General features: G+C 37.3%; 1 protein-coding gene across 1 annotated transcript; it reads left to right on the top strand.

Annotated features, from left to right (window-relative positions):
* Positions 1-14,565: 14,565 nt before the first annotated feature.
* LOC112442196 (ER membrane protein complex subunit 5-like) lies at positions 14,566-53,795 on the top strand. The gene is made up of 2 exons (XM_059877434.1): positions 14,566-14,635; positions 53,461-53,795. Exons 1-2 carry the CDS (start codon positions 14,566-14,568, stop codon positions 53,793-53,795), a joined length of 405 nt encoding a protein of 134 aa, XP_059733417.1.
* Positions 53,796-72,089: the final 18,294 nt, after the last annotated feature.

Below are 72,089 nucleotides of genomic sequence, written 5' to 3'. Positions count from 1 at the left end.
TCCCTCATTGCAGGCAGATTCTTTACTGTCTGAGCCACCATGGAACCCTTCATACACAAATAATAATAAACCCTTTCCAGTACTTTTATTCACCATAGAATGGATTATGCTGTAGTAATGAATGACCTCAAAACCTCAGTGGCTTCACACGATGAAAGTTTCTCATTCTCCAAAAGTCTGTGTACTCTCTTCTTATGAAGATTCAGCCTTCTTCCCATTTTTGCTCTTATGAGAGCTCCATCCATATTTATGTTTACACAAACACCATCAGTTCAGTTCAGTTCAGTCACTCAGTCGTGTCGGACTCTTTGCGACCCCATGAACTGCAGCACACCAGGCCTCCCTGTCCATCACCAACTCCCGGAATCTACCCAAACTCATGTCTATTGAGTTGATGATGCCATCCAGCCATCTCTGGCATCATCTGTCGTCCCCTTCTTCTCCTGCCCTCAATCTTTCCCAGCATCAGGGTCTTTTCAAATAGGTCAGCTCTTCGCATGAGGTGGCCAAAGTATTGGAGTTTCAGCTTCAGCATCAGTCCTTCCAATGAACACCCAGGACTGATCTCCTTTAGGATGGACTGGTTGGATCTCCTTGCAGTCCAAGGGACTCTCAAGAGTCTTCTCCAACACCACAGTTCAAAACAAACACCATGGCAGAGGACTAAACAGTGGCTGGTCACACAAAGGCTCTTCCACTTTTTGGCCCAGAAGTGATAGATGTCTTTCCTGTCTGCAGCCTATTGACCAGCACTAATCACATGCACCACCCCACAGCAAGGGACCTGAGAACTACAGATTCGCTTGTGCCCCAAAGGGCAGGTGAACATACCTACCCAACCTTCTAAACATGTCTAAACTTTCTAAAATATTATATTTTTAGCCTGCTTATAGTAGCTCCCATTATCTCTAGGATGCAATTCATTATCCACAGTTCTTTGCATCATACTCTTTTGTACTCCTCCACTCCCAGGCTCCTGTGGCTCAGATGGTAAAGCATCTGTCTTCAATGCGGGAGACCCGGGTTTGATCCCTGGGTCGGGAAGATCCCCTGGAGAAGGAAATGGCAATCCACTCCAGTACTATTGTCTGGAAAATCCCATGGACAGAGGAACCTCGTAGGCTACAGTCCATGGGGTCACAAAGAGTTGGACATGACTGAGCGACTTCACTTTCACTTTCATTCCCAGGCAGTAAGGTGGTTCACACAGATGGGAGTTGGTCTGGCATGTTCTTCCTCCTTCTGTACTTTGGTTGCTTGCAACAATCCTCAGGCTAGAGTTTGGGCCTCATCTCCTCTAGAAGGCATCATTGAAGCTTAGACTGAGCCATGCATTGGTCTTGATATCCCAAAGCTCTTGGCATTTATCACATCTTTACGTCAAATTATTTTTTATAGTACAGCTGTCCAACTCCAAACCTTGGATAATAAATTCCTCAAAGGCAGTGACACATACTGATCACCTTTGTCTTCCCAGCACTCAGTGCAGTGCCTGGCATGGAATAGACTTTACAAATATTTGTTGAGTTAATCTGTTATTTCTATATTACTGCCTTATTTGGAATCTGAATATTGTATCTAATATTTGGAGATGCTAAAAATGATAAATAGGCACAACAGAATTTACATAGTTAAAGTTAGAGGAAAGAATTGGCATTTCCACTAATTGATGCACCATGGATGATTATTAGCTAATTTTCTTCTTTTTTAATTTGCAATTCATCAAAATTTAGTCTTGGGAGAGGTACAGTGTCAGAATATGAGTTCGGCTCTGTCTTTAGCCTTCCATTTGAAAGTATATGGGCTCCGTAGTGTCTTTTCATTGTCTTGTACTTTAGAAAAGAATTTCTGAGCTCTTCACTACATGTACATTCCTGGTTCAAAAAGTACTTTGTGAACTACAGTTGACCCTTGAACAACAGCTACAGTTGACCTCAAACAACATGTAGTTTGAACTACATGCACTCGGTCGCTGAGTCGTGTTCAGCTATTTGCAACCCCGTGGACTGCTAAAACCCCATGGATTTCCACCAGGCCCTCTGAATATGGTCTTCTGATGATTAACCTTTGGGATGTAAATCTAGTCATCTGGGTTGTCCAAATGGATAATCATCCCTTCTGATAATTAATGATTCACCCCTTTTTTAAATATAAAAAAGTGAAGTACTACTTTTCTCCTCTCTTCACATTTGTAGTTGGGATTGTCTTTTGACTATATATATAAGAATAAACTTTCAAAATCTACCACTTATAAGAATCAGCATAATCCCTGAGGAGAAGAAATGAGGGTTAGTATATTAGCCAAGAAAGGTTAGGTTATGCTTCTGTAGAAAACAACATCATATTTTAGTGGTTTAACAAAATGATGGTTTCTCAACTGTGCCATATGTCTAACAGAGCTTTGTGTGTATAATACAGTGTATGGGGGACAGTGGTAGGTGTGGCAGTTCTGCTTAATATCTAAGACAGATACGCTCTTCATCTCAATATAAGCTTCAGCACACACCATGTAAGGGAAAAGGACATATTGAGTGGTGCACGGTTCTTAAAACCTCTGCCTGAAATTGATACCCATCACATCCTTGTTCAATTGGTTTGTAACATGGATAAGAAAGCAAGTAACAGATAAGCCTAAATTGCAAAGAAGCAGTTTTTTAAAAAATGCAGTAGCATTATGATACTGGAAGGAAGGAAACAGGAAAGTAGCTGCTTTGACTACTATAGTATAGAAGTCAGTTTTGAAATAGAGGAAGGCTCTAACAATCTTCAAAATTTTTTCTAACAGACATAATTTAAAATTCTTGCATGACACAAATCTTTTCTTCAGGACAAGATAGAGGATTCTTACAGGAACCAACCAATTTTCCTTAGTTTCAAGGAACTAGAGCTGGAATTGTGGGAATGTCATGGAAGAGATAGAGACTGAATGAATTTATCTGGCAAACAAATTCCAATCTAAGAACATACAGGCAGGACTAAAAAAGAAAGTATGTAGGGCTTATCTCCCTCCAATTCATTTTCTTACTTCTCAATTGCATTGCAGTTTTTTTTTTTCCCCCCAAAGTAAGGAAAATTCCCTTAATTTGGAGTCGCAAGTGAGAGCCATGGATAGATAGTCTCTCTTCTACCTGGCCCCATTTTTTAAACTGTGGACTGATAGTAGTAAATAAAGTTACACAGAGGTAAATAATTGCACTTTCATCAAATAGAAAAACACTTTAGGTTTTCTGTAATCTCCCAAAGTCAGGAATTATATTCAGAACTGGAGGGAAAACCACCTATTCAGGACAAAATACTTTTTCAAATTTGGCCAATAGTAAATAAAAAGCAGCCTAGGTACAGAACAGAAGTCAGATCAACCTAAGAATTAGATATAGACATGTAGCTAAGAACAGGCTAGCCTTCCCAGTGTAAACAACTATAATACTTGGCAAATATATATCTTAGAATCATTTTTAGATGTTGGAAACAAAAGTGCAAGACTGCGATTCATGAGGAAAGGGAAATAAGCAAGATGAATACCAGGACTGCTCACATTTTCTGTCTGGAGGGCATTTTCTAGCTTGCAGCGCAGGGAAGAACTCAACTCAAGCCCAGCAGTTTCACCGAATTGAGTGGAACAAGGCCATTGTTCAGGGCTACTGAAGCAGTTAGAGTTGTGAGGCAGAATACCAGAGAGAAAAAAATGCTATGCAGGAAGTTCAGTTCAGTTGCTCAGTCATGTCCGACTCTTTGTGACCTCATGAACAGTAGCACGCCAGGCCTCCCTGTCCATCACCAACTCCCGGAGTTTACTCAAACTCATGTCTATTGAGTTGGTGATGCCATCCAACCATCTCATCCTCAGTCGTCTTCTTCTCCTCCTGCCATCAATCTTTCCCAGCATCAGGGCCTGTTCCAATGAGTCACTCCTTCACATCAGGTGGCCAAAGTATTGGAGTTTCAGATTCAACATCAGTCCTTCCAATGAATATTCAGGACTGATTTCCTTTAGGATGGACTAGTTGGATCTCCTTGCAGTCCAAGGGACTCTCAAGAGTCTTATCCAACACCACAGTTCAAAAGCATCAATTCTTCGGCATTCAGCTTCCTTTATAGTCCAACTCTCACATCTATACATGACTACTGGAAAAATCATAGCTTTGACTAGATAGACCTTTCTTGGCAAAGTAATGTCTCTGCTTTTTAATATGCTGTCTATGTTGGTCATAACTTTTCTTCCAAGGTGCAAGCATCTTTTAATTTCATGGCTGCAGTCACCATCTGCAGTGATTTTGGAGCCCCCCAAAATAGAGTGGGTCACTGTTTCTACTGTTTCCCCATCTATTTGCCATGAAGTGATGGAACAAGATGCCATGATCTTAGTTTTCAGAATGTTGAGTTTTAAGTCAACTTTTTCAGTCTCCTCTTTCACTTTCATCAAGATGATCTTTAGTTCTTCTTCACTTTCTGCCATAAGGGTGGTGTCATCTGCATATCTCAGGTTATTGATATTTCTCCCAGCAATCTTGATTCCAGTTTGTGCTTCTTCCAGCCCAGCATTTCTCATGATGTACTCTGCATATAAGTTAAATAAGCAGGGTGACAATATACAGCCTTGACATACTCCTTTCCTTATTTGGAACCAGTCTATTGATTCATATCCAGTTTTAACTGTTGCTTCTTGACCTGCATACAGATCTGGAAGTTCACTATTCACATGCTGTTGAAGCCTGGCTTGGAGAATTTTGAGCATTACTTTGCTAGTGTGTGAGATGAGTGCAATTGTGTAATAGTTTGAGCATTCTTTGGCATTGCCTTTCTTTGGGATTGAAATGAAAACTGACCTTTTCCAGTCCTGTGGTCACTGCTGAGTTTTCCAAATTTAATGGAATATTGAGTGCAGCACTTTGACAGCATCATCTTTTAGGATTTGAAGTAGCTCAACAGGAAAGGAATCCCAAAATACTCATACAGGCCTTTATTGGGTCTTTGGCATAATACTATGATGATCATACACAGGGCAAGACTCCATGAGATCACTCAAAGAACTACCAGGCAAAGAACAATTGCTAACAAAATATCCTAGCTGATATTTTCAAATAAATTTTCAAACAAAACTGAGCTGAACAATGTTTAAGTTTCATAATTAGAGAGCACAGACATTATTGCCTACCTGAGGTATTCAACAGAAACCCCAGAAGGGCTACTCCTTAGTTCCAGGGCTATGCCAGATCCAGACCTATCCTAAGAAATTTTACAAAGATGCATTGAAAGAATTAAATTAACTACCTAACAGTATAAAAATCATAATTTCCATCACTCAATAACAATAATACTAGACATGGGAAAGAAGAGTTAGGAAGCTGTGGACCATGACCCATAAAAACACAGAAAGAGAGAGATGATGAAAATAGCAGTCAAATGTGCTTAGTCGCTCAGTTGTGTCCTACTCTTTGTGACTCCATGGATTGAAGTCCACCAGTCTCCTCTGTCCATGGGGATTCTCCAGGAAAGAATACAGGAATGGGTTGCCATTTCCTTCTCCAGGGGATCTTCCCAACCCAGGGATCGAACCTAGGTCTCCTGCATTGCAGTCAGATACTTTACCATGTGAGCCACCAGGGAAGTCTTAATGTAGTCAAGGTTTCAAAGAAAGCATAAATATAATGAGGATATAAATGGGGAATCTCAACAGACAAATGAAAACTATTGAAAGAAAACAACTGAAAATTCAAGAAATGAATAATGCAAAGTTAAACATGAAAATTTCTATTGCTATATATTCAAGTTGACCTTGTCTTTATTCTAGAATTTTCATTTGTTTTTAAATATCTTGCTTTTCTATCCTGATTTATCTTAATCTTTTGCTTTAAATATTTTTACATTTTTCAAAGTTTTTATATGCTAATTCTATTAGATTTCTAATTTTTGTCTTATTCTATTTTCTGATTTTTTTTCTTCCTGTTTAATAGATTACATTTTTCTGCTTCTTCCTCCTTTTAGAAAATTTTGGTTGTCAGTGTTAAAATGTTGAGTGTCTGGATTTTGTTGTTTCTCTTTAAATAATCTTGAACTTTTTTTTTTTTTTTTGCAGGCAGTTAAGTTACTTGCAGAAAGCAAAATAAAAACTAGACATTTTTAAGTTAATTTAGCTCACCATGATTTGCTAGATTACTGACTTGCGTGGTAGAGTTTTACCTGAGATATAAACAACTTAGTATTTAGCACTAGAGGCAATGGAACTCTGAATAACATTTGGAACTGTTTCTATGAGTAACTACTTTATGTCCAATACCTAATCTTTATAAAGCTCAATGACCAAAACTTAGCTGTATTTTCATATAATTGCAATTGAAAAATATTTTAAAAATACTATTTACATTAGCATCAAAAAATGCATGATATACTTAGGGATACATTTAACAAATATGTGTAAGACTTGTGCATTGAAGATAACAAAACACTGCTAAGAGAAATTAAATTTTAAAATAAATACAGAGATATATTATGATTAAGGATTGTGGTAATATTAGAAATATTTTTAAAAATTGATCTCTAAATTCAATGCAATCCCAAACAAAATCTAGGAAGATTTTCAGTAGAAACTGACATGCTGCTTTTAAAATCTACATAGACTTTCAAAGAACCTGGAATAACCAAATAATGCTAGAAAAGAACTAATGCTTGAAAAGAACTAAGTTGGAGTACTTAAAATGCCTCATTTCAAGACTTACTGTAATCAAGCTATAGTAATCAAGATAAAGAATGAAAGAAAATCTTAAGGATAGAGGGTCCAAAAAAGTGCCCTACTCTTCTGTGGTCAATCAATTTTGACCAAGAGATCAGGACAAATCAGTGGAAAAAAGTAAACCTTTCCAACAAATAGTGTGGGAAAAAACTGGCCATCTATGTGGAATAAAATGAACCTCCACCCACATCTCATAGCTTATAGAAAAAGCAATTCAAAAGAAATCATAAACCTAAACATAAAATGTAAAATATACCACTTCTGGTAGAAAACATGGAAGAAAGTCTTCATGACCATGTGGAAGAAAAAAAAAAAAAAGATTGGCACAATGCTAAAAGATAGTCTTCCCAAAATAGTGCTATGTAAACTGGATATTTACATGAAAAGAATGAACTTGAACTTTAATTTACACCATACACCAAAAATGGGTCAAAGACCTAAATGTAAGAGCTAAAACTAAAGTACTTAGAAGAAAACTAGGGAAAAAACTGTATAACGTTGTATTTGGCCATGATTTCTTAGATATGACACCAAAGCACAAGGAATGGGATAAAAAATCGATAACTTGGACTTTGTCAAAATGTAAAACCTTTTGTTTATCAAAGACTACAAACTAAGTCAAAAACCACTCATATAATGGGATTAAATATTTTCCAATCATATATCTGGTAAGGGATTAATGTCTAGACTATATTGGGAACTCCTATCACTCAACAACAGTGTTAAAACAAACAACCCAATTCAAAAATAGGCAAAGGACTTGAATAAACATTTATCCAAAGAAGATTTCTAAATAGCCAATAACCATATGAAATGGTATGAATCTTTACCCACTGTTTCTAGTCATATAAAAAAATCTTAATACATAGATGCCATGATAAATGTGCAGAAAAGAAATACAAAATGTGATTTAAGCAAAAATTCTATGAAAGAAATGAGAAAAAATGATGAAGAAAATATTGGGATAAATTAGAAAGCAAAAATAAGATATCATAAATACATTCAAACATACTAGTTTGCACAGTAATTTTAAACTGGTGTATTTTTAGCTAAGAGAAAAGATTATTATCAGATTGAATTTAATTATCTATATATAAAATTATTTAATATATATATAAGTAATGTTCAAAATTCTCCAAGCCAGGCTTCAATAATACATGAACTTCCAGATGTTCAAGCTGGATGTAGAAAAGGCAGAGGAGCCAGAGATCAAATTGCCAACATCCGCTGGATCATTGAAAGAGCAAGAGAATTTCAGAAAAACATCTATTTCTGCTTTATTGACTATGCCAAAGCCTTTGACTGTGTGGATCACAATAAACTGTGGAAAATTCTGAAAGAGATGGGAATACCAGACCATCTGACCTTCCTTTTGAGAAACCTGTTTGCAGGTCAGGAAGCAACAGTTAGAACTGGACATGGAACAACAGACTGCTTCCAAATACGGAAAGGAGTATGTCAAGGCTGTATATTGTCACCCTGCTTATTTAACTTATATGCAGAGTACATCTGGAATCAAGATTGCTGGGAGAAATATCAGTAACCTCAGATATGCAGATGACACCACCCTTATGGCAGAAAGTGAAAAACTAAAGATCATCTTTATGAAAGTGAAAGAGGAGAGTGAAAAAGTTGGCTTAAAGCTCAACATTCAGAAAACTAAGATTATGGCATCTGGTCCCATCACTTCATGGGAAATAGATGGGGAAGCAATGGAAACAGTGAGAGACTTTATTTTTTGGGGCTCCAAAATCACTTTAGATGGTGACTGCAGCCGTGAAATTAAAAGATGCTTGCTCCTTGGAAGAGAAATTTTGGCCAACCTAGACAGCATATTAAAAAGCAGAGATATTACTTTGCCAAGAAAGGTCTGTCTAGTAAAGGCTATGGTTTTTCCAGTAGTCATGTATAGATGTGAGAGTTGGACTATAAAGGAAGCTGAGTGCTGAAGAATTGATGCTTTTGAACTGTGGTGTTGGAGAAGATTCTTGAGAGTCCCTTGGACTGCAAGGAGATCCAACCAGTCCATCCTAAAGGAGATCAGTCCTGAATATTCTTTGGAAGACCGATGCTGAAGCTGAAACTCTGATACTTTGGCCACCTGATGTGCAGGAGTGACTCATTGGAACAGACCCTGATGCTGGGAAAGATTTAAGGCAGGAGGAGAAGGAGATAACAGAGGATGAGATGGTTGGATGGCATCACTGACTCAATGAACATAAGTTTGAGTAAACTCTGGGAATTGGTGATGGACATGGAGGCGAGGCCTGGAGTGCTGCTGTCCATGGGGTTGCAAAGAGTTGGACACGACTGAGTGACTGAACTGATATATATATATATATATATATATATAATTATTGAATTATATAATATACACATGTTATAATTGCAAGCTGAAAAAAATGAATATAATTGCAAACTGAAAAAAAAAGTTCATAGTAATAGCTAGAAAAGGACACAACACAATAATGTTAACATGCAAGCTAGTAACGATGTATTTGTATCAGACAAATTAAAAATTAAAACAGAAAACATTACCAGAGGCAGATAACATCACTCTGTAATGATAAACATTTTAACTCAATAGAAATTACTTATTCCTGTTTAATAACAGTCTCAAACTATATCCATCAAGTAAATAATAAACTATTAGAAAATGTGACATAATAAAAGATTTTGGTTCTCCTCTGAGTTATTGATAGATTTAGCAGACAAAAGTTAGTAAGAATGGAGAAAATTTGAACAACATAGCAAACAACCTCAATCTGTGTAGAGCACTAAGTCTCAATAATTGGAGCACAACATTCTTTTCAAGCTTGTACTTTTTCAGCAGTGGACCATCCACTCTGCCAGAAAGCAGTATCAGTAAATTAAAAAACACTATTATTGTGCAGTTTATGACCACAGGCCAAGTAAGCTATACATAATGATAAAAACTAATGTATAAAAACTTAATAGTTGAAAATTTAAAAACCCACTTCTAAATAATTTATGGATCAAAAAAGAAACCATAAAGGGATTAGAACTTAGAACTGAATGATGAAAGGCAAACTTGGTATTACCATTTCTCTTGTGCAATTAAGGAGGATTAAGGGGCCATATATTGATTTAAATGATTTTTTTTAAAGGCTAAAAATCAAGGAGTTTAAGTGTCTAACTTTAGGAATTAAAGGAATTTTTTTGCAGAAGGAAGCAAAAGAAGGAAATAATGCCAATAATAGGATATACTGGAACAGATAAAATAGAGTTCAATACAGTCAAAACTACGTTCTTTGGAAAAAACTATAAAATATAAACACTAATCAAGATTTTTAAAAAAGGAGACACATCAGAAGCATTAAGGAAAACTGTTGACCAAGTAGCAGATGTGGCAGACATTAAAATATAATGAGAATGTTATGATCAATTTTGGGCTTCCCCGATAGTTCAGTTGGTAAAGAATCTGCCTGCAATGCAGGAGACCCTGGGTTGATTTCTGGGTAGAGAAAATCTGCTGGAGAAGGGATAGGCTACACACTCCTGTATTCTTGGGCTTCCCTTGTGGCTCAGCTGGTAAAGTATCTGTCTGCAATGCAGGAGACCTGGATTTGATCCCTGGGTTGGGAAGATCCCCTGAACAAGGGAAAGCTTACCCACCCCAGTATTCTGGCCAGGAGAATTCCATGGACTATACAGACTGTATAGTCCGTGGGGTTGCAAAGAGTGGGACACAACTGAGCAACTTTCATGTTCATGATCAATTGTATGCAAATAAATTTTATTTATATTTTTTAATTTAATTTTATTTTTAAACTTACAATATTGTATTAGTTTTGCCAAATATCGAAATGAATCCGCCACAGGTATACCTGTGTTCCCCATCCTGAACCCTCCACCCTCCTCCCTCCCCAATGTTTAGATAAAACAGGCAAGTTCTCAAAAAGTATAATTAAGCAAAATTAATACAGTGTACAATACTAGTTCTGCAATTTTAAATAGAATTGATAGTTACGTGTCCCTAAAATAATAAGTCTGTACGACCCCATAGACGGCAGCCCACCGGGCTCCCCTGTCCCTGGGATTCTCCAGGCAAGAACACTGGAGTGGGTTGCCATTTCCTTCTCCAAAATAATAAGAAAAATCAGTTTATAACTGAGATTCTACACATACTCAAGAAATAGGTTTCAGTGTAACAAACATCTTCCAGAAAATAGAAAAAGTAGAAGATCCACTGTAAAACTTATTTTATAAGGCAAATATAACACTGATACAAAAACCAGACAAGAAAAAAATTTTTAATTGTTGACCAATATATTTTATGAACATAGATTAAAGTATGTTAACAAAACATCAGTAAAACAAATTCAGCAATCCATGAAAAAGAATACATCATGGCCAAACTGGTTTCCTCAGGAATACTTGTTTAATGTTAGAAAAACTATAAATGTAACTAACCAGATTATATAAATAAATAAAAGAAAAATTATCTCAGATGCAGAAACAGTATTTAATAAAATTCAGTACTGATTCTTGATATTAAAATTTTCTTGAAACACTAGGAATATATGGAAATATTATAGTACTTACAGAAATTCTTACAGCCAATATAATTGATAATAAAACTTTAATATCAGTAGGAGGAAAAGAATGCATCCTATTGACATTTTTTTCCCAGAATTTTCCTGGAGTTCTTAAGCAGTATAGTAATGGGACAATAAGAAATTAAATTTAAAGGAATTGTAAATAAGAACTTTTATGTGTAAATGGTACAGTTATTGAAACAAAATAAAAAAAGAATGCAGAGTAATTAATTAAGATTATTAAGAGTTTAGCAAATTTGATGAATAAAAGCTGAAGACTCAATTGTATTTTTATATACCAGCAACAAACCATTAATAAAGGTAACATAATTTAAAAACATTTATTATGTTCACAAAATAGTAAAATGTCTAGGAACAATACCAAAGAAGATATTCAAACCATTAATGAGGCCATTATAAAAATTTAGTGAAAGACATGAAAGCAGAAAGAGCATAAAGGTCTTTCCAGTGAATGGAAAGGTCTATAACACTGCGTTCATGGACTGAATGATTCAACAGCTTAAAGATGTATCAATTGTCCATAAATTTATCTCTAAATGCATGCATTTCCAGTGAAAATAGCAATGGGGCTATTTGTGTGTGTGTGTGTGTGTGTGTGTGTGTATCTGGGTGTGTAGTTTGACAAATGGGATTTAAAGTTTATGTGGATGAGCAAAGGGCCAAGAAAAGCCCAGGCATTTTCAAAGAAGACAGTGTGAAAAAACTTGCTAAAGAAACTGAGACAGTGTGGCATTGATATTTAAATAGAATATCAAAAGAACAGAATCAATTCAGCTCAGTTCAGTCGCTCAGTCGTGTCCGACTCTTTGCGACCCCATGAATTGCAGCATGCCAGGCCTCCCTGTCCATCACCAACTCCCGGAGTTCACTCAGACTCACGTCCATCAAGTCAGTGATGCCATCCAGCCATCTCATCCTCTGTCGTCCCTTTCTCCTCCTGCCCTCAACCCCTCCCAGCATTAGAGTCTTTTCCAATGAGTCAACTCTTTGCATGAGGTGGCCAAAGAACTGGAGTTTCAGCTTTAGCATCATTCCTTCCAAAGAACACCCAGGGCTGATCTCCTTCAGAATGGACTGGTTGGATCTCCTTGCAGTCCAAGGGACTCTCAAGAGTCTTCTCCAACACTACAGTTCAAAAGCATCAATTCTTCGGCGCTCAGCCTTCTTCACAGTCCAATTCTCACATCCATACATGACCACTGGGAAAACCATAGCCTTGACTAGACGGACCTTTGTTGGCAAAGTAATGTCTCTGCTTTTCAATATGCTATCTAGGTTGGTCATAGAGGTCTAAAATAAAGTCCACATATATATGTCAGAACTGCCACTGAAGATAAAAGGGTTAATAAGTCATACTGTTGGAGCTTCCCAGATGGCGCTAGTGATAAAGAACCCGCCTGCCAATGCAAGAGACTTAAGAGATGGTTCCATCCCTGAGTGGGGCAGATCTCCTGGAGGAAGCCATGACAACCCACTCCAGTATTCTTACCTGGAGAATCCCCATGGACAGAGGAGCCTAGAGGGCTACAGTCCATATGATTGCAAAGAGTTGCCCACAATTGAAGCAACTTAGCATACATGGATAAGTGGCATTGTGAACATTAAATACCTGTGTATAAAAATTTAAACTGGATTCCTAACTCATATCGTATTCAAATTAATACCAGGTAAATTAACAATTTAAATGTGAAACTAAAACTTTAAGACTTAAAAAGAAAATGTAACTGCATATCTTTGCAATATTGAGTTAGGGAAAGATTTCTTAAAGATTCTAAAAGCATAATGAAAAAAATACTGCCACATTAAGAACTCTGTTAACTAAAGAAAATAGATAAAATAAAAAGGTAAGCTATTTTGATATTTTGCAACATATATATATCAGATAAAAGACTAATATCTAGAACACACCCAGACACACACACGCATAAAACCTATATAAATCAAGACAAGAGATAAACAACTTGATAAATAGGTGAACAAGAAATACATAAAGCACATTTTCTAATAAATATATTAAAGACTCTCAGTCTTACTCACCAGGGACAGTAAAACCACAGTGGAATATCATTTAGTACATACTAGATGTGCAAAATTTAAAAATCAGATAAAAAATGTTGAAGTAAAGCAATAGGCACTCTTACATACTGCCGGTGGAAATGTAAATTATAATTATTACTACCATTTTGAAAAATTATTGAACATCTATTAAAGCTGAATATGTACATACTTAATGACTCAGCAGTTCCATTCCTGGGGATATACCCTAGGAAAAACCTTGTACAAATGCATATGGAAATATGTTTAAAATTTTCATAACAACTTTGCTTAAAATAACAGAAGAAAAAACTGGAAATAATCTAATTGTTCATTGACAATTTAATCCAACAGCAGCAAAAACCTATATTGTAACACTGAACAGAAGTGGAAAAAAACTGAATCTCAGCTATAGGCATTTACATAGATAACACACATGAGCGTAATATGATTGGAGATAGCAAGTTACAGAAAAACAAAAATATATTTTATGATAACATTTATATAAACTTTACAAATATGCAAAACTGAAAAATATAGGCATCTCTCTATTATTATCAATGACTTGAGCTGGATTTCTTTTATTTGTACTGAAAGGCACTCTAGTGTGTTGGGAGTTTGGAGAAAGAGAGGGAGATAAAGAGAGATGTCTTTTGAGCTCTCAGAATCTTGGACAGGGGAGCACAGGGTGGGGAAAAGCTCCAAAAGCTGTTGACATAAATTTGTAAATGTTCAGAGGCTGTCAAGAGAGATGTCCTGACAAGATTAGAGATAGGAGTGGGAGGCATGAGAGAGGAAAGATGCTGAATTTAAGGGGGTTATGTCTTTGAAGCCTCACTTGCCCCTTTTCATAATTTCTCTATCGCAAAAAGTGTGAGGGCAGAGGGTCAGGGTAGCAATAGGAATAGAAACGTAGCTTGGATTTTCTGAGGGTCTGGCTTTTGATCCCTATTGTTCTGTTAGTGGAAGCTGAGCTGTAAGAACAGGAAGTAATCCTTTCTGTATATTTGGCAGTGATAAGGTCTTACCTTAGATCATCAACTTTTGCTCTAGTCTGAGAGAAGCACAACTGACAGGAGATACAGAGATTGGAGAGAGTCCAGAGGCAATCAACAAAAATGATGAAATGGCTGAAAAATAGGACCTCTGAGAAAAGGTTAAAGGAACTGGGCTTTTTAGCCGGGAGAAGAGGAAACCCAAGGGTGATATAACTTTGGGAATATGAATGGTTATTGTAAGGATGATGGAGACCAGCTGTTCTTCCTGATCACAAAGGATCAAACTGCAGAAGGTGAGCTAAAACTGCAGTAAGGTAGGATTTATGCTAATTAGAGGGAAGAACTTCACAGCATGTCAGAAAGTTAAATTCTATGTCCAGTTATTAAAATAACTTAAAACTACCTGCTCTGTAATGCTTTTTGAACAGGATGGTTTAGTTTAGGGATCTGATGAGTCTGTAGGTACCTCTACCATTATTCTCTTTATATTCAAATTTTCAGGCTTTAACAAAACTTTTGCTTGCTATTAATTCCTACTAGTTTCAAGTAATGATTGGAGATTATGTCACATTCTTAGCACATATTTAGCACAACCGAAAGAAAGAAGGGTTTGAATCTTACACAGTTCTTTCTTCAATATCCAAACAAATATTTGTATTCTTGAGATTTTAAATGGTACCTGAAATTAAAGGCAGCTTTGACTTTAATAGAAAATGGTTAGTATAATATTGAAGAGGAAATGATAAAATGCTGTTTTTGTTCAGAACCACCATAGAATTTCACTTGATAAGACACAATGTAAAAATCTTGAAAAAGTGTTCCCATTTCCTAATTTGACGTATGTAAGAAAAATCCTATGTGGAAATATCTTATTTCAAGCAGAAAGTATCTGGCATTTTAGCATTCTCCATGTCAGAAGCACAGCATTTATTGTTCTCTATGGGTTAGAGAGATGAATCTTAATCACAGCCTTACATGAAGAATATTTCTGGAATATTATTAAAAGTGGTTTCTCTATCCATCTCGGACACCAGTGTGAAACTGTGGGTTGTTTCATCTTGGTGTATGCTTCCTGTGTCCCATATAAGAACTTGGAGCTGTTGTAAAACCCTTATATATTTGAGTTGAGAGACTGCTTACAGGAAATCTCTTAGGGAACCTGAGAGACCACCACAATCAAGGAGATACTGATGGTCTTACGTCTTTGCAGGACTGGCCTTTGATCTCCATTGCTCTGTTAGAAGAAGCTAGTACCTAAGAACAGGAAGTAATTATTCTAGTAAATTTGGCAGTGGCAGGAACAGCCCTAGATAGAATAGCCAAGCCATTTGGCTGGGAGGTCATACTTGTTGGAAAAGTCCACCTTTCTCTTGTCAGCATGAGGCAACTCAATGGATAAAGGGCTTGAATCCCCATGATCTCCTCAACACTTTTGAGAAAGTAATGCTTATTAAACTGAAGGGGAGAAGAATAATATCTTCTCCCAGTTATTAGAGTTTAGAATTCAAATAGTGATTCAGGCTAACTGCAGAGACTAAGCAGGTACTTATTTATCCATAAAATCCTAAAAAGTTAAAACCAGATTAAAAATAGAGGGAAAATGTTGATAATAACCCCAAGACAAAGAAATGCAAAAAAGCAAAATGGCTTTCTGAGGAGGCCTTACAAATAGCTGTGAAAAGAGAAACAAAAAGCAAAGGAGAAAAGGAAAGATATACCCATTTGAATGCAGAGTTCCAAAGAATAGCATGGAGAGATAAGAAAGCCTTCCTCAGTGATCAATGCAAAGAAATAGAGGAAAAATATAATGGGAAAGACTAGAGATCTCTTCAAGAAAATTAGAAATACTAAGGGAACATTTCATGCAAAGATGGGCTCGATAAAGGACAGAAATGGTATGGACCTAACAGAAGCAAAAGATATTAAGAAGAGGTGGCAAGAATACACAGAAGAACTGTACAAAAAAGATCTTCATGTCCCAGATAATCACAATGGTGTGATCACTCACACTCACCTAGAGCCAGACATCCTAGAATGTGAAATCAAGTGGGCCTTAGGAAGCATCACTGCAAACAAAGCTAGTGGAGGTGATGGAATTCCAGTTGAGCTATTTATAATCATAAAAGATGATGCTGTGAAAGTGCTACACTCAATATGCCAGCAAATTTGGAAACTCAGCAATGGCCACAGAACTGGAAAAGCTCAGTTTTCATTCCAATCCCAAAGAAAGGCAATGCCAAAGAATGCTCAAACTACCACACAATTGCACTCAAACTACCACACAATTGCACTCATCTCACACGCTAGTAAAGTACTGCTCAAAATTGTTCAAGTCAGGCTTCAGCAATACATGAATCGTGAACTTTCAGATGTTCAAGCTGGTTTTAGAAAAGGCAGAGGAACCAGAGATCAAACTGCCAACATCCACTGGATCATCTAAAAAGCAAGAGAGTTCCAGAAAGACATCTATTTCTGCTTTATTGACTATGCCAAAGCCTTTGACTGTATGGATCACAACAAACTGTGGAAAATTCTGAAAAAGATGGGAATACCAGACCACCTGATCTGCCTCTTGAGAAATCTGTATGCAGGTCAGGAAGCAACAGTTAGAATGGACATGGAACAACAGACTGCTTCCAAATAGGAAAAGGAGTTCATCAAGGTTGTATATTGTCACCCGGCTTATTTAACTTCTATGCAGAGTACATCATGAGAAACGCTGGGATGGATGAACCACAAGCTGGAATCAAGATTGCCAGGAGAAATATCAATAACCTCAGATATGCAGATGACACCGCCCTTATGGCAGAAAGTGAAGAGGAATTAGAAAGTGCAAGTGGAGAGTGAAAAAGTTGGCTTAAAGCTCAACATTCAGAAAACTAAGCTCACGCATCTGGTCCCATTGCTTCATGGCAAATAGATGGAGAAAGAGTGGCTGACTTTATTTTTGGGGGCTCCCAAATCACTGCAGATGGCGATTGCAACCATGAAATTAAAAGATGCTTACTCCTTGGAAGCAAAGTTATGACCAACCTAGACAGCATATTAAAAAGCAGAGACATTACTTTGCCAACAAAGGTCTATCTAGTCAAGGCTATGGTTTTTCCAATAGTCATGTATGGATGTGAGAGTTGGACTATAAAGAAAGCCAAGCGCCAAAGAATTGATGCTTTTGAACTGTGGTGTTGGAGAAGATTCTTGACAGTCCCTTGGACTGCAATGAGATCAGTCCTGGGTGTTCATTGGAAGGCCTGATGCTGAAGCTGAAACTCTGATACTTTGGCCACCTGATGCAAAGAGCTGACCCATTTGTAAAGACCCTGATGCTGGGAAAGATTGAGGGCAGGAGGAAAAGGGGATGACAGGGGATGAGATGGTTGGATGGCATCACTGACTCAATGGACATGAGTTTGGGTAAACTCCAGGAGTTGATGATGGACAGGGAGGCCTGGTGTGCTGCAGTCCATGGGGTCGCAAAGAGTTAGACACAACTGAGAGACTGAAACGAACTGAAATGGGAAATTCTTATAAAATATTTCTACCTTTCAATGTGATCTTGCTTTAAGTAACATGTTACAATTTAAAGGCTTACTGCTTATATAGTCTTCACCTCATACCAAGAAGATGCTAGACTATCCCAGGGTCTATAAGGAACTGTGGGTAAAACCATGTGCATGCATACTAAGTCACTTTAGTTGTGTCCAGCTCTTTGCAACCCTATGGACTGTAGCCTTCCCAACTCCTCTGTCTATTGGGTCTCTCAGGCAAGAATACCAGAGTGTGTTCCCATTTCCTTCTCCAGGGTATCTTCCCGACCCAGGGAAAAAAGCTGCATCTCCTGCATTGGCAAGTGGGTTCTTTACCACTATTGCCACCTGGGGAGCCCTGATGAAACCATAACCATTATTTAATGAACATTTGCCTTGTGCCAGCCTCCTTGAGTGTGTTCTTTAATTTGATCGTAACATTTAAGATTGGAGTTTACACATACAGGTGGGAAAAAAATCATGGCTCAGAAAGATTAAATCCTTTGTTGAAGTCATTTGACTGAAAGTGGGGGCTGCTGCTGCTGGTTAGTTGCTTCAGTCATGTCCAACTCTGTGCAGCCCTATGGACTGAAGCCCGCCAGGCTCCTCTGTCCATGGAATTCTCTAGGCTAGAATACTGGAGTGTGTTGTTATGCCCTCCTCCACAGGATCTTCCCAAGCCAGGGACTGAACCTGGGGCTCCTGCATTGCAGGCAGGTTCTTTACTACTGAGCTACCAGGGAAGCCCCAGTAAGTGGGGGGACCAGGATTTAAGTCTCAGTCAGAATGAAACCAGACCAATGCTTTTTCCTTCATGACCCACTTTCCAAAGAATCAACGTAGAAAGTTTATTTCCAGAATAAAACTGTAAGGGGAATTCTAGCCTTACAAAGTAAATGTAGATGTGGGTTTCTCCAATGTTGCAGCCTCCTAGAGATTCATAAAAGATATAGGTGCTTATTTATGCTCTTCTACTATACTCATAAGAGGTGTAAGTGTTTCATGCTACACAGAAGAGAATCCAGATACTGATGCTGAGTCAAATGCCTTCTTGAGGTTCTCACAGAGTACCTGAGATGTGCTAGACTCTAGAATTGGCAGGATTCCTTTTACAATTGTAGGTTTAGAGACATCCTCATATTTTCTCCATAGCTGTGGAACATTTAGTCTTTCCCAGGGACACTAGATTTTGCATGGATATACATTTTAACATTTTACTAAGCAACACAGTAAAAAGCAATTCAAAGAATTAACTAAACTTCTACTGACATCTTCATTTCAATTAATATAAGAAACATCTCCAAATCGAGTATTTAAAGTACTTTAGATCTTGGAAGCTCAAAATCTGAAATGATAACGTAATTCTATTTAAAAAAAACATAGAAATAAGGGGGTGGGATAAACAAATACAAGAATCAAAAACTTGGATGCCTCTGGGACTTTAGGGAGACCACAAAGAACTTGCCAAATTAATGTATTATTCATGTATGTATGTTTAGTGGCTAAGTCATATCCAACACTTTTGCAGCCCCATGGACTGTAGCCTGCCAGGCTCCTCTGTCAATGGGATTCTCCAGGCAAGAGTAGTGAAATGGATTGCCATTTCCTCCTCCAGGGGTTGAACCCATGTCTCTTGCTTGGCAAGTGGATTCTTTACCACTGAGCCACCTGATAATTGTGAACTAACATCCATGTAGAGTGCGTCATGCAAAATGCCAAGCTGAATGAATCAAAAGCTGGACTTGAGATTTCAAAGAGAAATATCAACAACCTCAGATATGCAGATGATATCATTCTAATGGCAGAAACGGAAGACGAACTAAAGAGCCTCTTGATGAGGGTGAAAGAGGAGAGTGAAAAAGCTTGCTTAAACTCAATATTCAAAAAACTAAAATCATGGCATCTGTTCCCTTCATGGCATCACTTCATGGCAAATAGATGGGGAAAAAGTGGAAACAGTGACAGATTTTATTTTCTTGGGCTCCAAAATTACTGCAAATGGTGACTGCAGCTGTGAAATTAAAAGACACTTGCTCCTTGTAAGGAAAGCTGTAAAAACTTAGACAAGTCATATATGGATGTGAGAGTTGGACCATAAAGAAGGCTGAGTGCTGAAGAATTGATGCTTTTGTGCTGTGGTGCTGGGGAAGACTCTTGAGAGTCCCTTAGACTGCAAGAAAATCAAACCAGTCAGCCCTAAGGGAAATCAACTCTGAATATGCGTTGGAAGGACTGATATTGAAGCTGAAACTCCCAATACTTTGGCCACCTGATGTGAAGAGCTGGCTAATTGGAAAAGACCCTGACACTGGGAAAGATTGAGGGCAAGGGGAGAAGGAAGCAGCAGAGGATGAGATGTTTAGATAGCATCACTGACTATCTCCATACCACCATATAGCTCTATACCACCATTGGGCTTCCCTGGGGGCTCAGTGGTAAAAATCCGCCTCCAGTACAGGAGTCACAGAAGACATGGATTCGATCCTTGGGTTTGAATTGGGTCAGGAAAATCCTCTGGAAGAGGGCATGGCAACCCACTCCAGTATCCTTGCTGAAGAATCTCATAGACTAAGGAGCCTAGTGGGCTACAGTCCATAGGGTTGCAAAAGAGTTGGTCCTGACTGAAGTGACTTAGCACAGCATACATATCACCATTAACACATTGTCTTATTACTACAGTTTTATATTGTCATAAAGTTTAGTACTGTAACTCCTAATTTTTCTTTTCTTTTCCTAAATATTTTGACTAGTGTAAATTTTTACCTGTCTATATAATTATTAGAAGAAAGTTGATAGTTCCTAGATATACAACTTTTTGAAATTTGATTTGAATTCCATTAATCTTTACAATAATCTGGGGGATAATTTTTACTTTAATAATTGACATGTTCAATTTATGAATATTATATCTTTCTTCATTTATTTAGGTATTCTTTAATTTTTCTCAGTAATTTTATGTACATACTTCAATTTATCACTCTGTATCTGTAATAATGCATCTCTTTCAATCCTGATATATTTTGTGTTTTCTGTATTTTTGATCAGTCTATATAATGGATTATCAATTTTATTGACCTTTTAAAAGACCAGCTTTTAGTTTAGTTTAGCTCTGGGTCAGAATCTGAAGCTAGACTTTTAATTGTTGACAAAACATCTTGTATTGATCCTCCATATCTGTTTCTGTGGGGCAAAACAATGAAGGCAGATGTTTCTTTTGCATACAATGCACAAGAGCACAAGAGAGGAACTCTGAAATTTTGGCTTTGGGAAGTTATATGAGGCAGATGACATATCTGTTCCTCTTCCTTCCAAGAAGAGAGAATAAGAAAAAGAGGGAGGGAAGGAAGAGAGGGAGAGACAGAGACTGAAAGAGGGACAGAGAGAGAGACTTTAACTCTGTAAAGCAAAGAAATTTTCTCTGAGGGTAGGGGGAAAGGCTCTAAGATTTTATTGTTCTCTGGAATGCAAACAAATGTCTGTAGGGGAGATATCTCAGAAAAAGAAATAAAAGGAATCCAGATTGGAAAAAGAAGAAGTAAAACTCTCACTGTTTGCAGATGACATGATCCTCTACATAGAAAACCCTAAAGAATCCACCAGAAAATTTACTAGAGCTAATCAATGAATACAGTAAAGTTGTAGGATATAAAATTAACACACAGAAATCCCTTGTATTCCTATACACTAACAATGAGTAAACAGAAAGAAATTAAGGAAACAATTCCATTCACCACTGCAACGAAAAGAATAAAATACTTTGGAATATATCTACCTAAAGAAACAAAAGACCTATATATAGAAAACTATAAAACACTGATGAAAGAAATCAGAGGACACAAATAGATGGAGAAATATACCATGTTCATGAATGAGAAGAATCAATATAGTAAAAATGAGTATACTACCTAAAGCAATCTATAGATTTGATGTAATCCCTATCAAGCTATCAACAGTATTTTTCAGAGAATTATAACAAATAATTTTACAATTTGTATGGAATTACAAAAAACCTGGAATAGCCAAAGCAATCTTGAGAAAGAAGAATGGAACTGGAGGAGTCAATCTGCCTGACTTCAGGCTATACTACAAAGCTGCAGTCATCAAGACAGTATGGTACTGGCATAAAGACAGAAACATAGATCAATGGAACAAAACAGAAAGCCCACAGATAAATCCACACACCTATGGACACCTTATCTTTGACAAAGGAAGCAAGAATATACAATGGAGAAAAGACAACCTCTTTAACAAGTGGTGCTGGGAAAACTGGTCAACCACTTGTAAAAGAATGAAACTAGAACATTTTCTAACACCATACACAAAAATAAACTAAAAATGGATTAAAGATCTAAATGTAAGATCAGAAACTATAAAATTCCTAGAGGAAAACATAGGCAAAATACTCTCTGACATAAATCATAGCAGGATTCTCTATGACCCACCTCCCAGAGTAATGGAAATAAAAGCAAAAATAAACAAATGGGACCTAATTAAACTTAAAAGCTTTTGCACAACAAAGGAAACTATAAGCAAGGTGAAAAGACAGCCTTAAGAATGGGAGAAAATAATAGCAAATGAAGCAACTGACAAAGAATTATCTCAAAAATATACAAGCAACTCCTGCAGCTCAATTCCAGAAAAATAAGTGACCCAATCAAAAAATGGGCTAAAGAACTAAACAGACATTTCTCCAAAGAAGACATACAAATGGCTAACAAACACATGAAAAGATGCTCAACATCCCTCATAATCAGAAAAATGCAAATCAAAACCACAGTGAGGTACCATCTCATGATGGTCAGAATGGCTGCTATCAAAAAGTCTACAAGCAATAAATGCTGGAGAGTGTGTGGAGAAAAGGGAACCCTCTTACACTGTTGTTTGGAATGCAAACTAGTACAGCCACTATGGAGAACAATGTGGAGATTCCTTAAAAAAACTGAGAATAGAACTGCCATATGAACCAGCAATCCCACTGCTGGGCATACACACCAAGGAAACCAGAATTGAAAGAGACATGTGTACCCCAATGTTCATCGCAGCACTGTTTATAATAGCCAGGACATGGAAGCAACCTAGATGTACATCCACAGATGAATGGATAAGAAAGCAGTGGTACATATACACAATGGAATATTACTTAGCTATTAAAAAGAATGCATTTGAATCAGTTCTAATAAGGTGGATGAAATTGGAGCCTATTATACAGAGCCAAGTAAGTCAGAAAAAAAAAAAACCACCAATACAGTATATTAATGCATATATATGGAATTTAGATGGAGAAGGCGATGGCATCCTACTCCAGTACTCTTGCCTGGAAAATCCCATGGATGGAGGAGCCTGGTAGGCTGCAGTCCATGGGGTCGCTGAGGGTCGGACACGACTGAGCGACTTCACTTTCACTTTTGACTTTCATGCATTGGAGAAGGAGATGGCAACCCACTCCAGTGTTCTTGCCTGGAGAATCCCAGGGACAGTAGAGCCTGGTGGCTGCCATCTATGGGGTCACACAGAGTCGGACACAACTGAAGTGACTTAGCAGCAGCAGCAGTATGGAATTTAGAAAGATGGTAACAATGACCCTATATATGAGACAGCAAAAGAGACAAATGTAAGAACAGACTGTTGGACTCTGTGGGAGAAGGCGAGGGTGGGATGATTTGAGAGAATAGAATTGAAACATGTATATTATCATATGTGGAATAGATCGCCAGTCCAGGTTCGATGCATGAGACAGGGTCCTCAGGGCTGTTGCACTGGAATGACCCTGAGGGATGGGATGGGGAGGGAGGTGGGATGGAGGGTCAGGATGGGGAACACATGTACACTCATGGATGATTCATGTGAATGTATGGCAAAAACCACCCCAATATTGTAAATTAATAAACCTCCAATTAAAATTAAAACAATAAACCTTTTAGGAATTCTTTCTCTTGGAGTTGCTATTCAGTCACCTTTTAAACCTGGTGTTAGCTCTCTTTGCTCAGAAAGTCCTGAGTGTACATATATTTGAAAATAGTCATAGTCATTTTCCAACACCTTCCCTCTACATGCTTTGTTTTGATTTATTTTTCTTTTTCTAGCTTAAGGAAGAAGCGTAGATAATTATTTTTAAAACTTTTAACAAAATATGTGAAACTATAGATATTGCCTTAAGCACTATCCTAGATATAAATGTTGCTGTCTTTTCATTATTATTCAGTTCAAAGTATTATCTAATATCTCTTGATATTTGACAAAAAGGTTGTTTAAAACTGTATTGTTTAACTTTCAAATATTCAAGAATTTTCCAGTATCCTGTTGTATTCCTTTCTGGTGTAGTTCGGTTTTGGTCAAAAATACACTGTGTATGATTTCAGTAATTACAAATTTATTGAAACTTGGTTTGTAGCCCAATATATGTTTTTTATAGTTAAAGTTCAATGAATACTTGAAAGTAATGTGTATTCTTTAGTAGTTAGGTGGAATGTTATATAAATGTCATTTAGGTCAAACTGATAGTGTAGTTCAGATCTGCTATATATCTATCAATTTTCTGTCTGCTAATTCTATGAATCACTGAGAGAGGAGTATTGAAATCATTAACAATAATTGGTCTTTATTTATTCTTTCAATTTATACTTTTTTTAAAAGCTTTTCTTAATGTCTTTTGAAATTCTCTTTTAAATGGATGTGGATTTGCAACATTAAATCCCAAATTCTTTATGTAGACTCTTTCATCATTCTGAAATCTGTTTTTTTCACTGGGAATAGTCTCTTTCAAGTTTATTTTATAGACTTCATGAAAAGAAATCTAAATTTCAGTCAGTATCAGTCAGTTCAGTTGCTCAGTCATGTCTGACTCTTTGTGACCCCATGAACTGCAGCATGCCAGGCCTTCCTGTCCATCACCAACTCCTGGAGTTTGCCCAAACTCGTGTCCATTGAGTCAGTGATGCCCTCCTACCATCTCATCCCCTTTTGTCCGTTTCTTCTCCTGCCCTCAATCTTTCCCAGCATCAGAGTCTTTTCAAATGGGTCAGCTCTTCGCATCAGGTGGCCAAAGTATTGGAGTTTCAGCTTCAGCATCAGGCCTTCCAATGAACACTCAGGACTGATCTCCTTTAGGATGGACTGGTTGGATCTCCTTGCAGTCCAAGGGACTCTCAAGAGTCTTGTCCAACATCACAGTTCAAAAGGATCAATTCTTCGGTGCTCAGCTTTCTTTATAGTCCAACTCTCACATCCATACATGACTACTGGAAAAATCATAGCTTTGACTAGATGGACCTTTGTTGGTAAAGTAATGTCTCTGCTTTTTAATATGCTGTCTAGGTTGGTCATACCTTTTCTTCCAAGCAGTAAGTATCTTTTAATTTCATGGCTGCAATCACCATCTGCAGTGATTTGGGAGCCCCCCAAAATAAAGTCAGCCACTGTTTCTCCATCTATTTGCCATGATGCAATGGGACCATTGCCATGGTCTTAGTTTTCTGAATGTTGAGTTGTAAGCCAACTTTTTCACTCTCCTCTTTCACTTTCATCAAGAGGCTCTTTAGTTCTTCTTCACTTTCTGCCATAAGGGTGGTGTCATTTGCATATCTGAGGTTATTGATATTTCTTCCAGCAATCGTGATTCCAGCTTGTGCTTCCTCCAGACCAGCGTTTCTCATGATGTACTCTGCATGTAAGTTAAATAAGCAGGGTGACAATATACAACCTTGACGTACTCCTTTCCCCATTTAGAACCAGTCTGTTGTTCCATGTCAAGTTCTAACTGTTGCTTCCTGACCTGCATACAGGTGTCTCAAGAGGCAGGTCAGGTGGTCTGGTATTCCCATCTCTTTCAGAATTTTCCAGAGATTTTTAAAATATTATTAACTGATGTTAGTATAGACATTCCAGTTTTCTTCTGTTTGGATAATATATCTTTTTCTGTGCTTTTTAAAAAAATGCTTTTAACATATGTATATCTCTGTATTTCAAGTAGCATTTTAATAGACAGAATATAATCCAGTGTTGCTATATTATCCAAAAGGACAATCTATGCCTTTTAATTGGAGTAATATAATTACTCATATTTAATGCAGTTATGGTGCTCTTGAGTTCAAATCTATCCTTTTACTATTTACTTTTTTGTCATTTTCTTGTTACTTTTGACGCTTTTTCCTTCTCCCATCCAAGTACTAATTGAAGTCTGATCCTGCTTAGCTTCCGAGGTCAGAAGAGATGGCTGTAGATGTTTTTTCCTTCTTTTTTTTAAAACTAATTTAATTTTTTTAAAGTATTTTTTTAGTATTTCATTTTATTTTTATTATTTTGACTTATTGGCTATGTCTCTGTGCTTTATATTTTTATTAGATTCTCTAGAGTTTTCAGTATATATTTTTTACCTATCACAATCTAGCTCAGTAGTTGACAGATATTTTTCAATAAAGTAGCAATATTTTAGCTTCATGGGCCACATAAGATCTCTGTTGTATATTCTGTTTGTTACCCTTTCAAAACGCAAAAAAAGAAATGTTTAGCTTGTGGGCCTCACAAAAGCAGGACACAGACCAGATTTGGCCTATGGATCATAGTTTGCTTTAGCTTTGCTCTTTACATCACATCACACAAAATGTAAGGAACTTACAGCAGTAAAGTGCTATTTACCCTTCATCCTGGGTGCTATTTTTGTCATATTTATCCTCCTGCATTTAAGCCCTATTCTTTGTTGATATAAATTTAAATAGTCAACTGTCTTTGAAAGAATATTTAAAGCAAAAAGATCTTTTATATTTATCTATTATTTCAGGTATTTTATCCAAGTATGCATCTGGTATACCTTCAGCTTGAAGAATTTTTTTTTTAACATTTGACATTTAATATTTTTAACATTTCTTCTTGTGTTACTCTGCTGGGTACAAATTCTCCAGGCTTTGCTTGTCTGAAAACGTGTTTATTTAACCTTCAATTTTGAAACAAATATTCACTTAATATAGAATTATTTGTTGACTTTTATTTCTTTTATTGCTTTAAATGTGTCAGTTTATTGATTTTGTCTTGTATTTTTCATAATGAGAAGTCTGTAGTCATATTTATCTTTATTTTTCAACATATATAAAATGCTATTTTTCTCTCTTCTTGCCTTAATTTTTTTTTTAATTGTTGATTTTAAACAATTTAATTATAGTGGTTCCTGGTGTGGTTTTCTTTGTGCTACTAATTTATCAAGTCTGAAATATTTTGGTTGTTATTTCTTCCTGTGTTTTTTTTTTTTTCTTTTTCTGTCCTTTATAAAATTCTTCTCCCAGTCTTTGACCTCAAGTAGTACATACATTGGTTCATTTATTGTTGTCCCACAGGTGACTTGGGATCCAAAATATTTTTTCAGTCTTTTTTTTAATCTGTATACTTCAGTTTAAATATATTTACTATTATGTCAAATTCATTGATTTTTATTTCTTATGGGTTTACTATGTTGTTAAGCCTATATAGTTAGTTTTTCATTTCAAATATTATATTTTTAAGCTTTAGAAGTTTTATTTGTTATTTAAAATATATTATATTTTTTTATTCATGAAGTTTGTGCATTCCTTTAACACACTGAGCATATTTGAGAAAGCAGATTTAAAGTTTTGTCTCTATTATTTCTGGCTCCCTTTTATTAATTGATTTTTCTATTGGTTATGCTTTAAATTTTGTTAGTTTTCAGGTAGTGATATTTATATTATATATAGCAACATAGTTATATTTCATTGGATGCTAGATAGTATGAATCATACATTGCTATTTTGGATTTTATTTTTATTTCAGATCAGATCAGATCAGTCGCTCAGTCGTATCCGACTCTTTGCAACCCCATGAATCACAGCACGCCAGGCCTCCCTGTCCATCACCAACTCCTGGAGTTCACTCAGACTCACGTCCATCGAGTCAGTGATGCCATCCAGCCATCTCATCCTCTGTCATACCCTTCTCCTCTTGCCCCCAATCCCTCCCAGCATCATTGGAAATGAGTCAACTCTTCGCATGAGGTGGCCAAAGTACTGGAGTTTCAGCTTTAGCATCATTCCTTCCCAAGAAATCCCAGGGCTGATCTCCTTCAGAATGGACTGGTTGGATCTCCCCGCAGTCCAAGGGACTCTCAAGAGTCTTCTCCAACACCACAGTTCAAAAGCATCAATTCTTCGGCACTCAGCCTTCTTCACAGTCCAACTCTTACATCCACACCTGACCACTGGAAAAACCATAGCCTTGACTAGACGGACCTTTGTTGGCAAAGTAATGTCTCTGCTTTTCAATATGCTATCTAGGTTGGTCATAACTTTCCTTCCAAGGAGTAAACGTCTTTTAATTTCATGGCTGCAGTCACCATCTGCAGTGATTTTGGAGCCCAGAAAAATAAAGTCTGACACTGTTTCCACTGTTTCCCCATTTATTTGCCATGAAGTGATGGGACCAGATGCCATGATCTTCGTTTTCTGAATGTTGAGCTTTAAGCCAACTTTTTAAATCACCTCTTTCACTTTCATCAAGAGGTTTTTTAGTTCCTCTTCACTTTCTGCCATAAGGGTGGTGTCATCTGCATATCTGAGGTTATTGATATTTCTCCCGGCAATCTTGATTCCAGCTTGTGTTTCTTCCAGTCCAGCATTTCTCATAATGTACTCTGTATATAAGTTAAATAAATAGGGTGACAATATACAGCCTTGACGTACTCCTTTTCCTATTTGGAACCAGTCTGTTGTTCCATGTCCAGTTCTAACTGTTGATTCCTGACCTGCATACAAATTTCTCTAGAGGCAGATCAGGTGATCTGGTATTCCCATCTCTTTCAGAATTTTCCACAGTTGATTCTGATCCACACAGTCAAAGGCTTTGGCATAGTCAATAAAGCAGAAATAGATGTTTTTCTGGAAATCTCTTGCTTTTTCTATGATCCAGCAGATGTTGGCAATTTGATCTCTGGTTCCTCTGCCTTTTCTAAAACCAGCTTGAGCATCAGGAAGTTCACGGTTCACGTATTGCCGAAACCTGGCTTGGAGAATTTTGAGCACTACTTTACTAGCGTGTGAGATGAGTGCAATTGTGAGGTAGTTTTAGCATTCTTTGGCATTGCCTTTCTTTGGGATTGGAATGAAAACTGACCTTTTCCAGTCCTGTGGCCACTGATGAGTTTTCCAAATTTGCTGGCATGTTGAGTGCAGCACTTTCACAGCATCATCTTTCAGGATTTGGAATAGCTCAACTGGAATTCTATCACCTCCACTAGCTTTGTTTGTAGTGATGCTTTCTAAGGCCCACTTGACTTCACATTCCAGGATGTCTGGCTCTAGGTCAGTGATCACACCATCGTGATTATCTGGGTCGTGAAGATCTTTTTTGGACAGTTCTTCTGTGTATTCTTGCCATCCCTTCTTAATATCTTCTGCTTCTGTTAAGTCCATACCATTTCTGTCCTTTATCGAGCCCATCTTTGCATGAAATGTTCCTTTGGTATCTCTGATTTTCTTGAAGAGATCTCTAGTCTTTCCCATTCTGTTGTTTTCCCCTATTTCTTTGCATTGATCGCTGAAGAAGGCTTTCTTATCTCTCCTTGCTATTCTTTGGAACTCTGCATTCAGATGTTTATATCTTTCCTTTTCTCCTTTGCTTTTCGCTTCTCTTCTTTTCACAGCTATTTGTAAGGCCTCCCCAGACAGCCATTTTGCTTTTTTGCATTTCTTTTCAATGGGGATGGTCTTGATCCCTGTCTCCTGTACAATGTCATGAACCTCATTCCATAGTTCATCAGGCACTCTATCTATCAGATCTAGGCCCTTAAATCTATTTCTCACTTCCACTGTATAATCATAAGGGATTTGATTTAGGTCATACCTGAACGATCTAGTGGTTTTCCCTACTTTCTTCAATTTCAGTCTGAATTTGGCAATAAGGAGTTCATGGTCTGAGCCACAGTCAGCTCCTGGTCTTGTTTTTGCTGACTGTATAGAGCTTCTCCATCTTTGGCTGCAAAGAATATAATCAATCTGATTTTGATGTTGACCATCTGGTGATGTCCATGTATAGAGTCTTCTCTTGTGTTGTTGGAAAAGGGTGTTTGTTATGACCAGTGCATTTTCTTGGCAAAACTCTATTAGTCTTTGCCCTGCTTCATTCCATATTCCAAGGCCAAATTTGCCTGTTACTCCAGGTGTTTCTTGACTTCCTACTTTTGCATTCCAGTCCCCTATAATGAAAAGGACATCTTTTTTGGGTGTTAGTTCTAAAAGGTCTTGTAGGTCTTCATAGAACCATTCAACTTCAGCTTCTTCAGCGTTACTGGTTGGGGCAAAGTGCTTTAAAATTTTTGAGCATGGAGTCAAGTTACTTGCAAGTAGTCATCATGCAAGGAATCATGCATCCAAGGAAGCATCATGATTCCTTCAAAGCCTTTTTGTTTGTTTTAGGTTTACTAGGACAGATCTAAAATTGCCTTACTCTATTTGGCAAATTGCAGAAGGCAATGGCACCCCACTCCAGTACTCTTGCCTGGAAAATCCCATGGATGGAGGAGCCTGGAAGGCTGCAGTCCATGGGGTCGCTGAGGGTCAGACATGACTGAGTGACTTCACTTTCACTTTTCACTCTCATGCATTGGAGAAGGAAATGGCAACCCACTCCAGTGTTCTTGCCTGGAGAATCCCAGGGACGGGGTGCCAGGTGGGCTGCCATCTATGGGGTCGCACAGAATCAGACACCACTGAAGCAACTTAGCAGCAGCAGCAGCATTTGGCAAATAGATGAGGAAACAATGGAAACAGTTACAGACTTTATTTCCTTGGGCTTCAAAATCACTGCAGATGGTGACTGCAGACATGAAATTAAAAGATGCTTGCTCCTCGGAAGAAAAACTGTGACAAACCTAGACAGCATATTAAAAAGCAGAGCCATTACTTTTCCAACAAAGTGAAAGTTGCTCAAATAAAAGTTGCTCTGTTGTGTCTGACTTTTTGTGACCCTATGGATGATACAGTCCATGGAATTCTCCAGGCCAGAATACTGGAGTGGCTAGTCTTTCCCTTCTCCAGGGGTTTTTCCCAATCCAGGGATCGAACCCAGGTCTCCTGCATTGCAGGCAGATTCTTTACCAGCTGAGTCACAAGGTAAGCCCTGTCCGACAAAAGTCCATCTAATTAAAACCTATGGTTTTTCCACTAGTCTTGTATGGATGTGAAAAGCTGAGCACCAAAGAATTGATGCTTTTGAACTGTGGTGTTGGAGAGGACTCTTGAGAGTCCCTCGGACTGCAAGGAGATCAAACCAGTCAACCCTAAAGGAAATCAATCCTGAATATTCAATGGAAGGACTGATACTGAAGCTCCAATACTTTGGCCACCTAATGAGAAAAACTGACTCATTAGAAAAGACCCTGATGCCGGAAAAGATGGAAGGCAGGAGGAGAAGGGGATGACAGAGGATGGGATGGTTGGATGGCATCACCAACTCCATTGTCATGAGTTTGAGTAGGCTCCGGGAGTTGGTGATGGACAGGGAAGCCTGGCATGCTACACTCCATGGGGTCACAAAGAGTTGGACACAACTGAGTGACTGAAATGAACTGAACTAGGGTTTCTTTACTTACTTCTTTACTTTACTTACTTCTAATGTGGTCCTCATGAAATCTCTGTTGAATATCTCAAATATTCAGCAAGATCTCTCTACCACAGCCAGTGAAAACTTGTATGTATGCCAGCCCCTTATGAGCTTTGGGAATTGTTTGGCTTACAGCTCTCAGATGGCTTATCTTTGTCAAGCCTCACAGAATTTTACCTGGAGTATATACAGGTTAGTATTAATCTAAGATTCAGTCCAAGAATCTTGGGAGTCCTTGGGTAGATTCCAGAAGTCTTTAGTCTCTCTTCTCCAGTACTTGTCCTGCAAATTCTAGCTTCTTTGTCTTCCATGGGCTCTAAAGTTTCATCCTTTGATTCTGTGAGCCTGGGTTCTCTTCTACCCTGAAAGCTAAGTTGATCATAGGCTTCATCCCATTTGTCTCTCTATTAGAATGGCACATCTATTAGAGGCCACATTCTATTAGAAGCCACATTCCAGTCCTCCCTGTCATTCAGTGGTTGAAAACAGTTGTTTCATATAGTGAGTCTAGTTTTCTAATTATCTAGCTGTTTTTAGTGGAAAGCAAGTCCATACCATTTATTCTTTGATGGGTGGAAGTGTAACTGTGTTCCCTGAATATTGAAGAATCTTATTATATAGCAACTTCTGTTTCATGAATAGAAGTGCAAAAATTCAAAGGAAACTCAGTAAGAAATAAAAAAAGAAAAATTGAAGAAATTGAATCATTAGGAAATCATTCCATTATGATAAATCCAGGTATAATGACTGTGTGGTCAAGTGAAGGCAACTCTAGGGAATGAGTTTTGTGAGTATTGCCAATTAATTGTTTTTAAAGGCACCCATTAATTGTTTTTAAAGGAGTATTTATCTGTACAGTGGTGGTGCCAAGGAAGAGTAACTATTTCTATTTGGGGAGGGATTAGAGAGAGATTTATAGAGGGAGAGAAAGATATTTGAGCAGAGTCTTGAAGAATAAAAAAAGAAGAGTTAAATGAGGTGGTGGTAGGGGCAGAAGAATTTTGTGGAAAGACATACAGATACAAAATGGAATGGCTTGAGCCTGTGAGTATGAAGAGTAATGATATGTAGGTGTAAGCAAGGAGAAACTTAATTTCATGATATAATGATATGTTTAGACTTTATCTAGAAGTTGGAAGGAGGGTTTTAAGGGGCGAGATGATGTGTTTACAAAGGCAGGATACAGAACTTTCTGTTGGCAGTGTCAGAGAGCCATTAGAGTATTGGCAGGAGTCAGGGCAGTTCTTTTGCAGTTTTTCTCAAACTGCAGATAGCAATCCATCAGTAAGGTCATAAAATCATTTTTTGCCTCTATAAATCAAATAGAAAACATTAATATGCATTGAATATTAAGAGGAATGGTTTTTTAGAAACTTTTATTTCACCTATTTATTTAATTTTAATTATGTATATGTATAATGAGTTATAATGTAAATATGTTTCTTCATGGTGATAGGAAAGAAAGATTGAAAACCCAGTGCTTTAGAAGACTCTAAAACTTGTCTAGGTAAAAGACTGTGAATATTAGACCAAAGCATTAAGAAACGGAAAGAGATAGGAATAACAATGAAAATATGGAACTAACAGAATTTAGAATTTAGGAAGATATATGGCCTGAAGGTAACAAAGAGTAGAGGGTGACATCTTTTGTGTCTAACTTACATAACTGGTTGTTTGATGATAATTTTATCTAAGGGGAAGTAAAAGTTTTGGAAGAAGCAATATCACCTGAGACAAAGAAAAACCAGAGGGACATAAAGAATGCTTAGAAAAGAATATAAAACTTGTCTAAACCTTATTCAACATAAAAAGACATTGCTATACCTACTCTCATCTATTCTGCCCTTGGAGATGAGAAATTACAAAAAAATTACAAAAGTGTTAACAGCAGAGTAATCTAACAGCATATACACCAAGTAGAGCAACAACCTAAATGAAATCAGACATTTTCTTCTCAAGATATTATTTAAATTTTATCTTAAAGAGAAAAATATTTGATGATGAAGTAAAGCCCATTGGAAGATCTTGACAAAATATAGAAATATAGGAAGATAGACAGAAGAACTTCACATTGTATGTAATACATGAGAGCTTAAGCCCTTGATGACATTTATCTTCACTTGTGAGAGGAGATTTAATAAAGTAATTTATTAGATCCCTTTTCACTCATGAAAAGAAATGTCATAAAAGACCTATTCTTTTCATATATTGTCTATATATTGAATATTAATCCTTATATTCCTAACTCAGTATGGTATGTTAAATTTTCAGTGATCCCATTTTAGAGCTAAACAAAAGTAGATGCCAAAAAATGTTTAAATTTTGGGGACAGAAGAAGCAAGGTGCTTTTGCACTCCTCAATTTTAGTTCTTATTTATTTTCAAAAAGAACCAACCTTAGGAAATAAGCCAAACATCATTCAAGCTGGTTAAATTATGATGCTGAGTTTAATGTCTCTTCAGATAATGAGACTACATTTTCCATTGACCAATTCTACTTCCCAACCACATTTTTCTCAGAGAAAAAGTGATGAGTGTTGGTGATGGGATGCAAATTTCCCTATTGTTAGAAAAATTAACTCAATTCATACTCCATTGTGTGTAAGGTAGCAATTTTATTATGAAATAGAAAATTCCAACTATTTAAAAGCTAGGTATTAAAAATACATAAAGTTAGATCAAACATGCACAAAAATCTAGGAAGATAGAAAATCAAATGTAAGTTAATTTAAGCTCAATTTATTATTTTTAAAGTCAGTGGTAACAACACCAGATTGAATGCAAACATTCAAGTTTTGTGCCATTTTGCTTAGATATTTTAGTTGCTCCTAAAACACTGACTGTTTTTCACCTTTGCCTTTCAGGCTTTTCTGCACTTAGGAAGGCAACTGTCTTGTCCAATAAATTTTCAGGTACATCTTCAGTTACCTGAGACATGGGCAAAATGATGTAATGCAAAGCAAATATGAAATGACTTTGGAAATTGACACAAATTCCTACAATTGACACAAAGTGACAGGTCTTTTTGAAGGAAAACTCTCCTGACATTGGATTGGGTTATTGTCCTCAAAGCAGGGTTTCAGTTCCAGTAACATAGGTAAATGGAAAGAAATTTGTGGGAAATGGACAAAAGAATATGATATATTTTGATAAATGGCCATAGTAATAGGTCTATAATGCATGTTTTTATTTTTTAATTAAAACTCTAATTCAACAACTTCATATTTATTTATTAAATTGGAGTTAGTAAATCCATGATTTTTTTTTTATGTGCTTTGTAAAATGCATTACCTTTCTTTGGCTGTTGATTGGGTAATATTTCTAAAGGAAAATTTTATTAGAAGTGAAGGTATCATGTACAGCAAATTGTATTAGAAAAATATATCAAGATAAAAGAAACAAAAGGTCTAAGTTAGTAAATTTAGAGAAGAGTTATGCATTGGAGGAAGCTTCTCAAGAGACAATTAAAACATGGAGCATAAGTAAGTAGAACAGTAGATTTTGTTTTGCTTTTAATCACGGAAGTTTAAATCACGTTTAAGTTTGATCATGTAAAATGTTAGGTCATGTCAATTCACAGAATCTTTGAAATTTTCTTGTTTCCCCAAAAGTTTGAGAGAGATTGTTTAGATCGATAGACTTGAAAAGGTTTTGCAAGTTACTTATCAAGAGACACGTATCTATTGAACCAGAGATGGTAATTAACAGAAGAGCCTATGTTGACAGGAGGAACAAGCCAGACAGAGGTGGAGGTTGCAAAGAGAGAGTGGGAAAAACCAGTTGCCCTGGCCCTGAAACTGGAATATGTGAGTCCCTGGAAGCTCAGATCTTCCAGGAAAGAAACAAGAAGAAAAATATGGGTAGTGGAGAGAAAAATAATTTTCCTGAATACATATTCCAGAGACCCTAAATCTGACCTATAGGAGCACATGTTCCCCTATATTGGCAAGTTTTAAGCATCAGGGGACTTAAGAGAGAAATGAATTTCAGTGAGGGAAGAATAAAGTTACATTTCTTATATTCCTGAGCTGTGGATGTGAAAAAAATCACTACACATATAAGGCAGGTACATTAAAAATCAAATGAAAGTGTTCAAGAAACACATATCTTCAATAAATCTCCAAATATAAATAGGATTGTCTGCATTATCTGAGCAATATTTAACAACAAACAGAATAAATAATCCCTCCTGACAATTATAAAGTGCACAACTTCAAACTAGTTCTTGGGTCAAGTATAAACAGTGCCCATAGCAGTGGGCAGATTTTCCAATCAAATTTCAAAATACATTACAAAACTGCAGTAACTTAACAGAGTGATATTGGTTCAAAAATACATTGATTGTCTAGAGGAGAATACAAAGCCCCAAAACTGATTCAAGAATGTGTATGCAGAATTTTACAAATGATAGGGTGGTATTTGGATATAGTGATGGGGGGGGAATGATTGTTGATGCATATCTTTGCTATAATTATTTGGATATTTGGAGAAAATTTAGGTGACTATCTATCTCTAAATTTAAAACACATTAACATATTAGGAGCTATATAAATGACTTTTAATAATCCTGGGACAGGGAGACCATTTTAATTATTATATCAAAGAAAAACAGAATAGTTTAAAATAATACTTTTCTGCTTACATTTAATTATATTTATTTTCTTATTGTATTATCTAAAACTTCCAGAGCAATGTAGAATATTGAATTGATAGCAAAATCTTATCTTTTCTGACACATAGTAGTTCTTTGAGTCTTAACAACAGGCATTATATTTTTTGCAGTATTAGATAGTCATCATTATTCTAAAGAGAAATCCTTTCACTTCAGACTATTTACTTGTTTTAAAATCAAATCAGATGTCTTTGTTGACTTTTATAAAATGCTTTTTCATAGCATCTAAGATGATAATATAATAAATTATATTAGCAGATCTATTTTTATTGATCTATCTTTGCATTTATAGAATAAAAATTTACTTTGTCATGGCTTATTATTTCTTAATACACTTCTGGATTCAATTTACTATTATTTTGCCTGGAATGTTTACTCCTATATCATTATAAGACTTTGATTTGTAGTGTTTAGTTGTGTTTGTGGGTGAGTACAGGCTATCTTGATCAGGCTTTGCTCTTAGAATTGAGCTAGTTTCATAAAATATGATTTTGCTTCTCTTCTTCCCTTCCCGTCTCTCAGAAAAGACAGATTTCAGTGATACAAAATATTTAATTCTAAAAACACCTTCTCCACACTAGTCTTACACTTGAGGAAACTGAGAGAGAGACAAGTCAAATAACATGATTTATATGTTGATCTGCCACAACTGGGTGAATATAATCAAATTCTCTTTATTTTTCTTTCCCAAAGTCCCTTCTAAATATGAATTATAGGGCAAATTTTCTCCTGCAGCTGCATGAAAATTCTGGGGATGCCATGACTTTGTAGTCATTTTTAGATAATAATAAGATCTATACTTCCTCTAAATCACCAAGCAACCTCAGTTTGATGTAAGAACACCCAGTTTCAAACTCAATCAAGTTTGGATTTAAATCTTTCCCATTCTCTCAGTTGGGGAGATTTAAATCTTTCCCATTCTCTCAGTTGGGGAGGATTTCAAGTAGGCAATGACACCTGGTAAGTGGGTACACCCATTATTTTCTCTCGTTTTCTGCTTCTCCTTCAGCTTGCAAAGTGGTTCTGGGTCTTCCAAAGACGGTATGCAGAGAGGAAGACAATGAAAGAAGGCACACGACGTACACTGGTATTATGTAAGATTGCTGCACATTCTCTGATTCTTGGTACTCTATAAAGATGACTTTCTGGTCTGGGAATTCCTGTTGATTCCTCAGAGGCTGCCTTTGCTAGGCCTTCCAAGCAGCAGCCTTTCCTCTAGTACCTAATCTTCCCATGATCCTATCCATACTGAGTTCCAAATAGCACTCCTGGGCAGAAGCTGAAGTGTTCCTTGTCAGTTCTTAGTCTGTTTTGGCCCAAGGAATGAGAAGCAACTCTCACACATTTTGTGCTTGGTATGCATAGGGGAGCGTTTATACCCCCAACAGCCTCTATTTTCTTTCTCACCTGCCACCTCAGATCCTTAGCACAGCTGCTTGCCTTGAGGTTCCTCACGACGTGTCAGACACCAGTCTACTGAATGGCAAACTGTAGAAGTTTCCATTAGGGTCTATCAACGGTCCTGTTGAAGACCTCTTTTGTAGATTAAAAAGTGAGAAGCAAAAGTTCCAGTCCATTTGGAATGGAACTGATAGATTGGCAGCAGCTCTCACCAAGAAATACCATCTGGAAATCCACTGTCAGCACTTTCATACTTTCAAAATGAGTGAATAATTTTAAGAGACCTGAAGTCATTTTGGTAATTTTTCATATGGTCAGGATGTTCCTCTGAAATTTCATACTTACCATGTCCTGGCACCTCAGGTGCAATTTCAGACATAAAGTCGTGTCTCAGAGGCAGCCCAGGTTCATCTAGAATGTTAGGAAAGACCTCACGTGGGTCCTTTGATGCCCAGTTGGGAGTCTGCACTGCTTCATGCTGCCACTTTCTTTAAATCATTGTTGGTTATTGTTAGATGAATTTAATTTCTTATATCTTGCACTTCAGAGCAAGGATCAGAAACAGTTGGTATTTCCATATTTACACTTGTATTCAAGTTAAAGTTAAGCTAAAAAAGGTAAACTTTTGGTAAAATCATCCTGAGCTCCTGTAACTGTTTGAGTAACTTCCCTCCAGACATAAACTATGATTTTATTTTTAGATGTGACATATATACCTTTTAGAAATAAGAGGCCAGGAATAAAAGAACACAAAATTCTTTACCGCTTGAATTGACAATACTTCTACACTAATTAGTTAACGGAGTTAAGCAATAACTAAGTTAATATAATGAACTCTTTTAAATGAGCTATGAAAACCCCTACATTAAATAATAAAGATAAAGTAAATCATACTGAATGATGTGATATTTTCATGAGCCATGATATAATTGTTAATAGTTATTTTCTATGAAGACTATGAAAGTCCCTTCCAACAAAAGAATGTAAAAATCCCTCTTGAAGTACAGAATTATTATCTTGAAATATTTGTGAAAAATACTGGAAATGAAACAGTATGCTAAATTCACAAGCACTATTATTAATATTAATTAGTTTCTACTATACATTCTAGTTTAAATATCCTTTTTGACTTCTGTTTCAGTTTGATATTTGGAATATTTATGCTGTAAATTTGATATATAATTTAATTTGACTTATAGAAAACTTCTCCCAACTAATTTATCTACAATTAAATTATAGACATATTAAAATTATAATATATGAGTATACGAATTTTAAGAACATAAAATTTAGTAGACACTTATGCATATTACCAAAGTGACATTCACTTTAGCACATGTTTCATAGCACATTTAAAAATATAATTTGATATGAAAATATATGCTCAGTATAGTCAGTTTTAAGGGAAATATCTTTTGATAACTTCATATAGTTGTATCAAATCTTTTGCTTTGTCGTTGTTGCAAGCAACAGCATATTCAAATATATAGTTATTGAGTGACATTATATGCATTATATGGCCAGGTACTATGCAGGTAAATAAGATACACCACCCTTGTCTTTAAGCTTTTACTTCTGTTAGCTAGAGAAAAACTTTTAATGGGAAACAGTGAATTATGATTCCAGACAATAAATAATTAACAAATGTCCTTTCGAAAGTAAATTTAGTGGGACTTTAGAATTCAGAGAGCTCAGTAGATAGACAGAAGTAAGGTTCTATGGAATAACTGGAAAATAAGTTCATCTTTCATGATTTCAAAGGATTAGAGGTGGAGAACATATTTATGAACACACACAAGCATGCACACTTCATGAACAAAATTACAAAGGTTTGAACACCCATCTTATATATTGTGGAGATAGAGAATATGGCATAAACAAAAGGAACAAATACTAGCATTAAATTGGAAGGAGGGGACTTTCCACGTGGCTCAGTGATAAAGAATCCACCTGCCAATGCAGGAGACCTGGGTTTGATCCCTGGGTTGGGAAGATCCCCTGGAGAAGGAAATGGCCACCCACTCCAGTATTCTTGCCTGGGAAATCCCATGGACAGAAAAGCCTGGTGGGCTACAGTCCTTGGAGTCACAAAAGAGTCGAACATGACATAGCGACTAAACAACAAAAATTGGAAGGATATTTTGGATCTGGACTCTGCCAGATCTTCAATGTCAGGATAAGAGATATCAACTTCATCCTAAGGATAGGATTGTTGAATGGAAATGGTAAGATGAAATTAACTCTATAGAACTTTAGAAGAGGGCGAACCATTGGAAACTTGTTAGATTATTGCAGTGGTGCAGATCGAGGAGGTCAAAAGAACCCCAAACAGGATGTGGAGTGACTGTGAAGGAAAGTGGGTGGATTCCAGATACACTGAGATAGAAGCACCAATACAATAAGGTAAACAAGTTCATCAAGGGAACAGGAGGAGGAAAAATCAAAGAATAAGCAAAGATAGTCTGGGAGATGTTGTGATAGCAGAACATATTGATTTCTAATCCTATTTAGCAGCTGGCTTTCTCTTGAGAGAAATACTCTAAATTATTACTTTCATTTACATGGATTTAAAACATATTAAAGTTTATATTTCAATTATGAGGTTTATCATTAATGTGGAATTTTACATGCCAGTTATTTGTTGATGGAATCGAAGTTTTAAAGTTATCTTGAGGAAAGATTCCTTATTACTATTATCATTTTAGGTAAACTAGAACCTAATTATTTTTGAAAATTATTGTTGGGGGCCAGAGTGAGGCACTCCGCCCGTGGCAAAGGTCATGAGGAAGGAGGCTAGACATACGCAAAGGAAGGATCGAGCCTCAGGAGTCCCCTGGAAATCCTCTAGCATCTACCCCCATAACCAGAGCCTGCCTGCTTTACTACTTTGTGCTCCCACCTACACCTCTGACTTTACGGGGGGCTGTCCCCCACCACCTCTTTTGGAGAAGGAGTTAACCTAGAGCTCCAGTTAATAAAAACTCCTGGGCGTGACAAGAGTGTTTTAACCTACAAACTCCTCTGAAGGTTCTCTAGCCTGCCTGACAGGCTTGTCCGGCCACATGTGATTGCTCACAGCCTCCCAACCGTGAGAGGCACGAGATGCTTTAAACCTTCTAAAAACAGGTTCCTTAGAAAAGTTAGAAAACTATTAGCATAAGTATAATGGGCTGATTAGAAATTGTATTGGTGAAGGGTTTTTCATTTGTTGAGCCAATGTTTGTTGCTAAGTCTCCACATCCCCTGCCCTTACACACATTAATGAATATATAGAAGAAATAAGTATTAACCTTTGATATTAATCACGTTAGACCTTAGGCTAAGTAAATTCTTTCCTTAACTAAAACCCACTACACCCTCACCCTATAGGAATGTAACTTTATTTGGATGGCATCTGTTTTAAGAATAATCACCCCTGGAGAAATAAGTGTCCTGGTTGACTGACCGCTGTCACAAGGAGAGGGTCATAAATTGTCAGCAGGCCCCCTGGCCAGAAGATGATGTAACACCCCTAAGACCTCTGTATACATTTGTATGAAGCACCTGACTTTAATAAAAGTCAGGACTGCTGACCCCGTGTGACTTTTGCATAACATCTCAGTGTATAAAAGTAGACCATGGAAAATAAAGAACTGGGATCAGTTTCTCAAAATACTGGTCTCCCCATGGCTCTTTCTCTCTCACTCTGGCTGAGTCTCCATCTGAAGCGTGGAACCCACCATGCTTACTAATTATGCCTGGGCTTCTAAGATCCGACCTGGGAGGCCTCAGTGTCTCCTCTCCTTCGGGAGAATGGAAGGACGCCTGCGGCCTACGTAAGTGGTGCAAACTTCTTGTCTTGAAGTTTTATTGGTCTCCCGCGTAAACCAAGCTACTCAGCCTCTTTTCTCCACTGAATTTTCCTACTGAGCTATCCTCATTCTATTACTCTTTACATCTCTAATTAATATCTAATTGAAGCTATTGTATCCTGATCCTCGCCAAAGCCGTCCCCGCTTTGAATACCCTGGATCAGCCGGGGCTGGACCCTGGAAAATTATGTATTATGTACCATTACAAAATTTAGATAATAAAATAATAGCTTAGTTTTATCAAGTTTCTTCCCTGGAGAATCCCATAGACAGAGGAGCCTGGTGAGCTACAGTCCATGGGTTGCAAAGAGTCTGATACTACTGAGCCACTAACACTTCTACTTATCAGGTTTATAAGAACAATGAATTACCTTATAACATCTTATTTTAACTGCAAATCATGTTTGCTTTCTGAAACAGTGAGAAAGATTGCATTTACTGAAAAATACAAATACCTCCAAAGGAGTATCAGAATCAAGTGACAGCGTCTCTGATGGATAGCATCATCTCTTTCCTTAGGTTTCTTCCCTGAACTCCACATTGGTTGCTCCCCATTCTCCTGCACTGTTAACCCCTGGTGATGATTAAAATGTGTTTTGAGTCAACATCTTAGAACCTAAATCTTTGGTAGTATCAGAAGCTATTGCAGTAAAATATAGGGGGACACATTTGCCACAGTTTACCCACATGGTACTTTTTCGTAGTATCATCTATCCTCTGAACATTTGTAGGTCAGGCTTATAAGGCACAACACAGAGGTTCCATCTTCCATCTTGCTCTGTGCTGCTGCATTTGCATATTTATGCACTGTATCAATCTGCTGGGTGGATTTTATTTTTCTCAGTTGGAGGAGGATGTCTTTTCTCTTACCTGTTGCGTTTTGTTCCTGATGTGTGGTGTCAACCTTACTAGATTTCTTTTTCTTTGTCTTTATCAGCATTCCCTTCTAGAGCCTGTCTTTGCATGTACTTTGCCATGTTACGTTTCCCCATCAGCCTCCAAATTCTATATAAAAATCTTATTTCCAAGGCTCTCTGAAGCATCATTACACATAGTGTAGTTCACAGATCAACAGCATGGGCATCACCTGGGAGCTTTTGAGAAAAGCAAAATTTAAGCTGTGCCCCAGACTTGCTGAACTAGAATCTGTATTTAATCAGGTTTCTAAAACAATAGCACACACATAATAAGAAATCACTGCCCTAAAGGACCTTTCCCAGCTCCATGCCCTCTGAGATCTCATCTCTGTGTTCTCTCTGGCTGTTTAGTTGCATGAAATAATATCCCCACTGGTTATTCTAACATCAAAGCCAAGACTGCACCCACTTGGTAACAGCTGTTTGTGTCTACATGGATGCTCAGATTCAATGATCTTTCTGGTCTGTCCTCTCAGCACTTTGGATTTGAGTAGTCATCCTGCCAACTGGGCTGTGAGTGTGAAGGAGAGGATTGTGGTTAGGACACAGTAAACTAGGTGCTTATCTCTGTCATTTTCCAGTTTTACCTTTCAAATTCATTATCTACTACCCACCTGTGAGGTGAAGAACAAATTGTATCTGCTTAATAATGCCACTTTTATTTAACTACTGTTCTCCCAGCAACAGGGCTTACTAAATTTAACTCTTTACTTCTCCCACCACAAGTTGGTTATTTTTGTGTTGTTACCTATTTTGATTGAGAGAAACAAGTCCCCATTGGTAGGATTGGGCACATTATTGCAGAAGAACCTCAGAAAAAGAGTAGTCTATTCTGTACTGCTATAGATTATGAAAGGTATCCCACAACCTTGTTCCTAGTCCAGGTCACAATAATTTTTATTGTTGATTTGGTTGGAAAGTGGCTTGCTAAAGCTTTAGTGTAATCTGTACTGAATGCTTGTATATTTTGTAGTTTTCCGTTGTGTTTTGGAGTCCTTGGAATGGCCAAGTGACATGAAGTGATTTTTAAAAAGAGAAAGATAGACTGTACATTTCAGTATACACTCATCAAAGCACGGAAGTGGGCTCCTGTTTTTCAGTTGTTCCTTTCTGTCTTGAACTTGGTGGAGATCTTTCACACACTGTAGAAGTACAGCCAAGGAGAAAATTAAGAGGTAGATGCTGTCTTTATATTCTTTTGTGGAGGGATGCTGTAAAATAATTCAGAAAAGAAAATAAATAATACATGCTACAGTTCAGGAAGAATTAGAATAATGTATATAATGAGATACTGTCTTAAGAATCATGCAATGTGTTGCTGACATACAGGTGGGTTGAGAGAGTTAAAAGCCTCTAAGAGAAACTGGTTATATACAAGAGGAATTCTCAACATCCTGGTCAAGTAAGGATTCAGAAAGTACATAATTACTGAATCTGATTGCAGTGATCATAGGCCAATATAAAGATGTAAATGTAAAGGATAACCAGCACAGGTTGTACTCAATGAAATGTTTTCGTTTATTTCCAAAGGTAGTTGTACTCTTTCCCTAGGCTGACATAAAAATCTCTTGTAAATTCTATATTATGAGTAAATAGCATTTACTCAATACCAAGATCTTTGTAAAAAAGTGTTGGTATTGCAAAAAAAAAAAATGATGTTGTTTTTAAGCATTGGGTTATTATAAAATATAATTAAACCAAGATTAAATTTAACATGAATTACATTTTAAATTAAACTATACTTTATATTAATGTTAGTTTAGGATATTTGATCTTGAAATTATGTTCTGTTACCTGTTTGCAAAGACGCAATTTAAAGCTTATCACTTTAAAATGAAATTCCTTTCTGCAGATATATAAAGAATGTAAATTCAGGCATGTATAATGTTTAAAATTAAGCATTTATTTAAAATGATGTATTCTTCATATGTGACTAACTTTTTCAAGGTTTTGATATCAGTTACCTTGATTCCTGGGCTGAAATTATCTCACAATACCCTATGATGATAGTTCTACTCTGAGACCTTCTGAGAGCTGAGGGGACATTGTTTGTTGTTGCAGTTGTTGAGGAGAACAGTGTCACTTATTGGACAGGAGATGGAACATTAGACACTTGGTACTTCACAGGACAGTCCCTACAATGAAGAACTGTCCCGAATACTGCATGGTCTTTAAATGCCCATCCTGATATCCATTTAGGAAGCTGAAAATCCTGCTGATTTGAGTCTCATTTTATACATGATGATGATCTGAGTCACAATTTATATATTGAAACAAAGTCCATCTGCATAGTTTAATTTGTGTAACCTTTTTTAAGCATTCAAAAACACATAGATAAGAGTAATTAAAATAATAAACTTTCAGTGGTTGTAATTTGGTTTGGAATTTTACCAAGATTTAGCTCACCATCTTAGAAAATCTGATCAATCCTCAACAATGATCTTTGTTAAATCACTGATGAAATAATCTATATTTTGTAGCTATGTGTTTCTAACAGTTCTTAAAGGAGCAAACATATAATTACTTCACTATATTATCTAGTACAGTTGTTTCCAAGTGTTTAACATAATGAAACAGACATACACAGGCATACACACATACATATTTATTCCATCAATTTCTACTTTCCATTCACTTATTCTTTACATTATAATTAAGGCATTGAGCTTATATTTAAAAATTATTTATAGGTAAGTTTATCTATGAATTTTCATTCAGAATAATAATGGGAAGATTACAATGTATTTGTTATTAAAAAAAAAGGATATATTGTGTCTGATAGTAATGAGAACCATTGTCCTATGAACATGTTATCTCACATTGATTTGTGTCTCCTAGCAGGACACTTGTATTATGGCCAATTGTTCAGCAAAAGTTCACTTTAGTAGAAGGACAAATGACGTTAGAGACACAGAAAGCAGGTGGGGTAGTATGTGGGAAACCTGAGCTTTTTGTTCTAATGCATCCTTACTTGCTGTATGATTCAGGATGAGTCAATACATTTCTCTGGGCCTGAATTTTTCTATTAAAGTGCTGGAATTCATAAACTCTAAAATGCCTAAGACATCATGTTATTGTTGGTAAAAATATTTTCATGATGTAGAATCTACACACAGAAACGTGAATGTTTCATTTGCAATATTCCTAGTATTTTATACCTCTTCTTTGTTTTTTTTTAAAGTTAAATTTGAACCTATTAAGTAACATGAAATTAACTCTTCTATAAATATATCTTCTATTTTATTTTGAGGAATATATTAGCAACATAATAAATGTTTATAATCATTGCAAATTCTTTCTTGGCACAACCAATAGCATGGATTTTCCATTTTATTACACATATAAACACACAAGTGAAGTCACTCAGTTGTGTCCGACCCTTTGTGACCCCATGGACTATAGCCTATCAAATACTGGAGTGGGTTGCCAAATACACAGAGACACATGTATATGATTGTGGGTACAAAGGTATGTGTATACACATATATAGATTTACCTCTGATACTTTGAAGGGTATATGGAGCTGTGTGTTTTAATGGTTGGTTTTCTTAAAGCCCAGACAAAATTTTCTGAGTAGAATATACATGGTAATACATGAGAAAATTACTTGTCCCCAGGTCATATAAAGAGTTGGTTAGAAAAGAGCACATTCATCTTTATCTTTGAGGTTAGCCCGCATTCTCTTTCTCAATTCCCATTTCCTTCCTCCCTCACCCACATGCACCTTGCCACCTTTTTTCTTTAAATTATCAAGAGGAGGCCACAGATGAGGAATACTTCACTGCAGGTGATGATATGAAACTGACAAGTAGTTTATAAACTAGCCCTACCCTATTGCTTGGAGAAGCTTTATAACTGATTGTTTTAATACCAGAGTGACCCCGAAGGGGGTCAAGTAAATAAATATGCAAGCCTCACCAGTTCAAAATAATAAAATTCCAATGTGTGCAAGCCTGCTTGTTGAACATATGTTTGAGGCACGGCTAAGCCATCTGGCTCAGTGTCAAGCATTTACACCAACTGCAGTCTTACAGTACCTGACAGCAGAAAAGCTTTATTCCCCTGGTGTTTGGGCACAAATGGAGAAATATTATTGAAATGATTATCTGCATCAAGACTCAGATTTGCTTTGACATTTAGCTGGCTCTGTTTAATCCAAAGGGTTGTCTGAATGAATAAAGAGAAGGGTTCCTCCAGAAGATGCTGCGAGCAGCCAGGGAAAGCCAAATGATTAATGAGACTGAAAGGCAGGGTGGACCTGCCCACCTCCACCCAGACCTCAGTGCCAAGAACTGAATATGAAATTAGTCTCAAGCTTTCTGTGGCTTGTCAGGAAGATTCTTCCTCCCTCACATAGGCTCTTATTTTGGGCCTCTGGAAACAAAAGGACTGATGCCTTACCCAATATAGAAGAAATAGAGAGGCTGGGAGAGAGCTTCTTGTTATAATCAGAACGTTGCACATTCAAATTCTTTACTTCCAACAGCTCTACCAAGGGCATTTAGATAGTATGTTAGGAACAGAGTCTCTTTTAAGGACCAGAAAGCTACTGTTTGTGGGACTGTTTCTGTTTTGGCAGCTGAGTTCTACAATGCTATGGTCCTTATATCAAGATAAATTCATTTGGCTTAGAATTCCATGTTCCCTCGGTTATTCTCTGCTGTCATTCATTTTTAAATGCTCTGCTAAGCTGAGTTTCTTGAAAAACGAGGTACAGGGCTAGTTTCAGTATTCACCAATGCTAATAAAATTCAGAGATTTAGCCAAAAAGAGACACATTGATCAGCGTCAAGGGATATCAAAAAGAAAATGTAATAATAATGACAATAATAGAACAAATACATTTACTTGGAAATCTTTATCTAAGAGTTATATGTTCACATCTGCTTTATCTGATTTTCAGTCAGACTGTACCTTTTGGAGGGAGGGTTTTAGTAATGATTGTTGATTTAGATTTGAAATTACTTTGGTGATTTGGATTTAATAAGAATGTTAGACATTATTTCCTCCTCACTCTTATTTTTAATTAACTTTTTATAGAGATATGAATGAATTCTAATGAACACAATTGGCAGGCTAATTGATTTGTTTCAGAGCACAGTGAGTGATCAGTATGCTGGCAGCATTGTGATGCACTATTCAAGGATGTCAAACAGTTTTTGGGTTAATTTTCTGGCAAAGGTTAGTTGGGGAAACTGCTTAAAATATGTACTATTTTTGATTTTTAAATAAGGGCCTATTTTTTAAAAATTCAGTGAATTAAAAGATATCTATTGCCTTGAATTTATAGTGTCTTTAAATTATCACATTGCCACTGGGGAGTTGTTTTGTGTATTCTGTGCATATTAACAGAGTACTTTTACATGTGTTATGCACATGAGAATATTAAAGACAATTTTAAGAAGATAAAGCATTCTTATTACAAGAAGAAAGCCAAGAATGAGCTCCTCTGTTTAAAAAAATATTTTTAAAAGTTGCCTCAAAATCAAGAGTGGTCAAAACAAATCCTAAAAGCACCCATCTAATGAAAAATAAAGCATAACTCCAAGAGGTTACTGTTTTGCTATGGATCTCACTTTAAAGGTTTTGCTTAAATAAATCCCAGTGAAATGACATTCTTTTATAGTGTTAAGAACAATGAGCGGGTGAGAAAATATATTATGACATAGTTAAACACAGGGCTATAATTTCTAAACTGCATAAATTACATGTTTTCCCCTATTATGATACAGACAGCCAAACTGAACATTTTTGAAAGAAAATGACCAACGTATGATTAATTGCAAGCTCACAGATTTTGCAGCTTCAAGAGTAAATCAACTGCTAAGAAGTGCTAACTTGCTAAAATATAAACTAATTTTAGTCTCTAGATATTAAAATATAATCCATCTTCTTCCTGCATTGGGAAAGCTAATTAGAAATTGTGACTGGCAGAAGGAGGAGAACCTAGAGAGGACCAGGATTAAGTTCACTCGCTTAAAACCTGAGTCTGGAAAAAGTGGCCAGATTTCTTATTCTTTACATTTCACATAATTGAGTTTTCTGAAGCCAGCTTATGGTAATGGCTATTGCCCAAATGTGCAAGTGACGAAAGAGAGAGCTTGTGAAATGAACACATTTGGTTAACTTCGGTTCGGTTCAGTTCAGTCACTTAGTCATGTCTGATTCTTTGGGACCCCATGGACTGCAGGATACCAGGATTCCCTGTCCATCACCAACTCCCAGAGCTTACTCAAACTCATGTCCATTGAGTTGGTGATGCCATCCAACTGTCTCATCCTCTGTCATCTCCCTTCTCCTCTTGCCTTCCATATTTCCCTGCATTAGGGTCTTTTCCAGTGAGTCACTTCACATCAGGTAGCCAAAGTATTGGAGCTTTAGCTTCAGCATCAGTCCTTCCAATGAATATTTAAGTCTGATTTCCTGGAGGATTGACTGGGTTTGATCTCCTTGCAGTCCAAGGGACTCTCAAGAGTCTTCTCCAATCCCACGGTTCAAAAGCATCAATTCTTCGGCACTCAGCTTTCATTATGTGAAATCTCACATCCATACACGACTGCTGGAAAAACCATAGCTTTGGTTAAATGGACCGTTTTCAGCAAAGTAATATCTCTGCTTTTTAATACGCTGTCTAGTTTGGTCATAGCTTTTCTTCCAGGGAGCAAGCATCTTTTATTTTCATGGCTTCAGTCACCATCTGCAGTGATTTTGGAGCCAAAGAAAATAAAGTCTGTCACTGTTCCCATTGTTTCCCCATCTATTTGCCAGGCAGTGATGGGACTGGATGCCATGATCCTCGGTTTTTGAATGTTGAGTTTTAAGCCAACTCTTTCACTCTCCTCTTTCACTTTCATCAAGAGGCTTTTTAGTTCTTCTTCACTTTCTGCCATAAGGGTAGTGTCATCTGCATATCTGAAGTTATTGATATTTCTTTTGGCAATCTTGATTCCAGCTTGTGCTTCATCTAGTCTGGCATTTCACATAATGTACTCTGCATATAAGTTAAATAAGCAAGGTGACAGTATACAGCCTTGACATACTCCTTTCCCAATTTGGAACCAGTCTGTTGTCCCATGTCCGTTTCTAACTGTTGCTTCTTGACCTGCATACAGATTTCTCAGGAGGCAGGTAAGGTGGTCTTAGAATGCTACAAATATAATGCAGAAATACAGAAATATGGTCCATAGATTCCATCTGTACACTTCTGAAAAGACCTGTTTGTTTGTATATAATACATTGAATAGCTAGGTTTTGGAAAGGCCGTCGGGTAAGTGACATCTGTATTCTGAATCTTCATGTTCCAAGAAACATTCCAAACTATGAGCTAGTCTTGATTTCAAGTTAGTTTTACCTGTGCTCTTATGGCTCTCTCATTAGAGATTAAGGTGAAAATAATAGGGTTGGAAATGCATAATGAATAAATAGACTGTCTATCCTTCTCATGAATTTAGAATACTTGCTGACAATTTTATATTTTATATGCCTGATGTCTTATTTCAAAAAATTTTTTATTATGACATATTTTGTAAAAGTATACGTACCCTGTTAAAACTTTCTGTAGTGTATCTGTGAGATTTTTTGATTAAGTAAATGATGAATGTAGCAGATATGCAAGAACATTCCCTACCAATATTATGATTTAGTATGAATAAGAGAGTGAGTTAGAATTGCATAATTTCAAGGAACTGTTCTCTTATAATAATAACCCATTTTCTGTATTTACTATTGAAGGAATAGATCCAGGCAAACATTTCATAATAGAACTAGAAGACCAGCAAATGTAGATCTGACTATAAGCACTTGAAAATATCAAATTATGATGAGAATTCTCCAGTGGATATTTTTATGTACATTTGGGGGATAGATGTACTTAACTGACATTGAAATTACTTGAAATATAGTTTTAAAGAATAGCTTTGGTTTCCCCAATGAATTTTATTTAAATTAAGTATAACTTATAAGACAATGAATTTCCAAAGTTTAGTTATAACAAAAACTACACACATTCCTTTTTCTGCCCATAATGACTACTGATTTTAACCAGCCAGGATTCCAAATTCTAAGGCAATGTCTATAGTGTATATAGTAATAATTGTGAGAGGCATTATTATACCATAATTAAGAACCAGAAAACCAGTGTTGTTATGCTGGTTCTACCACTTCACAGCTGTGAAATATTGCAAAAATTATTTAAAATATCTACCTTAGTTTTCTCATTTACACAATAAGGATAACAACAGTACCCATCCCAGAGCACTAATATGAGGATTAAAGGTACTAATACATGTAAAATAATTGCACTGGTATATGGCACATAGTAAATGTTTAATAAATAGCAATGCACATACACCTCCCAAACACTACATGTTATACCTAATGTGTAGTACACAGGCCTACAGAAACAACAGTTCCATCTTTCCAATAAAATTATTTGTCTTAGAGTCACCATGAGTTTATAAGAGACCAAAAAGTGCTGGAAAGGTGAGATTAGAACAAAGATGCGTCTGAGCACTTGCCTTCTTATTGAATCACACTCGCATCTTAGAATAAGAGCTCAGAGAGATGACAAGTTTGCTCATGAAGAGAACAGATTACAATATTCCCACCTTTCAGTTCACACTTAAGTCATTACTATAGGATATCAGTCAGAGGTTTATGATTCAGCACAATGAACTGTATTATTTTTAAAGCACCCACTCCAGTGTTCTTGCCTGGAGAATCCCAGGGACGGGGGAGCCTGGTGGGCTGTCATCTCTGGGGTCGCACAGAGTCAGACATGACTGAAGCGACTTAGCAGCAGCAGCAGCAGCAACTTTTCATCAATTATGTAAAGGGTAATTTAGTCATTTTCTAAGAATGCTTGCCACTTCAAATGCCTATTTTGTACTAAACATCTTTATTTCAATTATTGCTATTCATCACAATCCAAAATGTTTAGTACTGTTATTATTCCTATTTTAAATATGTAGAAATATTTTCAGAGAAAATATTTAATGTGCTCTAGGTCAAACACTCAATAATGAGCCTAGGATTCAAAAGCAGATTTATTGAAATTTAAAGTCAAATTTATTTGTACTACATTATGTACAAATATGTGGCACTAGTAGTAAAGAATCTGCCTGCCAATGCAGGAGATTTCAGAAATGTGGGTTCAGTTTCTAGGTCAAAAAGATCCCCTAGAGGAGGGCATGGCAAACCACTCCAGTATTCTTGCCTGGAGAATCCCCACGGACAGAGGAGTCTGGCAAGCTACAGTTTATAGTGTTGAAAAGAGTTGGACATGACTGAAGTGACTTGCCATACATGCATGTACAAAAAGAGATAAGAAATAAAGACTTTAAATCTGACCATGCTCCTAAAAAATTAACTTTTTCTTTAGCAACCTGTAAGATGTGTGAAAAGTGGAACGTTTTGAACTCTGGATTCTCAGCCATGTGCCCACATCAAGAATCTGAAAACACTGAGTAAAGATAGTAGCAAATGTCATCTTTTTTCTAAGGTTCTAGTTTTTCATATTAGTTTCTCATTTTCATTACTTCAGCAGTTCATCAGTACTCTTAAACTGATGATTTCTGAATTGTATCAAGTTTTCCTAATCATCCTTTGTAGCGGCACATTTCTGTTGCAGGTTTAAACCTATCCAGGAACAAATGTTCCCTCTGCAATTTTTTGACTTATGTGAAAAAATTAAAATATTTTCCATGTGTACTATTGGAGTCCCAGATATAATGGAAAGAAAGGAGAGGCAGAAGCAATATTTGGAGAAATAATGCTAAGAATTTTCCCAAACTGACAAAATACATCCATCTACAGATTCAAAAAATTCCATAAGCCTAAAGCCTGAAAAATACAAGCAAAAACTCACCGAGAAACATAGAGTAAGATAATTTTAAATGAAATAGAAAAACAAAATATTAAGAACAGCTAGAGAAGAAAAAACATCTATTATCTGCAACAGAGTGGAAATAAAATGGACAGCTGACTTACCAACAGAAATGATGAAAACAAAAGGCAATGGAATGACATCACAAAATGCTGAGCAAACTGTCAACCTAGAAGTGTATGTCTAGCGAAAATATTAAAATTGCACCAAGAAATGGAGACCAACCAAAAAGGTAAATATGTCAGTAAATATAAATGGATACTGACTGAAAATAACAATTTAAAAAACAATGTATGGACATAAAGATGTGTGAAAAAAATAATAGTATGTCTGAGAATTTTGAATATACATAGAGTTAAATGCAATACAATAACAACATAAAATTGAGAAATTAAATGGAGTTAAAGTGTTCTAAAATTTTAGCATTATCATGAAAGTGATAAAATCATTTTGTAAGATTAAAACTAAAAATTTGTTATTATTAATTTGTATAAAATTTCAATAAATCTAAAATACATGTTACAATCTCAGCTAACAACTGCTGCTGCTGCTGCTAAGTCACTTCAGTCGTGTCCAACTCTGTGCGACCCCATAGACGGCAGCCCACCAGGATGCCCTGTCCTTCGGATTCTCCAGGCAAGAACACTGGAGTGGGTTGCCATTTCCTTCTCCAATGCATGAAAGTGAAACGTGAAAGTGAAGTCACTCAGTCATGTCCGACCCTCAGTGACCCCATGGACTGCAGCCCACCAGGCTCCTCCGCCCATGGGATTTTCCGAGCAAGAGTACTGGAGTGGGGTGCCATTGCCTTCTCCAACACATTAGAAAGCAAATAGATAGTAAATATAAAACTAGATGTATCATTATATACTGTAAATCTAAATGGACTAAATAAAACAATATAAAAGACTGCAATTGTGAGATGGGATAATATGTAGCAGGAAAAAAAAAAGCAGAAACAGGTTTGAGAAAATACTAAAAAAAGCAAAAATAGAAAAACAAGAAAGAGGAATGTGCCTCAGCAAGGTAGAGAGCTGTGAGTAGCAGAATTATATAATTGCATAAGTTGTAAAAGGAGTGAGAAGAAAGACTCACTTGGAGTGGTGAAACTTAAGGAGAAAGTGACAGTGCAATGAGATAAGGAGAAAAAATTAATTACATTAAGGAAGAAATGAATTAAAGCAACGTCATAGTCTATGGAAAGCCCAATAAGATTTATTAATGCCTGAATAACTGACTAGCTTTTAAGCTCATTTTTGTTTCCATCAGTATTATTATTGACGTTCATAATAATAACCAGCAAAACCTCAGAAAAGGAAGATGAATCACTGCCAATAGATATAGTTCTTCAGACACTTCTGGCTTTGGCAGTTACCTGTTATGGTATAGTTCATATTGCAGGGGAGTTTAAAGACATGGATGCCACTTCAGAACTAAAAAATAAGACATTTGACACACTAAGGAATCACCCATCATTTTATGTATTTAATCATCATGGTCGAGTACTGTTCCGGCCTTCAGATACAACAAGTTCTTCAAACCAAGATGCATCATCCTCTAACACATCATTGAAGCTACGAAAACTTGAATCACTGCGTCGTTAAGATTTTTACAAATTATAATAACAGGACAGGACACAAAGCTGGAATATTGGAGTCTGGGATACAAAACACTTCCCTCATCAGTATTTATATTGATTGCTCAGACCTAATTTAAAAAGTCTACTACGCTTATTTGTACACTGTTAATCAAGTCATTAATGCAGTATAAGTACTCTGTGAAATGAGTCTTTGATCTTTCATAGAGAGAATTCTTTTTTCATTTAAAACAAATTCACATTTTTTGTAAAAGTCACTGTTTTGAGCACATTTCTTTGAAAAATGTTGATGGTTTTGTAATTATTTATTTTCTTAGATTTCTTTTGCACTACAGTTTTTAGGATCCTTTGGGAAATAGTGTGACTCCTGCATTTTGCAGCATGAATAGTAGTAAATGGTCTTAAGTTCTTAACAATAAATGGATTTCTCTAAAGAGACCAAAATGGTGACTTACCAGTTTTTCTTATGCCCCCTAAAAAGTGGATCTGCTTCAGCAGATACTTGCCAGTTTTTAATTTATCCATGACTTCTCACCCTACCCCACTCCCACATACCTCCTAACATCAGCTGTCTTGTTTCATCACTTTTCTGGGGTTCAATGTACAGTGAGCAATTTTTGTGTCAGAAATCCTCTGTCATAACACATAGATTTAACAAAATCAACTTATGTAAAGCTACCTGTGTTCTCTTCATATATCTGTAAAAAGATGTCCCTAATTGATTATGTAGTATAAGAATAGTTGAAGATAGACCAGAAAGACCATCCATGAAATAACTATCCTGCCTATGTAGAAGAACAGTAATCACTGAAGAAAACTGATTAGTTGTTACTAGCAAGTTTAACTTATTCAAAGTCTCTGTTATGTTATTGCATACTAAACTAGTGAATTAGTTGGAGAAGGCAATGGCACCCCACTCCAGTATTCTTGCCTGGAAAATCCCATGGACAGAGGAGCCTGGTAGGCTGCAGTCCATGGGGTCGCTAAGAGTCGGACACGACTGAGCAACTTCACTTTGACTTTTCACTTTCATGCATTGGAGAAGGAAATGGCAACCCACTCCAGTGTTCTTGCCTGGAGAATCCCAGGGATGGGGCAGCCTGGTGGGCTGCTGTCTATGGGGTCACACAGAGTTGGACACCACTGAAGCGACTTAGCAGCAACCTCAGATATGCAGATGACATCACCCTGATGGCAGAAAGTGAAGAAGAACTAAAAAGCCTCTTGATGAAAGTGGAAGAAGAGAGTGAAAAAGTTGGCTTAAAGCTCAACATTCAGAAAATTAAGATCATGGCATTCGGTCCCATCACTTCATGACAAATAGATAGGGAAACAGTGGAAACAGTGGCTGACTTTATTTTTGGCGGGGCTCCAAAATCATTGCAGATGGTGATTGCAGCCATGAAATTAAAAGATGCTTACTCCTTGGAAGGCAGTTATGAACAACCTCAGTTCAGTTCAGTTCAGTCACTCAGTCGTGTCCGACTCTTTGTGACCCCATGAATCACAGCCCGCCAGGCCTCCCTGTCCATCACCAACTCCCGGAGTTCACTCAAACTCATGTCCATTGAGTCGGTGATGCCATTCAGCCATCTCATCCTCTGTCATCACCTTCTCCTCCTGCCCCCAATCCCTCCCAGCATCAGGGTCTTTTCCAGTGATTCAACTCTTCTTATCAGGTGGCCAAAGTATTGGAGTTTTTCAGCATCAGTCCTTCTAATGAACACCCAGGACTGATTTCCCTTAGGATGGACTGGTTGTATCTCCTTGCAGTCCAAGGGACTCTCAAGAGTCTTCTCCAACACCACAGTTCAAAAGTATCAATTCTTCGGCATTCAGCCTTCTTCACAGTCCAACTCTCACATTCATACCTGACCATTGGAAAAATCATAGCCTTGACTAGACAGACCTCTGTTGGCAAAGTAATATCTCTGCTCTTTAATATGCTATCTAGGTTGGTCATAACTTTCCTTCCAAGGAGTAAGCACCTTTTAATTCATGGCTGCAATCACCATCTGCAGTGATTTTGGAGCCCCCAAAAATAAAGTCTGACACTTGCCACTGTTTTCCCGTCTATTTGCCATGAAGTGATGGGACCGGATGCCATGATCTTAGTTTTCTGAATGTTGAGCTTTAAGCCAACTTTTTAAATCACCTCTTTCACTTTCATCAAGAGGCATTTTAGTTCCTCTTTGCTTTCTGCCATAAGGGTGGTGTCATCTGCATATCTGAGGTTATTGATATTTCTCCCGGCAATCTTGATTCCAGCTTGTGCTTCTTCCAGCCCAGAGTTTCTCATGATGTACTCTGCATAGACGTTAAATAAGCAGGGTGACAATATACAGCCTTGACGTACTCCCTTTTCTATTTGGAACCAGTCTGCTGTTCCATGGCCAGTTCTAACTGTTGCTTCCTGACCTGCATATAGGTTTCTCAAGAGGCAGGTCAGGTGGTCTGGTATTCCCATCTCTTTCAGAATTTTCCAGAGTTTATTGTGATCCACACAGTCAAAGGCTTTGGCATAGTCAATAAATCAGAAATAGATGTTTTTCTTGAACTCTCTTGCTTTTTTGATGATCCAGTGGATGTTGGAAATTTGATCTCTGGTTCCTCTGCCTTTTCTAAAACCAGCTGGAACATCTGGAATTTCACAGTTCACGTATTGCTGAAGCCTGGCTTGGAGAATTTTGAGCATTACTTTACTAGTGTGTGAGATGAGTGCAATTGTGTGGTAGTTTGAGCATTCTTTGGCATTGCCTTTCTTTGGGATTGGAATGAAAACTGACCTTTTCCAGTCTTGTGGCCACTGCTGAGTTTTCCAAATTTACTGGCATATAAAGATGTATTAATTATCTGAACTTTTTATTGAGATGCTGATTCTGTTTTAAAAAATGTATTTTGTTGAAAAGTATAGTTGGTTTACAATGTTGTGTTAGTTTTGGTATACAGAAAAGTGATTCAGTTATATACATAGATAATAATTTGTACTGATAATCCCAAACTCCCAATCCATCCCTACCTCCCTTACCCCTGGGCAATCTCGTCAGTCCTGTATGTCTGTGAGTCTCTTCTGTTTTATAGATAGATCATGTGTGTCATATTTTAGATTCCACATGTAAGAGTTTTGTTGCTGTTTTGTCACCAAGTTGTGTCAGACTCTTCGTGACCGCATGGACTGTAAGAATACTGGTGTCGGATGCCATTTCCTTCTCCAAGGGATCTTCCCAACTCAAGGATCAAACCTGCATCTCCTGCTTTGGTAGGTGGGTTTTATTTTTACTACTGAGCCCCTGTGGAAACCACACGTAAGTGATATCATATGGTATATGTTTTAGTCTTTCTGACTTATTTCACTTAGTGTGTTAATATCTAGGTCCATCCCTGTTGCTGCAGGTGGCATTATTTCCTTCCTGTTTCGTGGCTGAGTAATATTCTGTATGTACTAAATCTTCTTTATCTATTCCTCTGTCAATGGACATTTATGTTGCTTACGTGTCCTGGCTATTGTAAATAGTGCTATAGTGAACATTAAGGTACATGTGCCTTTTCAAATTATAGCTTTCTCCATACATATGCCCAGGAGTGGGATTGCTGGATCATATGAAACTCTATTTTTAGTTTTTAAGGAACCTCCATACTGTTTCTATAGTAGCTGTACCCATTTACGTTTTTCCCAACAGTGTAGGAAGATTTCTTTTTCCTCACACTCTCTTAAGCATATGCTATTTGTAAACTTTTTAATGATGGCCATTTGATCAGTGAGGTAATGCCTCATTGTAGTTTTGATTGAAAATGCAGATTCTCCTTCAGAAGGTCTGTTTTGGAGCCTGAGATTCTGCTTTTGTTACAAGTTGCCAAGTGATAGGGATGCTCCAGTCCATGGACCATACTTGAAGTAGCTAGGGCCTGAAGAACATAAGACTAAAAGTCTTGAGGGTAATAATTAAAGGTCAATAATAAAAATAGTTCGTTTATTTTATGACCATTGCCTCCATGGCTCAAAACTCTTTAGTCACAAGTTGTTCAATAGACCCTAAAAGAAAAAAAATAACCAAAAAACACCAAAATAGAGAGTCACTCAGGAGATTTTAGGAAACTTATAAAAATGTAACAGGCAGTACCGAATTATTTCCACCAAAGTAAAGTTTAAAGGGGTTTGCAGTTATTTATTTATTTCTACAAGTGGTAAAAGAGATTGCACCTGTAAATGCATATCTTCTTACTGGGTCTCCAGACTATGAAATTCAACTTGGGGAAACAAAGCTTCCTTAGAAAAACACAGAGAGGGGAGCTGTAGTCATTTTTGATTATGACTTCTAAAATATACTTCCCATAAAATTTCATATAAAATTAAAATCCAGGGTTATATAAAACTCCCAATCAAAACATTGGCAAATGAGAAATGCACACAGTAAACATTTGGGAAAATAACATAGCAGTTTTCTCCCTTTATTAAATTTTGACTGAACAAATGGTAAGTGCTTTGGTGTCAGGGAAGCTGCAAGAATGAAAGGCAATGAGGTTGGAAGCAGTGTGTTGTAAAGATTAAGATAACTGTATCAATTATCTCACCCACATAGTCCTCTCACCCTATAAAACCCCCGTTCTCTGAAAAGTATTGATCAGTAGTCTTGAATCTGAGAATTTCTGGAAATTCTTCATGTTGTGTGCAGTTTTTGAGATCTGCATATAGTGTGAAGAAATCAAGAACACCAAAATATAAATTGGTTTTTCTAAGTATTACTAGCAACTGAAATAAAGTATACTTAGATATCTTAAAAAGAATGTGATTCTAACTGAAAACCCTTTTTATCTGGGGTTTAAACAGGTGTTGTTTAAAACCAACAATCACCTTTCCATTTAATCCCATAGCTAGAGTAATGAGAGGAGGACTACATGGAAAATACTAAAGTAAACACGTGTATACCTGTGGCGGATTCATTTTGATATATGGCAGAACCAATACAATATTGTAAAGTTAAAAAATAAAATAATAAAAAAATAAATAAAGTAAACAACATGAGAATTTAGAAGAAAGAGACTTGAATTTGCTTCATCATAAGTGCTGAAATCTGATTAGATGAAAAATAGTGACATAATCTTCAAATAATTTTCTGAAGTCCTTTACATAGAAGCAAAGATGAAATAAGAAATAATTTAACACAGTGAGGGAAAGAAAAGTTGATTAAAATCCTAAAGTGGTTCTTACAAAATAAAACTTACATTATAAAAAAGAAGGAAAGGAGAAAAGTTGTTCTAGTACAGTAATGTGAGAACCAGATGGAAAAAAGTATTTTTTACTCAATAATTTTGAATATGAAATATTCTAATAAGATGATTTTAAAGTGTATATTTACATTGCATTGTTATCTGCACAGCTTGATCAGTTGACTAAAATAAGATTCAAAATATCACCATTATCATCCTCCACAATTATTTATTGAATGTAACTATGTAACACCATTTTTATAGATTCTGATAACAAAAGAATGTATAAAGTATGATCAGGCACTCTAAGTTAGTTCAGTCTATTGGGACCCAGAATATGTCATTTGATTCACTCATGAATTTATTCCTTTATTGAATTTATATCAGTTCAATGAGCATTAATTTGGCACAAAAGGCCATTGGAGAGAAAAGGATGACTGAAATAGACCTTTTGGCTTCAAGGAGCTTGTATTTCAATAGGATAAATAAGTCATGTGCCTGAATGGGTACAATGTACAAGACATCAAATAATGAGTTACACCCTCTACTAGGTGCAGAGCCAAGTACAGATATCGACCCAATATGGGCTCCTAAAAATTTATTGAAAGAATGTTGAAAACATTCTCAAAGAGACAGAGGGATGATGTGTTATTTGCAGTTAGGGCTAGGATCATGACTTCTGGATGATAAGAACAAGGAGTGCTTTCTGAAAGAACTGACTTGAGAGTTGAGTAGGAAAAAGTTAATAGGATTTGAACAGAGTAACACAGGGAAGGACCTTTTGGAAAAGAGACGAGCAAGACACTGAGGCAAGAAATTAAGAAGGACACATGGGAAATAAAGGGGCCGTGGTTTGGCTTGACTATAAAAATGAATATGATTTCAATGCAGGTGGCTTGTGAGTTCATACACAAAAAATATGTAAACCAACATGCTCTCCAACACACACCCTTCTAAACATCAAATAATTATGGATGAAATACTTCAAAAAAGAAATAGTCACATGCATGGACAAGATGAACATCTCTGTGATCAGAAACAGAAATGTAATCAGTAAGTGAGGATGTGGCTTATAGAAAGGAGTCTCTACAAATTCAGCTCTTATGATCTAATAGGGATTATCCCATGTGAGGTGGGAGATGAGAGCAAGTATCACTGCTTGGTGACTGACAAAAAGTGACACAGCTGCCCAGGTCTGTGACTGATGCTGTCAGTCAAGTCATTCTCAGGACTAGAGTTCTGAGGGGTCATGCTCGATTGAGCTCTCAACTGGAGACTGTCAAAAAGATATCATAGCACCTAAGGCTGAACAGACTAGTACAACAGGGGCTTCCCTGGTGGCTCAGACAGTAAAGCATCTGCCTGCAATGCAGGAGACCCGGGTTCGATTCCTGGGTTGGGAAGATCCCCTGGAGAAAGCAATGGCAATCCACTCCAGCACTCTTCCCTGGAAAATCCCATGGACGGAGTCCATGGGGTCGCAAAGAGTTGGACACGACTGAGCGACTTCACTCACTTTCACTTTAAGGCTGAACAAGCCCAGTGGTATAGTTCCTACTTGCTTCGGAAATACGAAAGTACTTTGATCATTGGAACAGATTTGGGAACAATTGTATATAGATCCTAGTTAGCATTTCCTAGACCTCAGAACTGAAGGCCAGATACCAACCTTGTTGAATATAATATAATTTACCATAGTAATAGGGGCTTTGCAGGTGGCGCTAGTGGTAAAGAACTCACCAGCCAATGCAGGAGACATAAAAGACTTGGGTTCAATCCCCTGGAGGAGGGCATGACAACCCACTCCAGTATTCATGCCTGAAGAATCCCACGAATAGAGGAACTAGGTAGGCTACAGTTCACAGGGTCTCAAAGAGTGGGACACAACTGAAGCGACTTAGCTAGCGTGCATGCACCATAGTAATTAATTAGATTCTACAATTTTCCTAAAGGAGGAAATGTCCTATAGGTCAAAATAGACAGTACTGAGGATATAGAGAGTGTATAAATAGAAAAAAGGTTTTTAGGAAGTATTGCTTGGACAATGTTCTGAAAATGGTAGTGGGTAGGTGGCAAAACACACGATGCTCCTCTTTATGGTCTCCTAACTAGGGGAACAGGAAATAATAGCTTCTTTCAGAGAAGATTTAAAGAGAATTTGTGTACACAAGAAACAGCTGTTGCGTATATCTGTGTGAATATAAGTCTATGGAAAACGGACCTTGGAGATTTCAAAGCTGAAAAAAATCGTCCATCCATAAAGTTATCCACAGTCTCCATCTTTGAACAAGAATTCCCTTTATCTGCTAAAGTTGATAATCCCTTTAAATATGCAGATGTGGAACAAGGGTGTCTTCTCAGAGCTAAGAATCTTAGATCCTGCCACGCGGAAGCTATAGGGAGCTGACTCTGTTAAGTGCTCTGAGATAAAATTTGGGGTGTAGGTTATGAGTAGTCATTTCCCTTCCTCCCTCCCTCCCTTCCTTTCCTCCTTCCTTCCCTAACTCCTCTTTCTTTCCCTCCTTCTCTTTCTACCGTTCTTCCTATTTATCTTTTCCTCTTTCCCTCCATCCCTCTTTTCTTTCCATTTTCTGTCTTTTTTTTAAGCCACTGATCAGGACCATTTCATATACACAAACAGAAGCATAACATAATGTAGTTGCACTGCACCTGTCACTCAGTTTTACCATTTCCTCACAGCCACTCTTGTTTCATCTCTATGCTAGCCAAGCCGTCTACTCCCAAACAGGAGAAATCCCAGACATAATGTTATTGCATCCTCAGTAGTTCACTAGAATTGCCATTTCTAATATTTTTGCTTTCCTTTTCCTCAAGCCTTTAGTAGACTCTTGTCAAAAGTAATCCTTTAGTTAAATCTTGTCAAGTAGTAATTCCTGTGGCGATTGTGTTAGGAAAGATTATGAAACAGCTGTCTATGTTCAGAAAGGTAGCTAAGGGATGATGTATCCTTTTTAAGGCAGGATTTTTAATACAATTATATGAAAGATAAATCTGTGCATGATATAGAGAGAATCTCAGTAGGGAAGGACAATGTCAGAAAAGTAAGCAGTGTGAAGTCATGAGGGGAAAGCCAGAACCTGGACCCATGAGAGACGGCCTTCTTGGATAATACTTTTCAAACTATAGCCTGCTGTGTATTCTTGGGGAGTGAAATCAGTTTCTTAGGTGACACTACCATTCAAAAAATGAAATAGAATAGACTAGGTTAAAATGGACTAGACTAGATTGGAATAGAAAATATCAGAATACACAGTATGTATTAAACACAAATATGATTTTTGTAAACTTGTGCATAGGTTTACTGGGTCATGTTAAACAATGTATTTGTGACTGGTAATTATGGCCATAGATGTTGGAAAAGCAGTATTCTGGGAACGCTTAGAAACAGCTCAGGGACAGTTTGAGGGGAATGGAGTTTACAGCTGTCAGGCCTATGGAGACCCATACAGCTGGCTCCATGAGTATAAAGACTATCTATTTTGGTTACTAATATATGCCCAGCACCTTGAAAAGTGTCTGACATGTGGTGGATTCTCAAGAAATATTTGCTTGATAAATGAATAGAACAAATACATGTACTTCTGGTTAATAGATGGCTTTCCTTCATGTCATGATTCAGGCTCTTTCCATCCTGTGACTCCATCATTCCCTGGAGCCTCATCATCTGTATCTGGCTGGTGGTAAGAAAGGAGGCAGGATCTAGTCTTGTGATTACATCAAAGAGCAAGGGAGCCTGGAAAATGTGTATGGTATAGTTGTGTGCTCAGAAAAAGAAGGGACTGGATTTGGTGGAAAATGGCATGGTTTATAAAGTAGTATTATATTTTAATACTACTTTATATAATACTACTATTATAAAGTAGTATTGATACATCAGCATGTGTGCATGCTGTCATGTCTAACTCCTTGCAAGCCCATGTACTATAGCCTGCCTGACTCCTCTATCCATGGAATTTTCCAGGCAAGAATGCTAGACTGTGTTGCCATTTCCTTCTCCAGGGGATCTTCTCTATCCAGGGGTCAAACCCACGTCTCCTGCATTGGTGGGTGGATTCTTTACCACTGAACCACCTGGGAAGCCCAGTATTGATATTAATACTCAATAGGGATCAAATACATAGTACAGTGGACATTTTCTGCTCCAGTGAAACTGGGAGTGGTATCTGAGTGGTTAGTTGAAAAAAATCAGTTAAAGAGAAAAATTTGTTTAAAGAAAACACAAAAATGTTAAATACTTATTTTAACTTAAAATGTAAATGTAAGTTTGTTTGCCTATCTTCAATGCACTGTTTAGGCTTTTAGTATAAATCTTTGATTGGATCTGCATTGTCTTCTTTAAAAAAATTACACCCATAAGGCAAAAAATTTTTAGGTTTTTTTTTTTTTTTTAATTGAAGTGAGAACTTGTAAGTCAGACTGCATCCAAAATTCTTTTCGAGCTATTTTTTTCATTCACATTCACACAGTATTTTTGTAAACAACTGAATAATTCTTTCCAATATCTGCAGAATGTTTTAATAGAACTAGCTCTCTTTCTGTGCTCATATTTCACTAGTTTACATATGAAATTATATCTTTATAATAACACTATATGGGCTTCCCAGGTGACATGGTGGTAAAAAATCTGCCTGCCAATGCCAGAGATGCAGGAGACCCAGGTTCCGTCCCTGGATTGGAAAGATCACCTGCAGGAGGAAAAGGCAAACCATGGCTACAGTCCATGGGGTGGCAAAAGAGTTGGACGCAACTTAGTGACTGCACATGCAGGCACAATAACACCATACACTGAAAATTAATGGATCTGGGGATAAATATAACATTCTTAGTGGACATTCACTCAACTGTTGTGTGCATCCCAGCTGGTAGCCTATCAGCATAAGCATTCACCATGCTGTGGGCAAAAGTCACTGGTTCTCACAGAAAGATTGGAGAGCAATGGTTAATCAGGTGAGTTGACTATAATTTTTGTTTTGTCCTTAATCTCTAAGCTAAGAATTGTATATGCAATAATTCTTACAGTACCTCCAAAAATCCTTGAGAAGGTATATTAATGTCCCTATTTTATAGAGAAGAAAACAGGTTTGAAATGTTGGCTATCTGGTTATGGTCACAGAGCTAGAGGCAAGATGAGATGCTTCTGATTCCATAGCCAGTGCTCTTATCTGCTCAGATACACATTTTAGTTGTGTTAATTTGGCTCTGACTACTCTTGAATTGATTAAATTCTCTAAATACATTTAAACTGTCTAAAAATAATAGGAGGTTCTATAGACTGAAGAAATCACCTGGTTAATTCAATTACTTACCTTTGATAGGCTTTGATTTTCCCTTTGATAAGCCCTCATTTACAACATATAAATATATATGACATTTGTATGTCAAAAATTGTTCTGATAACCCTTAAATTTCAGCACATTGCATAGCCTTTATACTATATTGTATGATCTAGGAGATTAAGGACTGCTGATTTTAGTTGGCAGCTCTACATTCTTGTGTTTAGCACAGCATTGACTCAAAAAAACTGATTGAAGAATAAATGAATCAGTGAAAGAATAAATGGATTTTTTCCAGAATGAAATAAATATTTTCTGGGAATGAGAATGGAAAGAGAAAAGTGTTGTGAAACTGCAATTATATGTTTTTAGTATCAGATGATGTGCTTAGTCATGTCTGACTCTTTGGGAACCCATGGACTGTAGCCTGCCAGGTTCCTTTGTCCATGGGGATTCTCCAGGCAAGAATGCTAGAGTGGGTTGCCATGCCCTCCTCCAGGGGATTTTCCCAACCCAGGAATTGAACCCAGGTCTCCCACATTGCAGGCAGATTCTTTATCACCTAAGCCACCAGGGAAGCTCAAGAATACTGGAATGGGTAGCCTATCCCTTCTTCAGGGGCTGTTCCCAACCCAGGAATTGAACTGGGGTCTCCTGCATTGCAGGTAGAAAACTATGCTATAATGGAAGATAATACATCTTAAGGTTTATCTAGTGTTTAAATGGAGAAGGCAATGGCAACCCATTCCAGTACTCTTGCCTGGCAGATCCCATGGACGAAGAAGCCTGGTGGGCTGCAGTCCATGAAGTCACTAAGAGTCGGACACGACTGAGCAACTTCACTTTCACTTTTGCCTTTCATGCATTGGAGAAGGAAATGGCAACCCACTCCAGTGTTCTTGCCTGGAGAATCCCAGGGACAGGGGAGCCTGGTGGGCTTCCGTCTGTGGGGTTGCACAGAGTTGGACACGACTGAGGCGACTTAGCAGCAGCAGCAGCAGTGTTTAAAAAGCACAAACTGAATGATTGTGTCAGATTATGATGATGTTTTATTAATCACCTAAAATGTATTTCGTAAAACTATCCAGTAACTGTTCAATGGCATTTTTTACAAAGAGCCATCATAATTTAAGGTATTAAACATTAGCAGATGCCAGATTAAAACCACACATCTTCTGAAACATAAAACCATGTCTTCTATCTGAAAAACCATTGATTCAAACCAGTATAAATTTGGAATAACATCAGGCACCATTCTAACGCAAATGACACACTCAAAATAATTTTAAAAGTTTAATAAAGGAACTATTTAGCAAAATGTGTCTAGGACCTAGGGGAAGAGGTGCAAAAGGTAATACAGTGCCTGTAGCTTGTATACTTTACAAGTAATAACTTGTAACTAGTAATAGTGCTTTAAATACCAACCAAGGCCTGAGGGGTAAACGGGAAGGAAAGTTACAGGAGGGCTGGGGGTGAGGGCTGCCTTGAAGGGGACCAATGGCCTTCAGTTGAGGGATGCAGTCATCCTTGGCAGCCCTACACTACTCCACCATCTGGCATTCCTTTGATAGTACCCGCTGTGCTCCTATATGCCCAAGCCAAAGGGTAAGAGTACTCCTCGATATTGTCAACCCAGGTAGCTCTCCTTTCAGAAAACAGAGGAATTGAGAGTAGACCAGTATTCATAAGGAGAAGAGAGTCAGTACAGGATGTGAACAAATTTGGTTCAAATTAAAAAGTCCTCCATCAGGTTGTTTCAAAATATAATTTGTAGCACAGTAAAATAAGTGGGAAAATAAATGCAGCAAACTCACTTGAGGAGGTCTTTTTAAAAAATGTTATTTTAGAAAAGTGGAGTGCAGAATCACTAATATTGATGGGAGAAATAATGCTCTCGCTGACTAATCCACAAGGTGCTGTGGGATTAAATAAAATGTCTATGAAAATACTATGCAAATGTAAGTTGCCTTTTTTTTTTCAACATGAAGGAAACAACCTTCTAATTATGCTCTTCATTTTTCCTTCTTTCATTGACATTTCCATGAATGCACAATACTGTCTTTCTAATGATCCAGCTAAAATGCAATCAAATAATTATGATATGATGTGATAAGTGTAGGAGATTAATTCGGTATCTAGAAGGGGGTTGGTAAGGCTTCAGAGAGGAGGTGACATATCAATTGGATCTTGAAGAGTTAATAGGAATTCAGCAGAAGTGGCCAGGAAGGGGATTTGAGCAGAGGAAGGAACACAAGTAAGGCAAGGAGGTGTGGCACTCCTTGACTTATTTGGGGAAGGAGACCAGCATAAATGATGTGTGAAGTGTCAAGAGAAGAGAGTGAAAGGCTTGAGTCAAATTGTTCAGAGTCTCTTTTATTGTCATGAAATGAATATTGGAAATTTAAATATATATTATAGAGCAGTAGTTTAAAGCTGAGGCTCCATTTTAGAATTCTTTGGGAAACTTTTAAGAAATACTCATACCTGGGACCAATTAAAGAAGAATCCATGGCAATAAGGACCAGGCATAGCTTTTGGATTTTTTAAAAATGATCCCTTGGCGGTTTTAATATACAGTCAGTGATGAGAACCTGTACAGAAGTATAAATAGGAGGACACATCAATATCTTCAGTCCATATTTTTCCCTTAAGCAATAGGTCCATATACAGCTGTCTCCAGGACATTACGGGGGTACCAACCTCACATTCAGAATTGCATCATAATTTCTCTTGAAATCTAAAACTTTATATAATCTTTATTTATACTTTAGTTTATGAAATAAACTTTATTTATACTTTATGAAATCTAAACTTTATATAATCTTTATTTCAATGAATTCATTAAAGATTCATCCAATCTTTATTTCAATGAATTCATCAAAATGCAACCAGGTCAGAAATCTCTCACTTATTCTGTGTCCTTCCTACTGCAGTCACCCAGTTCTCTTTCCTACTTCTAATTATTCATCTAGGCTGCCTAACTTCTCTCCTGTCATACTGTCACTGCCTTAGAGCATGCTACTGTTTCCTTGCATCCTATAACTTGGATGCCAGGTAGTAACTTGCATCCAAGTTATAGGATTTTATTCACAGAACATTAAGTTTTGTAGAACAAGGACAACCTCTGTCATATTCCCGAGGTGTAAATAGTTAATGGCACAGAGCAGGGGTTGAGCAAGTATTTGTAAATTAAAGAATCGATGTGCTGATCTTAGGGGCGCAATAATACAATGATGCATAATCCTTAGGTCTTGTCCTCCAGAAATTTGCAGTCTAGTGTGGAAAGCAGACAAGTATACAGAAAAACACAAAGTGGAGTGTACAAATTTGGGTAAAAGCTAGGGGGTGCTGTGGATTCCATAGGAATAGCATCCAATTTAGCTTCCACAGGGTGCAAGAGAGATTAGTTAGGAAAGATTTGGGTGAGAATTTGATGCTTAAGCTCATGTCTGAAGGAGTAAGTGATAGGTTTAAAAAAAAAAAAAACAGGAGGCAGGGAGCAAAAATTATGGGACATAAAGACATAAAGCCTGGGAATTTGGAGAAGTGTAGAGGAGAGAGAGCTGGAATGAGTAGAGTTTTCAGGTAATGGTATGGATATGCATTTGGACCTGATCTTGAAAGCAGTTAAAATTCAGTAAGTACTGTAAGCAGGTCTTGACCTGATCTGGTTTCATCTTTAGAGTGATCATTTATGGCATCCTGGAGATGGTTTGAGAAAGAACAGCTGTTCTAGCTTGAAACAGCTAAATGATCGGTTAGGAAGTTTGGATAGTTCAGGAGGAAAATGGTCTCAGTGACAAAGATACAAGAAATAATGAAGAGAAATAAATGAGGAAGCCCCAATAGGATCTGATTGATAGCAATAAGGGGTCAAAAAATAAGGAGGAATTAAAGGAATGTAACTTTGGTTTCTATGCATAGGGAGATAGAAGGAAGTGCTGCCTTCTGAGATGGGAGAAGCTGAGAAGGATAACATTCAGAAAACTAAGATCACAGCATCTGGCCCCATCATTTCATGGCAAATAGATGGGGGACCAGTGGAAACAGTGGCTGACTTTATTTTGGGGGGCTCAAAAATCACTGCAGATGGTGACTGCAGCAATGAAATTAAAAGACCCTTACTCCTTGAAAGGTAAGTTATGACCAACCTAGACAGCATATTAAAAAGCAGAGACATTACTTTGCTAGCAAAGATCTGTCTAGTCAAGGCTATGGTTTTTCCAGTAGTCATAGATGTATGTGAGAGTTGGACTATAAAGAAAACTGCTGCTGCTGCTGCTAAGTCATTTCAGTCGTGTCCAACTCTGTGCGACCTCAGAGACCACAGCCCACCAGGCTTCCCTGTCCCTGGGATTCTCCAGGCAAGAACACTGGAGTGGGTTGCCATTTTCTTCTCCAATGCATGAAAGTGAAAAGTGAAAGTGAAGTCTCTCAGTCGTGTCCAACCTTCAGCGACCCCATGGACTGCAGCCTTCCAGGCTCCTCCATCCATGGGATCTGCCAGGCAAGAGTACTGGAGTGGGTTGCCATTGCCTTCTCCAAAAGAAAGCTGAGCACCGAAGAATTGATGCTTTTGAACTGTGGTGTTGGAGAATACTCTTGAGGGTCCCTTGGACTGCAAGGAGATCCAAACCCCATCCATCCTAAAGGAGATCAGTCATGGGTGTTCATTGGAAGGACTGATGTTGAAGCTGAAACTCTAATACTTTGGCCACCTGATGTGAAGAGCTGACTCATTTGAAAAGACCCTAATGCTGGGCAAGACTGAAAGCAGGAGAAGAAGGGGGAGACAGAGGATGAGATGGTTGGATGGCATCACTGACTCAATGGACATGAGTTTGAGTAAACTCTGGGAGCTGGTGACGGACAGGGAGGCCTGGGGTGCTGCAGTTCATGGGGTCACAAAGAGTCGGACATGACTGAGCCACTGAACTGAACTGAGGAGGATCAGACTGCCTATAGAGAGCAGACAAGTTCAACTTCAAGCCATTTGTGAGTATGAACGTCAGTTTGCACATGGGACATTGATACAGGTTGAATTGTATCCCACACAAAAAGCTTGTTGAAGTCCTAGCCCCTAGAACCTCAGAATGTGACTTTATAGGGGAAATAAAGTCACTGTAAATGTAATTAAAGTTAAGTTGAAGTTAACTGGGGTGGGGTGGGCCACTAACCCAATATGAATGGTATCCTTAAGACTGACCTGTGAAGATGGAGACAAGGAGAGAAAACAGCTTGTGAGGGAAATGAGGACACCTTGTGAGACAGGATTAGAGTGATGCATCTCCTAGCCAAGGAACACCAAGGATTGAGACAGACCACGAGAAGCTCGGAAGAGACAAGGAAGAATTCTCCCCGAGAGACTTCCAAGGGAGTGTGGCTCTACCAACACCTTGATTTCACACTTACAGTCTACAGAATAAGAGATAAGGCATTTTTGCTGGTTTAAACTGACTAGTTTGTTGCACTTTGTTATGGCAGATATCCAAAACTAATATAGATTTTACAATAATGTGGTTTAGTCGCTAAGTCACGCCCAACTCTTTTGCGACCCAATAGACTGTAGCCTGCCAGGCTCCTCTATCCATAGGATTTCCCAGGCAAGAATACTGGAGTGGGTTGCCATTTCCTTCTCTAGGGGCTCTTCCTGACACAGGGATCAAACCCACGCCTCCCGCATTGGCAGGCGGGTTCTTTACCATTGAGCCACCAAACTACCTAATATTAGTGAGCATTTACTGTGTGTTCTAATTGGTTTATATTTACTAACTCAATTCCCATTGCAACTTTATGATGTAGGTATGTACTATTATTAAAAAAGGAAGCAAGACAGATGGAGTAAAAGAAGGAAATGATGGAGGGGGGAAGACAAGAAATTGGGATGATTTGTGTCTCCTGGATAGTCTCCCTTTTCAGACACCTGAGCATTTCCCAGGGGCTGCTCTGGAATGTAAGAGGTGAGCAGGTTTCATTTAATGGAAAAATCAAACAAAGAAACAAGCGACCCAGCAGTGAGTAATAGCTAAACCCACCCATTGTGTCATGTAAGCATTTGTTTCCAGGGGGACCTCTGGCTTTCCTACCAGGTGCTGATGACAGATTAACATGGGATGAAAAGAGGGATCCCCCCACCAGGTGTCACATAATATATTTTGGGATGGAACTTTTGATCTATCTTTATGGTAAGAAAGGCAAGGGGCAGCTGATGCATTCAGATGAAATGCAGATGGAAATGTTTGATTCCATACAAAAGTTGTCAGCTTTATAAATGTGGCCGATTATCCTGCAGGACAGTCAGGTCCAGCCAGACCAGGACAGAGCTTTCCCCTGCCTCCCTTCCTGGGGTGACCTAGGGCAGACTCAGATAGCCCCTACTCCCTGTGGGTAGCTGCCAGAGGACTGGATTTCCTGCCTGCCTAACTGTGAGGGAAACATCGCCTCAGAAATCAATCCCCACCATAAATGTATATATGAGGTGAGCCTGTAAAGTTGTGAGATGGATTTTCACTGTGGCTTGTGGAATCAGTTTCAAAAGCTGAGGAAACAAGGGAACTGATTTAGGCTGCCAAGATGGATATATTTGAAGGGATAATTTATGTGACGCTAAGGTATGTGATAGAATGGAGATGATGTAAATGGAGAGGTTTTGGAAAGTATAAAGTACTATATAAATATATTCCTATTCAGGATGGTTAATAATCACTGTGTTATTCAGCACACTGTCTGAGAATTCAATTAATTTATATAAGGCTTGTATTTCAGGTTAAATATTATCCAAGATGGCATTTTAGGAATTGATTTCTATTCCAACTAGAGTAGTCCTCTAGTTTATATTATTTTTTATATAATTGGCAGTACCTATCTGAGCTGAGGAAGATATACATAGTGTTTCATGCACCTTTTATCCAGACATCTTACAATGTTTTACACCCAAGCATTAAGCTTTGTTTATAGACGTAGATGTAAAAGCCCAGAATAGTTGACGGAGCCATCTGAAATCATAGCGTAAGGTAGACACAAGATAAGGTTAGAACACAGCAGCCCTGACCCTCAAATATGTACTCAGATCCCTCCTACTAAAATTTTTAAAACTTTGTATTTATACTTAAATAATGACCTAATGAAGGGACCCAGGGCTCAGATTTCAGTTTATAGATTCTTCAGCATAACTTCAAGTTGAGCCAGGAAACTATCATATGAGCTAATAGGTTTAACAAATGGGAACCCATGCTACTGTGCACATTCATATATGGCTGGGAATAAAAATACAGGTTTGCACACTTTTAGTTATCATTTCCTCACTTATTCTGTAATGCCAGATATTGGTGTACTCATATTCTGGGAACACATATAACAAAATGTTATTCTGAGTTTTAGCAAAGATTTTTTAACGTCCAACTGCCCAGATATTTCTTTGGGATATGTGTTCAGAATCCCGAAGGGTGAATTTCTGAGTACCTGTGAACATGGAATTAAGACAACACTGGGAGTTGATGTCTGAGGAAGGTACCTTTAGGAAAATGACATCTTCGGCTCTGGCTGCTGACATGTATTATTGCTTGTGATGGAAGTGTTTTGGACAGAACAACTCTCAGGTCACATCAGCAACAGAATACATCAACTCCAGAGACTAACAGGAGTTGCCAACAAATTCTATTTATGGTTATTTATTTAATTAATAGACAGCTGGTATATTTTGTTATTCTGCACTGATATGGTCTGGTGTTGGTCAGTGTTTGCTCTACCTTCATAAGTGAGTATAAAAAACGACAACATTCAGAATTAACATGGCCATT

The sequence above is a fragment of the Bos taurus genome, chromosome 2 (genome assembly GCF_002263795.3).
Source record: "Bos taurus isolate L1 Dominette 01449 registration number 42190680 breed Hereford chromosome 2, ARS-UCD2.0, whole genome shotgun sequence".
Taxonomy (NCBI): domain Eukaryota; kingdom Metazoa; phylum Chordata; class Mammalia; order Artiodactyla; family Bovidae; genus Bos; species Bos taurus.
The sequence above is the reverse complement of the archived record's forward strand: the minus strand, read 5'-3'. Positions and strand labels throughout refer to the sequence as shown.

Coding starts and splice junctions, on each gene's coding strand:
- LOC112442196 (XM_059877434.1), top strand. CDS start 14,566: ATGAATGGTTATTGTAAGGATGATGGAGACCAGCTGTTCTTCCTGATC. Junction 14,636..53,460: donor AAAGGATCAAACTGCAGAAG/GTGAGCTAAAAC, acceptor TGTTTCCATCAG/TATTATTATTGACGTTCATA.